The sequence below is a fragment of the Arachis hypogaea genome, chromosome 13 (assembly GCF_003086295.3).
Source record: "Arachis hypogaea cultivar Tifrunner chromosome 13, arahy.Tifrunner.gnm2.J5K5, whole genome shotgun sequence".
Taxonomy (NCBI): Eukaryota; Viridiplantae; Streptophyta; class Magnoliopsida; order Fabales; family Fabaceae; genus Arachis; species Arachis hypogaea.
This window is the reverse complement of record NC_092048.1, coordinates 28,131,091-28,203,179: the sequence shown is the minus strand read 5'-3', so window position 1 is coordinate 28,203,179 and position 72,089 is coordinate 28,131,091. Positions and strand designations below refer to the sequence as shown.

The window sequence follows — 72,089 nt, the reverse complement described above, 5'->3', positions numbered from 1 at the left end:
AGGAGTGTAGTAAGGAGGGGAACATGGAGTCTCAAATTGAAGAAGTGGAATTGAGGCTTGAGTCACAAGTAGAGGAAGGCAGAACTAGTGAACCGAAAGAGGTAAATGGAGAATTGTGGGAGTTTGGTCAAGAAGTGGATGGCATCATCAATGATTTTTTGTCCACCTTGGTCAACCCCCTCAATGATTTAGAAGATCCCTTTTCTCTTGATTTTGAGAAAGATATGGAAGATCTTGAAAAGGAGGGTGAGGAAGAGGTGATCACCCAAGAAGTGGAAGCTTCCACGCAAGGGCTTGATATGACAACTCCACCCCAAAGACAAATTGAGTGGGTTACAATATCCTCAATGAGCTTCATAGGCCCTGGTGCACGAAATTGTGATCATCAATGGCACCATCATCATGGTACGCACAATTGTAATCTCAACTCTTTATCACAACTCCGCACAACTAACCAGCAAGTGCACTGGGTCGTCTAAGTAATAAACCTTATGTGGGTAAGGGTCGATCCCATGGAGATTGTCGGCTTGAAGTAAGCTATGGTCACCTTGTAAATCTCAGTCAGACGGATTCAAATGGTTATGGAGAATTGATAATTAAAAGGTAAATAAAACATAAAATAAAGATAGAGATACTTATGTAATTCTTCAGTTGGAATTTCAGATAAGCGTATGAAGATGCTTTGTTCCTCCTGAACCTCTGCTTTCCTATTGCCTTCTTCCAATCATTCATACTCCCTTCCATGTGTAGAGACTTTTCTTGGAGTTAAACGCCAGCTTTTGTGCCAGTTTGGGCGTTTAACTCCAGCTTTTATGCCAGTTTTGGAGTTAAACGCCAGAATTCTTGAGCTGACTTGGAACGCCGGTTTGGGCCATAAAATCTCGAGAAAAGTATGAACTATTATATATTGCTGGAAAGCCCAGGATGTCTAATTTTCAACGCAATTGAGAGCGCACCAATTGGGCTTCTGTAGCTCCAGAAAATCCACTTTGAGTGCAGAAAGGTCAGAATCCAACATCATCTGCAATCCTTTTTCAGCCTCTGAATCAGATTTTTGCTCAGGTCCCTCAATTTCAGCCAGAAAATACCTGAAATCACAAAAAACACACAAACTCATAGTAAAGTCCAGAAAAGTGAATTTTATTTAAAAACTAATAAAAACATAATAAAAAATAACTAAAATATATTAAAAACATACTAAAAACAATGCCAAAAAGCGTATAAATTATCCGCTCATCACAACACCAAACTTAAATTGTTGCTTGTCCCCAAGCAACTGAAAATCAAATAGAATAAAAAAGAAGAGAATATACAATAAATTCCAAAAACATCTATGAAGATCAGTATTAATTAGATGAGCGGGGCTTTTAGCTTTTTGCTTCTGAACAGTTTTGGCATCTCACTTTCTTCCTTGAAGTTCAGAATGATTGGCATCTATAGGAACTCAGAATCCAGATAGTGTTATTGATTCTCCTAGTTAAGTATGTTGATTCTTGAACACAGCTACTTTATGAGTCTTGGCCGTGGCCTTAAGCACTTTGTTTTTCAGTATTACCACCGGATACATAAATGCCACAGACACATAATTGGGTGAACCTTTTCAGATTGTGACTCAGCTTTGCTAAAGTCCCCAATTAGAGGTGTCCAGGGTTCTTAAGCACACTCTTCTTTTTGCTTTGGACCTCGACTTTAACCACTCAGTCTCAAGTTTTCACTTGACACCTTCACGCCACAAGCACATGGTAAGGGACAGCTTGGTTTAGCCGCTTAGGCCAGGATTTTATTCCTGTGGGCCCTCCTATCCACTGATGCTCAAAGCCTTGGATCCTTTTTATCACCCTTGCCTTTTGGTTTAAAGGGGTATTGGCTTTTTCTGCTTGCTTTTCTTTTTTTTTTCTTTTCTCTTTTTTTTTTCTGCAAGCTTTTCACTGCTTTTTCTTGCTTCAAGAATCAATTTTATGATTTTTCAGATCATCAGATAACATTTCTCCTTTTCCCATCATTCTTTCAAGAGCCAACAATTTTAACATTCATAAACAATCTAATTCAAAAATATGCACTGTTCAAGCATTCATTCAGAAAAACAATAGTATTGCCACCACATCAAGATAATTAGACTGTTTTAAAATTTGAAATTCATGCACTTCTTTTTCTTTTTCAATTAAAAACATTTTTCATTTAAGAAAGGTGATGGATTCATTTTCATAGCTTTAAGGCATAGACACTTAGACACTAATGATCATGTAATAAAGACACAAACATAAATAACATAAGCATAAAATTTGAAAAACAGGAAAATAAAGAACAAGGAAATTAAAGAACGGGTCTACCTTAGTGATGGCGGCTTGTTCTTCCTCTTGAAGATCTTATGGAGTGCTTGAGCTCCTCAATATCTCTTCCTTGCCTTTGTTGTTCCTCTCTCATGGTTCTTTGGTCTTCTCTAATTTCATGGAGGAGGATGGAGTGCTCTTGGTGCTCCACCCTTAGTTGTCCCATGTTGGAACTTAATTCTCCTAGGGAGGTGTTGATTTGCTCCCAATAGTTTTGTGGAGGAAAATGCATCTCTTGAGGCATCTCAGGGATTTCATGATGAGGAGTTTCCTCATGCTCTTGGTGAGGTTCTCTCACTTGCTCCATCCTTTTCTTAGTGATGGGCTTGTCCTCATCAATGAGGATGTTGATGAGCGGATAATTTATACACTTTTTGGCATTGTTTTTAGTATGTTTTTAGTAGAATCTAGTTACTTTTAGGGATATTTTTATTAGTTTTTATGTTAAATTCACATTTCTGAACTTTACTATGAGTTTGTGTATTTTTCTGTGATTTCAGGTATTTTCTGGCTGAAATTGAGGGACTTGAGCAAAAATCAGAATCAGAGGTTGAAGAAGGACTGCTGATGCTGTTGGATTCTGACCTCCCTGCACTCAAAGTGGATTTTCTGGAGCTACAGAACTCAAAATGGCGCGCTTCCAATTTCGTTGAAAAGTAGACATCCAGGGCTTTCCAGCAATATATAATAGTCCATACTTTGGCCGAGTTTAGACGACGCAAATGGGCGTTGAACGCCAGTTCTATGCTGCAGTCTGGAGTTAAACGCCAGAAACACGTCACGAACCAGAGTTGAACGCCAAAAACATGTTACAACTTGGCGTTCAACTCCAGAAGAAGCCTCTGCACGTGTAAACTTCAAGCTCAGCCCAAGCACACACCAAGTGGATCCCGAAAGTGGATTTATGCATCAATTACTTACTTCTGTAAACCCTAGTAACTAGTTTAGCATAAATAGGACTTTTTACTATTGTATTTACATCTTTGATCAGTTTTATGCTATCTTAGACTTTCATGGGGGCTGGCCATTCGGCCATGCCTGGACCATTATCACTTATGTATTTTCAAACGGTAGAGTTTCTGCACTCCATAGATTAAGGTATGGAGCTCTGCTGTGCCTCATGAATTAATGCAAAGTACTACTGTTTTTCTATTCAATTCAACTTATTCCGCTTCTAAGATATTCATTCGCACTTCAACATGAATGTGATGAACGTGACAATCATCATCATTCCCTATGAACGCGTGCCTGACAACCACTTCCGTTCAACTTTAGATTGAATGAGTATCTCTTGGATCTCTTAATCAGAATCTTCGTGGTATAAGCTAGATTGATGGCGGCATTCATGAGAATCCAGAAAGTCTAAATCTTGTCTGTGGTATTCCGAGTAGAATTCAGGGATTAAATGACTGTGACGAACTTCAAACTCGCGAGTGCTGGGCGTAGTGACAGACGCAAAAGGATAGTAAATCCTATTCCAGTATGATCGAGAACCTCCAGATGATTAGCCATGCAGTGGCAGCACATCGGACCATTTTCACAGAGAGGATGGGATGTAGCCATTGACAACGGTGATGCCTCCAGATGATTAGCCATGCAGTGACAGCGCATCGAACCATTTTCACAGAGAGGATGAGATGTAGCCATTGACAACGGTGATGCCCTTACGTAAAGTTTGCCATGGAAAGGAGTAGGACTGATTGGATGAAGACAGCAGGAAAGCAGAAGTTCAGAAGAACGAAAGCATCTCTATACACTTATCTGAAATTCTCACCAATGAATTACATAAGTATTTCTATCTTTATTTTCATTTTATTTATTATTATTATTCGAAAACTCCATAACCATTTGATATCCACCTGACTGAGATTTACAAGGTGACCATAGCTTGCTTCATACCAACAATCTCCGTGGGATCGACCCTTACTCACGTAAGGTTTTATTACTTGGACAACCCAGTGCACTTGCTGGTTAGTTGTGCGAAGTTGTGAAGTTATGTTTGGACCATGGTATTGTGCACCATTTTTGGCGCCATTCCCAGGGAGAGAACGAGCAACAAATTTTACAACCTCAGAGTAACAATTTCGCATACCAAGTTTTTGGCGCCGTTGCCGGAGATTGTTCGAGTTTGGACAACTGACGGTTCATCCTGTTGCTCAGATTAGGTAATTTTCTTCTTATTTTGTTTTCAAAAAGTTTTCAAAAATCTTTCAAAAATTTTACCTTTATTTTCGAAAATTTTTTTTTATTATTTTTTATGTTCTTCAGAATTTTTAAGAATGAATTCTAGAGTTTCATGAAGCATGTTGAAGCCTGGCTGGCTGTAGAGCCATGTCTAAATTCTTTTGGATTGAGGCCTCCACATGTTAGGGAATTGCTTGTATTGCTGATGCTTGGCTGGCCATTGGCCATGTCTAGTGTCTTGGACCGAAGCTTTCACTGAAAGCTTCGCTGGCAAGTGAGCCATGTCTAATTCCTGGACCGGAGCTTTAGACTAACATTGAAGATTCCTAGAATTCATATTAAAAATTTTGAAATCCTTATTTTTTTCTTTTTCATATAATTTTCGAAAATTCCAAAAAAAAAATTAATAAAATCATAAAATCAAAAATATTTTGTGTTTCTTGTTTGAGTCTTGAGTCAGATTTTAAGTTTGGTGTCAATTGCATGTTCATCTTGCATTTTTCGAAAATTCATGCATTCATAGTGTTCTTCATGATCTTCAAGTTGTTCTTGGTAAATCTTCTTGTTTGATCTTGATGTTTTCTTGTTTTGTGCCTTTTCTTGTTTTTCATGTGCATTTTTGCATTCATAGTGTCTGAACATGAAAGATTTCTAAGTTTGGTGTCTTGCATGTTTTCTTTGCATATAAAAATTTTCAAAAATATGTTCTTGATGTTCATCATGATCTTCAAAGTGTTCTTGGTGTTCATCTTGACATTCATAGCATTCTTGCATGCATCACATGTTTTGATCTAAAATTTTCATGCATTGAGTCTTTTTCATGTTTTTCTCTCTCATCATTAAAAATTCAAAAATAAAAAAAATATCTTTCCTTTTTTCTCTCATAAATTTCAAAAATTTGGATTGACTTTTTCAAAAATTTTTAAAATTCAGTTGTTTCTTATGAGTAAAATCAAATTTTCAATTTAAAAATCTTATCTTTTCCATAATCTTTTTCAAAAATAAAATCTTTTTCATTTTTCTTATCTATTTTTGAAAATTTTAAAAATGTTTTTCAAAAATCTTTTTCTTAATTTTATTTCATAATTTTCGAAAATATCATCAACAATTAATGTTTTGATTCAAAAATTTCAAGTTGGTTACTTGCTTGTTAAGAAAGATTCAAACTTTAAGTTCTAGAATCATATCTTGTGATTACTTGTGAGTCAAGTCATTAATTGTGATTTTAAAAATCAAATCTTTTTCAAAACTAATTTCAATCATATCTTTTCAAAAATATCCTTTTATCTTATCTTTTTTTAAAATATCTTTTCTAACTTCTTATCTTCTTATCTTTTCAAAATTGAATTTCAAATCTTTTCTCAACTAACTATATTGATTTTTGTTTGTTTCTTATCTTTTTCAAAACCACCTAACTACTTTTCCCTCTCTAATTTTTGAAAATCCCTTCTCTCTTTTTCAAAAATTCTTTTTAATTAACTAATTGTTTCAATTTTTAATTTTAATTTGATTTCATTCCTAATTTTCGAAAATCACTAACCCCTTTTCAAAATTTTATTTTCGAAAATCCTCTTTTTCTCTCATCTCCTTCTATTTATTTATTCATCTACTAACACTTCATCTCACCCAAATTCGAACCCCCTCTTCCATCTGTGTTCGAATTTTCTCTTCTTCCCTTCTTTACATTACATTCTTCTTTCTTCTTCTACTAACAACAAGGGAACCTCTATACCTGGGTAAAAAGGATCCCTATTATTATTATTATTTTTCTGTTCCCTCTTTTTCATATGAGCAGGAGCAAGGACAAGAACATTCTTGTTGAAGCAGACCCTGAACCTGAAAGGACTCTGAAGAGAAAACTAAGAAAAGCTAAAATACAACAATCCAGAGATAACCTTACAGAAATTTTTGAACAGGAAGAGGAGATGGCAGCCAAAAATAATAATAATGCAAGGAGGATGCTTGGTGACTTTACTGCACCTAATTCCAATTTACATGGAAGAAGCATCTCCATCCCTACCATTGGAGCAAACAATTTTGAGCTTAAACCTCAATTAGTTTCTCTGATGCAACAAAACTGCAAGTTTCATGGACTTCCATCTGAAGATCCCTTTCAGTTCTTAACTGAATTCTTGCAGATCTGTGATACTGTTAAGACCAATGGAGTAGATCCTGAAGTCTACAGTCTCATGCTTTTCCTTTTTGCTGTAAGAGACAGAGCTAGAGTGTGGTTGGACTCTCAACCCAAAGATAGCCTGAACTCTTGGGATAAGCTGGTCACGGCTTTCTTAGCCAAGTTCTTTCCTCCTCAAAAGCTAGCAAGCTTAGAGTGGATGTTCAAACCTTCAGACAGAAAGAAGGTGAATCCCTCTATGAAGCTTGGGAGAGATACAAGCAACTGACCAAAAAGTGTCCTTCTGACATGCTTTCAGAATGGACCATCTTAGATATATTCTATGATGGTCTGTCTGAATTAGCTAAGATGTCATTGGATACTTCTGCAGGTGGATCCATTCACCTAAAGAAAATGCATGCAGAAGCTCAAGAAATCATTGACATGGTTGCTAACAACCAGTTCATGTACACTTCTGAGAGGAATCCTGTGAGTAATGGGACGCCTCAGAAGAAGGGAGTTCTTGAACTTGATACTCTGAATGCCATATTGGCTCAGAACAAAATATTAACTCAGCAAGTCAATATGATTTCTCAGAGTCTGAATGGAATGCAAGCTGCATCCAACAATACTCAAGAGGCATCTTCTGAAGAAGAAGCCTATGATCCTGAAAACCCTGCAATAGCAGAGGTAAATTACATGGGTGAACCCTATGGAAACACCTATAATCCCTCATGGAGAAATCACCTAAATCTCTCATGGAAGGATCAACAAAAGCCTCAACAAGGCTTTAATAATGGTGGAAGAAGCAGGTTTAGCAATAGCAAGCCTTTTCCATCATCCACTCAGCAACAGACAGAGAACTCTGAACAAAATACCTCTAATTTAGCAAACTTAGTCTCTGATCTATCTAAGGCCACTGTGAGTTTCATGAATGAAACAAGGTCCTCCATTAGAAATTTGGAAGCACAAGTGGGCTAGCTGAGTAAAAGGATCACTGAAATCCCTCCTAGTACTCTCCCAAGTAATACAGAAGAAAATCCAAAAGGAGAGTGCAAGGCCATTGATATAACCATCATGGCCGAATCCAAGGAAGAACGGGAGGACGTGAATCCCAAGGAGGAAGACCTCCTGGGACGTCCAATGATCAATAAGGAGTTTCCCTCTGAGGAATCAAAGGAATCTGAGACTCATCTAGAGATCATAAAGATTCCATTGAACCTCCTTATGCCATTCATGAGTTCTGATGAGTATTCCTCTTCTGAAGAGAATGAGGATGTCACTGAAGAACAAGTTGCCAAGTTCCTTGGTGCAATCATGAAGCTGAATGCCAATTTATTTGGTAATGAGACTTGGGGAGATGAACCTCCCCTGTTCACTAATGAACTAAATGCATTGGATCAACTGAGATTGCCTCAGAAGAAACAGGATCCTGGAAAGTTCCTAATACCTTGTACCATAGGCACCATGACCTTTGAGAAGGCTCTATGTGACCTGGGGTCAGGAATAAACCTCATGCCACTCTCTGTAATGGAGAAACTGGGAATCTTTGAGGTACAAGCTGCTAAAATCTCATTAGAGATGGCAGACAATTCCAGAAAACAGGCTTATGGACAAGTAGAGGACATATTAGTAAAGGTTGAAGGCCTTTACATCCCTGCTGATTTCATAATCCTAGATACTGGGAAGGATGAGGATGAATCCATCATCCTTGGAAGATCATTCCTAGCCACAGCAAGAGCTGTGATTGATGTTGACAGAGGTGAACTAGTCCTTCAATTGAATGAGGACTCCCTTGAGTTTAAAACTCAAGGACATCCTTCTGTAAACATGGAAAAGAGGCACAGTAAGCTTCTCTCAAATAGAGTCAACCAGAGCCCCCACAGTCAAACTCTAAGTTTGGTGTTGAACTCCCATATCCAAACTCTAAGTTTGGTGTTGGGAAGTCTCAACAATGCTCTGAACATCTGTGAGGCTCCATGAGAGCCCACTGTCAAGCTATTGACATTAAAGAAGCGCTTGTTGGGAGGCAACCCAATTTTTATTTATCTAATTTTAATTTATTTTTATTGTTATTTCATATTTTATTAGGTTTATGATCATATGGAGTCACAAAATAAATCAAAAAATTAAAAACAGAATAAAAAACAGCAGAAGAAAAATCACACCCTAAAGGAGGATCTTACTGGCGTTTAAACGCCAGTAAGGAGCATATGACTGGCATTCAACGCCAGAACAGAGCATGGATCTAGCGTTGAACGCCAGAAACAAGTAGCATCCTGGCGTTCAGACGCCAGAAATGCACACTGAGGAAGAGCTGGCGCTGAACGCCAGAAATATGCTGCATCTGGGCGCTGAACGCCCAGAACAAGCATCAATTCGGCGTTTAAATGCTAGAATTGCATGCAAAGGCATTTTACATGCCTGATTGGTGCAGGGATGCAAATCTTTGACACCTCAGGATCTGTGGACCCCACAGGATCAACTCAGCATCTGTGGACCCCACAGGATCCCCACCTACCACCACTCACTCTCTTTCCTCTTCTCAATGTTCATCCTCTCTTCCCAATAAACACTCTTTCCCAAAACTCTTCACCAATCACCTCAATCTCTCTTCCTTATCACCACTTCACCACTCACATCCACCCACTCTTCCCCATAAACCTACCTCATAAACTCCACCTACCTTCAAAATTCAAAATTAATTTCCCACCCAAACCCACCCTATATGGCCGAAACTAAACCCCCTCCCCTCCCTATATAAAGCCCTCCATTCTTCCTCATTTTCACACAACACAACCCTCTCTTCCCCTTCTTGGCCGAATACACCTCTCCCTCCTCTCCTCCATATTTTCTTCTTCTTCTTCATCTATTCTTTCTTCTCTTGCTCGAGGGCGAGCAATATTCTAAGTTTGGTGTGGTAAAAGCATAAGCTTTTTGTTTTTCCATTACCATTGATGGCACCCAAGACCGGAGAATCCTCTAGAAAAGGGAAAGGGAAGACAAAAGCTTCCACCTCCGAGTCATGGGAGATGGAAAGATTCATCTCCAAAGATCATCAAGACCACTTCTATGATGTTGTGGCCAAGAAGAAGGTGATCCCCGAGGTCCCTTTCAAGCTCAAGAGAAATGAGTATCCAGAGATCCGACATGAAATCCAAAGAAGAGGTTGGGAAGTTCTAACAAACCCCATCCAACAAGTCGGCATCCTAATGGTTCAAGAGTTCTATGCTAATGCATGGATCACTAGGAACCATGATCAAAGTAAGAACCCGAACCCAAAGAATTATCTTACCATGGTTCGGGGGAATTACTTAGATTTTAGTCCGGAAAATGTGAGGTTGGTGTTTAACTTGCCTATGATGCAAGGAGATGCACGCCCCTACACTAGAAGGGTCAACTTTGATCAAAGGTTAGACCAAATCCTCATGGACATATGTGTGGAAGGAGCTCAATGGAAGATTGACTCAAAAGGAAAACCTGTTCAACTTAGAAGACTGGACCTTAAGCCTGTGGCTAGAGGATGGTTGGAGTTCATCCAACGCTCAATCATTCCCACTAGTAACCGGTCTGAAGTTACCATAGACCGGGCCATCATGATCTACAGTATCATGATTGGAGAAGAAGTAGAAGTTCATGAAGTCATCTCCCTTGAACTCTACAAAATAGCCGAAAAGCCCTCTCCCTTGGCAAGGCTAGCTTTTCCTCATCTTATTTGCCATCTATGTTACTCAGCTGGAGCTTCCATAGAAGGAGACATTCCCATTGAGGAAGAAAAGCCCATCACTAAGAAAAGGATGGAGCAAACAAGAGAGCCCACTCATGGAGCTCACGAAATGCATGAGGAAGCTCACCATCAAGAAATCCCTGAGATACCTCAAGGGATGCACTTTCCTCCGCAGAATTTTTGGGAGCAAATCAACACCTCCCTAGGAGAATTAAGTTCCAACATGGGACAATTAAGGGTGGAACATCAAGAGCACTCCATCATCCTCCATGAAATTAGAGAAGATCAAAAAGCAATGAGGGAGGAGCAACAAAGACAAGGAAGAGACATAGAAGAGCTCAAGGATATCATTGGTTCCTCAAGAAGGAAACGCCACCATCACTAAGGTGGACTCATTCCTTGTTCTTAAATTTTCTGTTTTTCGTTTTCTTATGTTAAATGTTTATCTATGTTTGTGTCCTTATTACATGATCATTAGTGTCTAAGTGTCTATGCCTTAAAGTAGTGAATATGAATCCATCACCTCTCTTAAATGGAAAAATGTTTTTAAATCAAAAGAACAAGAAGTACATGAGTTTCAAATTTATCCTTGAACTTAGTTTAATTATATTGATGTGGTGACAATACTTTTTGTTTTCTGAATGAATGCTTGAACAGTGCATATGTCTTTTGAAGTTGTTGTTTATGAATGTTAAATATGTTGGCTCTTGAAAGAATGATGACAAGGAGACATGTTATTTGATAATCTGAAAAATCATAAAAATGATTCTTGAAGCAAGAAAAAGCAGCAAAGAACAAAGCTTGCAGAAAAAAAAAGAAAAAAAAATAGCGAAAAAAAGAAAGAAAAATAAAAGCAAGCAGAAAAAGCCAATAACCCTTAAAACCAAAAGGCAAGGGTAAAGAAAAAGGATCCCAAGGCTTTGAGCATCAGTGGATAGGAGGGCCTAAAGGAATAAAATCCTGGCCTAAGCGGCTAAACCAAGCTGTCCCTAACCGTGTGCTTGTGGCGTGAAGGTGTCAAGTGAAAACTTGAGACTGAGCGGTTAAAGTCAAGGTCCAAAGAAAAAACAGAGTGTGCTTAAGAACCCTGAACACCTCTAATTGGGGACTTTAGCAAAGCTGAGTCACAATCTGAAAAGGTTTACCCAATTATGTGTCTGTGGCATTTATGTATCCGGTGGTAATATTGGAAAACAAAGTGCTTAGGGCCACGGCCAAGACTCATAAAGTAGCTGTGTTCAAGAATCAACATACTGAACTAGGAGAATCAATAACACTATCTGAACCCTGAGTTCCTATAGATGCCAATCATTCTGAACTTCAATGGATAAAGTGAGATGCCAAAACTATTCAAGAGGCAAAAAGCTACAAGTCCCGCTCATCTGATTGGAGCTATGTTTCATTGATAGTTTGGAATTTATAGTATATTCTCTTCTTTTTATCCTATTTGATTTTCAGTTGCTTGGGGACAAGCAACAATTTAAGTTTGGTGTTGTGATGAGCGGATAATTTATACGCTTTTTGGCATTGTTTTTAGTATATTTTTAGTAGAATCTAGTTACTTTTAGGAATGTTTTTATTAGTTTTTATGTTAAATTCACATTTCTGGAGTTTACTATGAGTTTGTGTATTTTTCTGTGATTTCAGGTATTTTCTGGCTGAAATTGAGGGACTTGAGCAAAAATCAGAATCAGAGGTTGAAGAAGGACTGCTGATGCTGTTGGATTCTGACCTCCCTGCACTCAAAGTGGATTTTCTGGAGCTACAAAACTTAAAATGGCGCGCTTCCAATTGCGTTGGAAAGTAGACATCCAGGGATTTCCAGCAATATATAATAGTCCATACTTTGGCCAAGTTTAGACGACGCAAATGGGCGTTGAACGCCAGTTCTACGCTGCAGTCTGGAGTTAAACGCCAGAAACACGTCACGAACCAGAGTTGAACGCCAAAAACACGTTACAACTTGGCGTTCAACTCCAGAAGAAGCCTCTGCACGTGTAAACTTCAAGCTCAGCCCAGGCACACACCAAGTGGGCCCCGGAAGTGGATTTATGCATCAATTACTTACTTCTGTAAACCCTAGTAACTAGTTTAGTATAAATAGGACTTTTTACTATTGTATTTACATCTTTGATCAGTTTTATGCTATCTTAGACTTTCATGGGGGCTGGACATTCGGCCATGCCTAGACCATTATCACTTAAGTATTTTCAAACGGTAGAGTTTCTGCACTCCATAGATTAAGGTATGGAGCTCTGCTGTTCCTCATGAATTAATGCAAAGTACTACTGTTTTTCTATTCAATTCAACTTATTCCGCTTCTAAGATATTCATTCGCACTTCAACATAAATGTGATGAACGTGACAATCATCATCATTCCCTATGAACGCGTGCCTGACAACCACTTCCGTTCTACCTTAGATTAAATGAGTATCTCTTGGATCTCTTAATCAGAATCTTCGTGGTATAAGCTAGATTGATGGCGGCATTCATGAGAATCCAGAAAGTCTAAATCTTGTCTGTAGTATTCCGAGTAGGATTCAGGGATTGAATGACTATGACGAACTTCAAACTCGCGAGTGCTGGGCGTAGTGACAGACGCAAAAGGATAGTAAATCCTATTCCAGTATGATCGAGAACCTCCAGATGATTAGCCATGCAGTGACAGCACATCAGACCATTTTCACAGAGAGGATGGGATGTAGCCATTGACAACGGTGATGCCTCCAGATGATTAGCCATGCAGTGACAGCGCATCGGACCATTTTCACAGAGAGGATGAGATGTAGCCATTGACAACTGTGATGCCCTTACATAAAGTTTGCCATGGAAAGGAGTAGGACTGATTGGATGAAGACAGTAGGAAAGCAGAAGTTCAGAAGAACGAAAGCATCTCTATACACTTATCTGAAATTCTCACCAATGAATTACATAAGTATTTCTATCTTTATTTTCATTTTATTTATTATTATTATTCGAAAACTCCATAACCATTTGATATCCGCCTGACTGAGATTTACAAGGTGATCATAGCTTGCTTCATACCAACAATCTCCGTGGGATCGACCCTTACTCACGTAAGGTTTTATTACTTGGACGACCCAGTGCACTTGCTGGTTAGTTGTGCGAAGTTGTGAAGTTATGTTTGGACTATGGTATTGTGCACCATTTTTGGCGCCATTCCCAGGGAGAGAACGAGCAACAAATTTTACAACCTCAGAGTAACAATTTCGCATACCAGATGTCTTCTTCCATGTCAATTCCAGCTGAATTGCAGAGGTGACAAATGAGATGAGGGAAGGCTAACCTTGCCATAGTGGAGGACTTGTCCGCCACCTTGTAGAGTTCTTGGGATATAACCTCATGAACTTCTACTTCTTCTCTAATCATGATGCTATGAATCATGATAGCCCGGTCTATAGTAACTTCAGACCGGTTGCTAGTAGGAATGACTGAACGTTGGATGAAATCCAACCATCCCCTAGCCACGGGCTTGAGGTCATGCCTTCTTAGTTGAACCGGCTTTCCTCTTGAATCACTCTTCCTTTGAGCGCCCTCTTCACAGATGTCCATGAGGACTTGGTCCAACCTTTGATCAAAGTTGACCCTTCTAATGTATGGGTGTGCATCTCCTTGCATCATATGCAAATTGAATGCCAACCTTACATTTTCCGAACTAAAGTCTAAGTATTTCCCTCGGACCATTGTAAGCCAATTCTTAGGATCCGGGTTCACACTTTGATCATGGTTCTTGGTGATCCATGCATTGGCATAGAACTCTTGAACCATTAAGATTCCGACTTGTTGAATGGGGTTAGTGAGAACTTCCCAACCTCTTCTTCGGATCTCATGTCGGATCTCCGGATATTCGCCCTTTTTGAGCTTAAAAGGGACCTCGGGGATCACCTTCTTCTTGGCCACAACTTCATAGAAGTGGTCTTGATGCACCCTTGAGAGGAATCTCTCCATCTCCCATGACTCGGAGGGGGAAGCTTTTGCCTTCTCTTTCCTCTTTCTAGAGGTTTCTCCGTTCTTTGGTGCCATTAATGGTTATGAAAAAAAAAAGCTTTAGCTATTACCACACCAAACTTATAAGGTTGCTCGTCCTCGAGCAAAAGAAGAAAGAAGAGAGTAGAAGAAGAAGAAATAGAGGAGATGGAGGGGGCTTTGTTTCGGCCAAGGGGGAGAAGTGGTGTTTAGGTTGTGTGAAAATGAAGGAGTGAAGATGGGTTTATATAGGAGTGGGGGGTATGGTTCGGCCATTATGGGTGGGTTTGGGTGGGAAAGTGGTTTGAATTTGAATGGTGAGGTAGGTGGGGTTTTATTAAGGATGGATGTGAGTGGTGAAGAGAATGGTGGGATTTGATAGGTGAGGGGTTTTTGGGGAAGAGGTATTGAGGTGATTGGTGAATGGGTGAAGAAGAGAGAGAGAGGTGGGGTAGGTGGGGATCCTGTGGGGTCCACAGATCCTGAGGTGTCAAGGATTTCTCATCCCTGCACCATGTGGCGTGCAAAACTCCCCTTGCTGCCAATCCTGGCGTTAAACGCCAGGCTGCTGCCCATTTATGGCGTTTAACGCCAGCTTCTTGCCTATTCCTGGCGTTAAACGCCAGTCTGGTGCCCATTTCTGGCGTTTAAACGCCAGTAAGTTTCTCCTTCAGGGTGTTCTGTTTTTTATTCTTTTTTTCCTTCTGTTTTTGATTTTTTAATTGTTTTTTTTGTGACTTCATATGATCATCAACCTATAAAAAACATAAAATAACAAAAGAAAATAGAAATTTAATATAGATAAGTAAAAATTGGGTTGCCTCCCAACAAGCGCTTCTTTAATGTCAATAGCTTGACAATAGCTCTCATGGAGCTTTATAGATATTCAGAGCAATGTTGGAACCTCCCAACTCCAAACTTAGAGTTTGAATGTGGGGGTTCAACACTAAACTTAAAGTTTGGTTATGGCCTCCCAACACCAAACTTAGAGTTTGACTGTCGGGGCTCTGTTTGACTCTGTATTGAGAGAAGCTCTTCATGCTTCCTCTCCATGGTGACAGAGGGATATCTTTGAGCTTTAAACACAAGGGAGTCTTCATTCACTTGAATGATCAATTCTCCTCTGTCAACATCAATCACAGCTTTTGCTGTGGCTAGGAAGGGTCTGCCAAGGATGATGGATTCATCCATACACTTCCCAGTCTCTAGAATTATGAAATCAGCAGGGATGTAATGGTCTTCAACTTTTACCAAGACATCCTCTACAAGTCCATAAGCCTATTTCTTTGAATTGTCTGCCATCTCCAGTGAGATTCTTGCAGCTTGTACCTTAATGATCCCTAGCTTCTCTATTACAGAGAGAGGCATAAGGTTTATACTTGATCCCAGGTCATACAGAGCCTTCTCAAAGGTCATGGTGCCTACGGTACAAGGTATTGAGAACTTTCCAGGATCTTGTCTCTTCAGAGGTAATTTCTGCCTAGTCAAGTCATCCAGTTCTTTGATGAGCAATGGAGGTTCATCCTCCCAAGTCTCATTACCAAACAACCTGGCATTTAGCTTCATGATTACTCCAAGGTACTTAGCAACTTGCTCTTCAGTAACATCTTCATCCTCTTCAAAGGAAGAATACTCATCAGAGCCCATGAATGGCAAAAGTAAATTTAATGGAATCTCTATGGTCTCAGTCTGAGCCTCAGATTCCCATGGTTCCTCATTAGGAAACTCCTTGGAGGTTAGTGGACGTCCATTGAGGTCTTCCTCAGTGGAGATTACTGCCTCTTCTTCCTCTCCAGGTTCGGCCATGTGAGACGTGTTTATGGCCTTGCACTCTCTCTTTGGATTCTCTTCTGTATTACTTGGGAGAGTACTAGGAGGGAGTTCAGTAATTTTCTTACTCAGCTGACCCACTTGTGCCTCCAAATTTCTAATGGAGGACCTTGTTTCAATCATGAAACTTTGAGTGGTTTTGATTAGATCAGAGACAATGGTTGCTAAGTCAGAGTGGCTCTCCTTAGAATTCTCTGTCTGTTGCTGAGAAGATGATGGAAAAGGCTTGCTATTGCTAAACCTATTTCTTCCACCATTATTGTTGTTGAAACCTTGTTGAGGTCTCTGCTGATCCTTCCATGAGAGATTTGGATGATTTCTCCATGAAGGATTATAGGTGTTTCCATAGGGTTCTCCCATGTAATTCACCTCTTCCATTGCTGGGTTCTCAGGATCATAAGCTTCTTTTTCAGAGGAAGCTTCCTTAGTACTGTCTGTTGCTGCTTGCATTTCAGACAGATTCTGAGAAATCATATTGACTTGTTGGGTCAATATTTTATTCTGAGCCAATATGGCATTCAGAGTATCAATCTCAAGAGCTCCTTTCTTCTGAGCTATCCCATTATTCACAGGATTCCTTTCAGAAGTGTACATGAATTAGTTATTTGCAACCATTTCAATGAGTTCTTGAGCTTCTGCAGGCGTCTTCTTCAGATGAAGTGATCCTCCAGCAGAGCTATCCAATGATATCTTGGATAGTTCAGACAGACCATTATAGAAAATTTCTATGATGCTCCATTCAGAAAGCATGTCAGAGGGGCACCTTCTAATCAATTGCTTGTATCTTTCCCAAGCTTCATAGAGGGATTCACCTTTCTTCTGTCTGAAGGTTTGAACTTCCACTCTAAGCTTGCTCAATTTTTGAGGTGGAAAGAACTTTGCCAAGAAGGCATTGACTAGCTTTTCCCAAGAGTTCAGGCTTTCTTTAGGTTGTGAATCCAACCATGTCCTAGCTTTGTCTCTTATAGCAAAAGGAAAAAGCATAAATCTGTAGACTTCAGGGTCAACCCCATTGGTCTTGGCAGTGTCACAGATTTGCAAGAATTCAGCTAAGAACTGATGAGGATCTTCCAATGGAAGTCCATGAAACTTGTAATTCTGTTGCATTAGAGAAACTAATTGAGGCTTAAGCTCAAAGTTGTTTGCTCCAATGGCAGGGATTGAGATGCTTCTCCCATAGAAGTCGGGAGTAGGTGCAATAAAGTCACCAAGTACCTTCCTTGCATTGTTGGCATTGTTGTTTTCGACTGCCATGGTTTCTTCTTCCTTGAAAAGCTCTATTAGGCCCTCTAAAGAGAGATGTTCTTTAGCTTATCTTAGCTTTCTCTTCAAGGTCCTTTCAGGTTCAGGTTCAGGATCAGTTTGAACAAGTATGCCTTTATCTTTGTTCCTGCTCATATGAAAGAGAAGAGAACAAGAAAGTAAGGAATCCTCTATGTCACAGTATAGAGATTCTTTGAGGTGTCAGAGAAAAAGAAGAATAGAAGGAGGAGGTAGATAGAAGAGAATTCGAACATATAAAGAAGGAGAGAGTTCGAATTGCACCTTGAGGAAGGGTGTTAGTCCTTTAAATAGAAGGATGTGAGAAGAGGGGAAAGAATTTTCGAAAATTAAAGTAAAAGATTTTGAAATAATTAAAAAGAAATTTTGAAAATTTGATTGATGATTTTCGAAATTTAAAATTGGGAAAGAAATTAAGTGATTTTTGAAAAAGATTTTGAAATTAGAAATAAAAAAGATATGATTGAGAGTTAATTTTGAAAAAGATGTGATTGAGAAGATATGATTGAGAAGATATGATTGAAAATCAATTTAGAAAAATAAAGTTTTTAAAATTAAAGTTGATTACTTGACTAACAAGAAATTAAAAGATATGATTCTTAAAATTTAAAATTTGATCCTTTCTTAATAGGCAAGTAACAACTTGAAAATTTTGAAGTAAATCTTTAATTATAACATGGATTTTCGAAAATAAAAAAATAGAAAGAAATTGATTTTGAAGAGATATGATTGAAAAGATGTGATTTGAAAAAGATTTAATTTTGAAAAATTATGAAGATTTGAAAAAAATCTAAATTAAAAACAAAATCTTCCCTCTAGTGTCATCCTGGCGTTAAACGCCCAGAATGGCATCCATTCTGGCGTTTAACGCCCAAAACTCTACCTTTTTGGGCGTTAAACGCCCAGCCAGGTACCTTGGCTGGCGTTTAAACACCAGTTTTCCTTCTTCGCTGGGCGTTTTGAACGCCCAGCTTTTTCTGTTTGATTCCTCTGCTGAATGTTCTGAATCTTCAATTCTCTGTATTATTGACTTGAAAAGACACGATTTTGAAAATATTTTTGAATTTTTAATGATGAGAAACAATCAAAATACAACTAATCTTAGGAAACTCAAATCAAACAATGCATGCAGGACTAAAAATTGATACTAGACTCAAACAAGAAACATAAAATATTTTTGATTTTTATGGTTTTATAAATTTTTTTTTTGTGATTTTCGAAACTTATATGGAAAAAGAAAATAAAGAGAATCAAAACTTTTAATGAGAATTACAGGAATCATGCAATGTTAGTCTAAAGCTTCAATCTAAAAAGATTAGACATGTTTGGCCAAGCTTCAGCAGGACATTACATTCAGCAGCTAAATTGATGAGAATCAATCAGCTTTTGTGATGCTAAGAACATCACCTTGAAACTCTAGAATTCATTCTTAAAAATTCTGAAAAGTACCTAATCTAAGCAACAAGATGAACCATCAGTTGTCCAAACTCGAACAATCCTCGACAACGGCGCCAAAAACTTGGTGCACGAAATTGTGATCATCAATGGCGCCATCATCATGGTACGCACAATTGTAATCTCAACTCTTTATCACAACTCCGCACAACTAACCAGCAAGTGCACTGGGTCGTCCAAGTAATAAACCTTACGTGAGTAAGGGTCGATCCCACGGAGATTGTCGACTTGAAGCAAGCTATAGTCACCTTGTAAATCTCAGTCAGGCGGATTCAAATGGTTATGGAGAATTGATAATTAAAAGGTAAATAAAACATAAAATAAAGATAGAGATACTTATGTAATTCTTCGGTTGGAATTTCAGATAAGCGTATGAAGATGCTTTGTTCCTCCTGAACCTCTGCTTTTCTATTGCCTTCTTCCAATCATTCATACTCTCTTCCATGTGTAGAGAATTTTCTTGGAGTTAAACGCCAGCTTTTGTGCCAGTTTGGGCGTTTAACTCCAGCTTTTGTGCCAGTTTTGGAGTTAAACGCCAGAATTCTTGAGCTGACTTGGAATGCCAGTTTGGGCCATCAAATCTCGGGAAAAGTATGGACTATTATATATTGCTGGAAAGCCCAGGAAGTTTACTTTCCAACGCAATTGAGAGCGCGCCAATTGGGCTTTTATAGCTCCAGAAAATCCACTTTGAATGCAGGGAGGTCAGAATCCAACAGCATCTGCAGTCCTTTTTCAGCCTCTGAATCAGATTTTCGCTCAGGTCCTTCAATTTCAGCCAGAAAATACCTAAAATCACAGAAAAATACACAAACTCATAGTAAAGTCCAGAAAAGTGAATTTTATTTAAAAACTAATAAAAACATAATAAAAACTAACTAAAATATATTAAAAACATACTAAAAACAATGCCAAAAAGCGTATAAATTATCCGCTCATCTGGCCCGCATCAATTTGATCTCTTGAAAACAGATTATCAACTAAAGGTGCTTCTTGGAGTGTTACATGGTGAAAGATTGGGTGTTGGGTTCCAAGGAAATTCGAAGCATGAATGGTGCAAGGTCCAATTGGGAAGATCACAAGGTTCGATTGGGTACTTCAAAGGTGCTTGGAGAGGTTGTTCATCCAAGGGCACAAGTGAAAGTCAACAAGAGGATGATAGAGAAACCAAAGTGTGGGATCCAGACATACATCTTTACAACCAACAATTTTGGATCCCAATTGATTCTTCAGGTTGCTTGAGAGCTTGATGTACCTTGTGTGGGATCCCGGAGGATTTTTGAAGAGCAAGCATGGTTAGAAACTCAAGGATGGATGGAAGCACAAGCCGCCTTGATGTGAGCTCCAACCAAAAGTCCAACTTGAGGACTAAAAACCAAAGTGCTAGGTGGGAGACACCCCACCATGGTAACATCCTTCCAACCTTTCTTTCTTTTAGTCTTTGTTTATTGAATTTTGTCTCTTGGATTAGCATAATTTGATTGCATTCTAGGTTTAAGTTAGTTGCATTTTATGTTTGATCATGTGTTTTTGATGAATGATGTATTTTGGGCTTGAAAAACTTTGTTTGATATCATGGTTGGTGCCTTAGAGGCTTTAAAAATGTTGCAGAAATAGAGTTCTGTGCAGGCGCACAGCCTCGTGCGTATGCACACTTCCCCTGTTTTTCCCCACCTGTGCGGGCGCACAGAAGTGTGCGTACGCACACACATTGTAGAATGCTCTGTTCGCAGTGCTCGAACCCTCTATGCACGCGCACCCGCCAACATTTTCATTATGTGCGCGCGCACATTATCTGGTGCGTACGCACACATGGTCATTTTTCCCTGTTAAAAAAAAAAGAGTGTTCTGTGCGTGCGCACACACTTGTGCGCACGCACACATCTTGATACCCTCTTTGCCAGCAGTGCTCGCACGTCTTGTGCATAGGAACACGTGTGCGCACACACACATCTTGATACCCTCTCTGCCAGCAGTGCTCGCACGTCTTGTGCATAGGAACACCCCCAGATTTTGCTGGTGTGCGTACGCACACACCTTTGTGCGTACGCACGGGTCACGGTCTGGGCAATAATGATGAAGGGTGCCCTGTTGTGCCACTCCTCACCCCTTTTTCTTCTTTTCTTCTTTCTTCTTTTACCTCCCTAACCAACCTCACTCCATCCTTCTAGCGACCACCATGTTGTCGTCCGACCACCGCCGGAGCCACCACCACCACCGTCCCTCTCTCTTCTCTTTTCTTCTTCTTTCTTCTTCTCTCTTCTTTCTTTCTTCTTTTTCTTCTCTCTTTCTTCTCTTCTCCGGCGAAGCTCCGCCGCCGTGAGCTTCGCAGTGGCTAACACAAGTTCCACTGTTAGCTATCCATTTCTTCTCTTTTCTTCAACTTTTCAATTTTCTTGTTTTACTCTTCTTTGTCTTGTTTATTTACTTGCTTAATTTTTATCTTCTTTATTTAGTTTTGATAATCTAGCTTGAGTTTTGCTTCAACTGGTTGCTTGCTTGTTGCATTGCAAGTGTTCAATTTTTAAGTTATGGGTTGTTGATGTTTGAATTTTTGCTTGACTTTGATGTATTTGTGCACTGCACCCCATGTGTTTGACATAATGCCTAAATGAACTTTTTGTTTAATGCATATGTTGTCATGACCATGTGTATTGGACTATATCCTTGTTTGGCATTCTAATTAAGAATTGTGTACTTTTGAACGATGATAATGTTGTTTTGGATTGAAATTTCAATAATGTACTTGTTTAATGCTTTGAGTTGCTAGCACCAAATTGATATGAAAAGTGACATTTGACTTCATCTTTGGTGAAAATTTTAACAAGTACATATTGAATTTAGTGAATTGAATGGAATTGCTTGTTCATCATGGCTTTTAAGTCAATATAATCACATCACAATGTATTTTCTCCTTGTTAATGCTTTGCATTTGTTTGAGTTGACTTGACTTGATTCTTATCAAGACTTGTCACTTTTTGTAGCAAGCACCTTTCCATGTGATTATTGCCTTATTCTTAAGGATGAATAGGTAATTTCTCTTCATCATTGCATTGGTTATTGTTTGTTGTGCTATTTTATATCAATTTTGTACTTTTACTTGCACAACTTCAATATCCCATAATTCTTACATTCAATTCACTTTTGTTGTAGTTGCCTAAGTTTGCATGTGCTTAATTGATGCTCATTCATTGCTTGCATCTTAGGCCATTTAGTTGAGGAACTCATGCTTACTTTTTCATTGCGTGGATGTCGTTTTAACTGGCCGTTGTGTGTATTCTAACCGCGAGCATCATTAGAATACACACACGGCTCGAGTTTTATTATCATACCACACCACTATGCAACTTCCTCAATTAGATGCTTAATTTCTCTCTCCTTTACCTTTTTGTGCTACTTGAATATGAGTTCTAATTATACTTTATTCATTCTTTTCGAGGATGAGACATAAAGGCAAGAAGCCAGGAGAGGAGGAGGAAACCGAGGATGGAAATGCCAAGCATACATTGGACTTGGCAATTTTCACACAACCCAAGCCCCCGCATCCGCCAGCTAAAGGTGGAGCACTTCAGAGCCATTCTCCTCGGATTGTGTTTGTGCACGGAGGACCGTACAACGCTTAAGTGTGGGGGAGGATTCGCCATTTTGGGGTGTAAACTTTCTTTTCCGAACACTTTGCACTTTGTTTTTGTTTCCTTTTTTATTATGTTTCTTGTAGATATTTGGAGTGTTTTTTATTGTTGCATTGCACTTTCTTCTTGTATATATATATATACATCTTAGTTCATCCATAGTTATTGCATTTTGCATCTTTTCTTAGTATATATTTTATAGATAAAAGTTGTGATTGGATGATATGAATAGTATAGCACCTAGTTCAATTTTGTCCTAATTGTTCATGTTATTTTTTTTGCTTATTGAAAATTAGGGGAAGAACTAGGAAATTTTGGGAACTAGAAAATTTTGAAAAAAATTTGGATCCGTCACAACATACATACATATATGAAATAATTTTGGTGAAAAACAACAAGAATTTTCCAAGAATTTTGTTTTAGGGCGTTCTATTGAATTGATTGATAAAATTGTTTTCAAGCTTGCTTGAATGAAATTTTATGGAACATAGAAGAGTAAAGAACAAATGCCTTGTGAGTTTTTGAGCTTTAATGAGTGGTTACACATTTTTAACCACTAATTTTGTTCATTGAGTGTTATATCTCTTCTATGATTGTAATCTCGGTTTTGCTTGATTCTTTATTTCCAATGATTAATATTTTGAATTGCATTTAGCATGATTGAGGCCATCTTTGATAAAGGCTTACTTCACCCATATGGCCTACCCTTTGCAACTACCATTGTTAACCCCTTTGAGCCTTATTGACCCTATTGTTTGTAATATCACCACATTACAACCTTAAGTGAAAAACCATGAATTTACCTTGGAATTGTATCCTTGATTAGCTTAGGTTGAGGAGTATGTATCATTCAAGTGTGGAGAAATTTTGGGAAATATTGGTAGTAAATGAAATTGTGCATTTTTGGGTATTTCATTGAAAATTTTGGAAAAGGGGAACATTCATGTATGAACTACTAAAACCATATGCATTTTACTTTCAAAAAAAAAAACATCATCATGAAAAAGGGGATGAAAGTTACCCCTAAGTGAAGGAAAATGAATAAAAAATGCATATGTGATGTGGATGATAAAGCATACATGAATGTTGTGAAAAAGAAATTATGGAAGGTTAGGATTGCATTTTTTTTTATTTGGTTGATATAGGTTGAGTTGGATACTTAAACTAATCAAGGATTCAATCAATTTAGTCCACTTAGCCATATCTATCCCACCTTAACCCTAACCCAGTACAACCCTATTAAGCCCTCATGATAATTGCATTCATGCATCAATTACTTGTCGATTGTTAGATGAAAAGAAATTCCTAGAAAGCATGATTAGAGAAGACTTGAGTGAATTGACCCTAGACACCGAGTGATTAGAGTGTATACACACCTAGTGAGGGTTCAATTACTTAATTCTATGTTTCCATATCTCTTATTATGAATTCTTGTAAGTTGCTTCATTTTGATGAATTGAATCAATTCTTTAGATTTTTGGATGCATTGGATTACTTCCCTGCTTAGCCCTACTTGTCTATACTTGCTTGGGAATTTGATTGTTTGTTTTCACCAATTTCATATAGATACTATAGATAGATATATGGGTACGTATGGATAGTATACATACTTGCATGCATATAGGTAGTTGCATTTAATAAGTTGATTACCCCTCTTGATTGTTTTCCTTGTTGGTTTAGCATGAGAACATGCTATCGTTTAAGTGTAGGGGAATTGATGAGTCCATATTTGATGATATATTTTGACTCAATTTGGATGGATTCTAGCACATGAACTCACACTTAAGCACCAAAATAGCATACTTTTGTGTTTTGTCCCCAATTTGATCCTAAATGTGAAAACATACAATTTTGTGCTTGAAATGGGAAATTTAATTCTACTTTTATTCCATTTGATGCCATGACATGTACGTTGAGTGATTTCAGGCCTTGGAGGCAAGAATGGGTAGCCAAAAGTGGAAGAAAGCATGTACAAAAGAGAAAACATGAAGAAAACAAGGAAAAGCACGCACAGCGAAGTGTGTGTGCGCACAAGTAAGCGTGCATGCGCAAAAGAAAGAATTTTCATGTGTGCGTGCGCACAAGCACATATGCGTACGCACAGGTCAATATTCAGCCAAGTGTGCGGACGCACACATCTGTGCGTCCGCACAGGTCCCTGCACGTGATTTCATTAATGAAGCACATGTTTCTCGAATTCTAAGGCCTCTTGGGCCATTTTGGAAGGCTTGGATGCTGATTTTGGATGCTATATGAAGGGGAATGCAACACATATGAAGGCATTAGGTTGTAGTTTTAGTTTTGATTAGGTAGAAAGCATAATTAGGAGTAGGAGTAGGAGTAGAGTAGAGAGCTCTCCTAGGGTTTATCAATTTCCATTGTAGCATTTTATAGCAAGCTTTGATCTTTGATTTTGCTTCCTTAATTGTAAGTACTTTCAATTTCCCCTTTAATTACATTGTCTTTATTTTCATTCTCTTTGGTTCAAGTTACTTTGTTCATATTTGTAATTTTGTGTTTCTTGAAGTTTTGATCAATGAATTTTATGTTTCATGCTTCCTTTATGTTTGATTGTTTGTTTATGCTTGGTTTTGTTGATAGTTGGTTATAGTTTTCTATTTTACTTTACAATTTTCCATGTTTACTTTTATGCACACAAGGTGTTTGTGAAAATGCCAATCTTAAGTTTTGAGTAGATTTTCCCACCTTGACTTGGGATTTGAGTTCCTACTAGAGTCATAATGTCCGACATTTAGTGATAATTCTTAGAGAGTTAGTTGACTCTTGTTTCCATTAAAGCTAGCCTTTTATCGACTAGTTTGGTAAGTTAGCTAGGATTTATGGATTAAGGTCAATTATGCTTGCTTGACTTACTCCTCGATGTTAGGGGTTGACTAGGCGGGATTGACTCATCATAATTACCATAGTTGTGGTTATGGTAATGATAGGATTCTTAGACTCTCATTCCCAAGTAAAGGCTTTCGTCGCATTTTTAGCATTTTCACTAGTTTTGATCTCATCTTCTCTTTACTTGCATTAATTACAATTTTGCTCATTCTTTAGTTCTTTGATTTCTTAGTTCTTTTAATCTTTCGTTCTTTGATTTGGAAACCACCCTTTTGCCTCTACAACCGAAAGAGCAACACTTCCAATTGCATCGTAGGGAGAACGACCCGAGGTTGAAAGACTCTCGGTTCATTTGTTTTGAATTGAATTTAACATTTGATTAATGTTCAATTGTTGGGTTTGGAATATACTTGCAACGTCAATCCTATTTTTAGTGTGAAAATTCAAACCTATTTTTAGTGTGAATAACCTCAGGAACTCATGCTTAAATTTTGATTGTGTGGATGCCATTTTAACTGGCCGTTGTGTGTATTCTAACCGCGTGCACACTTGGAATACACACATGGCTTATCTCTCAATCATACCACACTACTATGTAAAATTTTTCAATTAAATGCTTATTTACTCTCTCCTTTACCTTTTCGTGCTACTTGCCATATGATTCCTAATTATACTTTATTCATTCTTTTTGAGGATGAGACATAAAGGCAAGGAGTCGGGAGAGGATAAGGACACTGAGGATGGAGATACCGAGCATGTAACACCCTAACTACCAAAGCTCACACTTCCGGCTGCGCGACTCTGATAGTTCGGGCATTACGACGACTTTTATATTATTTAATACTAAAATATGAGCCTGTTTAAAACTTTAAACCGCAATACCGCTCCCAAAAATGCTTTCATCCGATAACATACATCCATAGATACCATACAACTTACAAAAAACTCATAAAGGATACATCCATATATATATATATATATATATATATATATATATATATATATATTATATCATATTACAAGCATTAACCAATACAATTCCTATCCCTCTTACAGAATATATCAAGATAAAGGCGAGGGTACAATAAATAATAACTAAGGCAATACAAAGCATCTCAACAACAATACAAATAAACTCTTCGTGACTTCTGCGCCCATATCCTGAAAGGGGAAAAATGTAGGGGGGGTGAGAACATCATCCTCGAAAGGGTTCTCAGTAGAGGGTTTTTGGGAATTACTGTAATAGGATACGTGAAGATAAACCGTACCAGTGATTAATAACCGTCTTATGCCTCTTTTCAAAAACAACGGTTTACAATAAAAGTAAAGTCGGAAATCTTTTCTAAAAGAGGAACCGTTCAATTCTCAAAAACTCAAAAGCCTTTCAAAAAGGTTTAACCATGCTGAACCAAATAGCCTTTCACACTTTTTCGAACCAGAAACACAAAACCAAAACCAACCATCGATTCATCTCATTCCAACCACGGCCCTAGGCCCAAACAAATCCAACCAACAACCAATCACCACAGTCCAACAGAGTCCCAGTAGCAAACACAAATAGGAAGATGCAAGCACAAACAAACAGTTATTGCAAGTAGAACAATTAGCAATTAATCACATAGGCAAACCAAGTATAATATGCACACCCAAGCAATGTCACATAGATGCATATGATGCATGTCTGTCCCTAGTGGCTGATGATATCATCTGTCGGTTATAGAGCCAACCCGACAAGTCCTGGTAGCTAACCATTGGACTGTCCCTCTGTCGCGCATCCCCAACTCGAGTTATACTCAATATAAACTTGATCATAATCATGATCCATATCCAACACCCTCACTAGTGTATATTCACGGGGGCGAGCTCATCCGGGCTTTCACAGTGCCCGGCCACACTTACGACATAGGGTCAAAAGAGCTTCGAGTCTCAACCTGGAGCACGTGGTGGCTAGCCACTGCTTCCTCCCAGGGAAACTCTCATCTCCGATAGTGGAAGTGCAACATTCACATTTATCAATGATTCAGCATAAACATGCATTCAATCTCATCCATGGATCAACATCCATCTCAGCCATCCGACTCACGGTTCATTCCAGAACCAGCCAATATCCATATCATACACAGCTATTCCGGCTCACGGTTCAATCCAGAACCAATCAATATGTATAATCATACACAGCCATTCCGGCTCTCAACAAAACAGCACTTCCACATTCAAAATCATCAAATTCATGAAATCGGCATTTAAGCCATAAATCATTTTCTTAATTCATTTCACTTTGAAATCAAGTTTCAACTCTTTTCAGCCTTGACTTTAAAGATCTCATTTCTTAAATTATCTCAGGCTCATAAGCCACTTTTACTCAAGGAAAATTCCCTTTTTAAAATAAGCCACTCTCGGCTTCCTCTTTCCAAAACTTCCAAAACCATGGAAAGTTAAAGATTCCTTTTGAAACATTCAAAATCACCCATCCAACAATGGGATTTTTGTAACAAAAGTTTCTCGGCAAAGTCCCAAGTCCTTAGGGGAGAATAGCATAACTCATTTTGCCAAATTCATTTAAAATCATTAAAACCTTGGCTTTCCGATTTGAGTAATAAAATAAGATCTAAGCCAAACCGAGTCACGTAATCATTTATTTCCTTCAAAGCCGTTTCCTTTACTTAGGCAAAACCAGCTTCAACCCCCATGACAAATTCTAAAGCGTTTCAACTTGTTCAAAATTGTTTGTCTTGCAAAAGTTCAGGATTCAAAAAGTACTTAAAACCTTTCTCAAAACATTTCAAAATGAAACTTGTCAATAGACATTTAGGTTCTTTCAAAGTCATTGAAACTCCTCTAATTGAAACCCTCGAGTCAAATTCAAAGGCATTACCCTTGTCACATTTAAAACATCTTTAAAACATAAGTTTCACCTAATTAACTTTCTCCTGAAAGAGATACAATGCCTTTCTTACGAAGCAAGACTAAATCACAATTTCCTCTTTAATAATTCATTTCAAAAGCATGGATCATCCTTTTCTTGATAATTCAATTAAAATAGTAGAAGTCTTTAACTCATCATTTTTTTCCAAACAACATTTTAATAAAGACTCAGATTTTATAGAAATTCCGGCAGCATCTCCCCTAAAACTTGGACTTTGCCACCCGGTTCGGGTCCCAACAAAACCATCCCACAACCCTTTTCCAACAGCCCGAATTCCAAAATCAGTTCAAGGCAAGCCAAATCCAACAGTCATCTCAATTCCGTATTTCAAGGAAACCGTTTCAAAAATCAAATCATTATCAGCCGAATAAACTCATTTCCAAAGCTTTAAAGAAACGGTTCAGTAACAATCATTTATCAAAAACCAGATCATTTAAAGCAAGCCATGCTGAATTCAAGAGTATATTCTATTTTTCACATCATCAAAATAATTGACTCAATCCAAACCAATTCTCAACGGATTAAAATCAGATTTCAAATCTTTTAAAGAATCAACTTCAAAACATTACATTTCACAAAGCCGCACAACAATTCAACCAAACCAACATCCATAATCACTCGAGTCAATCAAATGACACATAAGGCAGACACAATCACCAAATACACAATATCTCATAACAGTATCCATATGTAATAATTCCAATATATAAGAATATAGTTTTTGGAAAGCGCCCCTACCTCAAAACGCAATTCCATAACCCAAACGCCTCACAGAGTCCTTTCCGCCTCAACCCGAACTAACGGCAACCAAAACCTCAGCTCCCAGCCACTTTTGCAATAACCATAGCAACTCTAGTCGCAACATATAATAATCAGGACTCGACCCCACGTTACCAAAACTCATATTCATTAACCAACACAACCGAAAACTAACGCGAGACTTTTCGAAACATAATTTCTTACCGGAATAACAACACGAAGCAGCTGCGATTTCGAACCGGCGGCAGCAACAACTCCGGCGGCGGCCAGAAACTCCGGTGGATCAACTAGAAAAACCGCACAGCATCAAAACCATCTCGAAAACCAAAAAGGCAGAAACCTCAAATGAAACCCTTACCGGCAACTTTTCCGGCGACAGCAGAAGTAGCCAGAACCTCTGGCAGTGGTTCAGGTGGCCTCAGAACTCCGGCAGCGGCGCTGTCAGACTCCGATGGTGTTTCAGGGCAGCTCCGGTGGCAAAAAGGTTTTCCGGCGACCATACACAGCAGACCCCCAACCACAGCAGCAACTAGGAGACCGGCGGCCATGGCGGCAGACTCTGACGGCACGGCAGCAAGGACGGTGGAACCACCCACGGCGACGGGGATACCCTCAACCACAACCGTGGCAGCAGCGGCGATGGAAGGGCAGCGTTGCTTCCTCACGACTCATCCCTTTCCCTCTTCTCTGTTCGCAGCTTCAACGGCGGCGGCAAGGGACGGGTTCGACGGCGGCGACGAGACAGGCTGGTCGGCGATAAGGAGGACGGCGGTCCCACGCTCGGCGATGGTGGCAGGCGGCGATGGCTTCCCCGCAGTGGCTCCCTTTCACGCATCTCCTCTCTTCCTGTGCGCGAGTTCAGCGGCGGCGAGACAGAGAGGCGCGACTCCCTTCCCCTTCCTCGGTCAGACGACGGCGGCAGTGAGACCAGCACGCCGGCGCAGGTCTTCCTCTCCTCTTCCCTTCTTCCGCGACTCAGTCTCTATTTCTCTCTGATTTTTGGCTTCTGTTCCTTTCCTTTCATGGAGAAAGAGGAAAGGAAACCGTGTGCTGCTGTTTGTGTTACTGAAGGGGGTTGGGGTGGTGGCTGCTGGGTTACAAGGATTAGGGTTTCATTTTCGAAACTTAGGGTTAGGGGCAATATAGTAATTTCACATAAAAATAGGGATAATATGGTAATTAAAACCCAAATTAAATCCAACAGTAATCATATATAGGAAAATACTATTTGCTCCTCAACTTTACAAATTATTTTCAATAAAATGCCCAAATCTAAAAATTAGAAATAATATAATTAATTACTCTATTTTCCAAAATAACAACATTAATATTTAAAATATTACTTATCTAATCCAAATCATGTAAAATCTCTATTATTTCATAACTATCAACTTTATAATTTAAATATAGAAAATAATCCAATAATTGTAAAATTGGATAATAATTATAATTCATCTCAAATTCAATAAATCAAAACTTGCCTTAATTATCTTTAATAAAATAATTTCTGAAATTAAGGCTGTAAATAACTATATGATTTGAGACTTGATCATAATAGGACTTTTCAGAGGTTCTGGGTCTTACAGAGCATGCATTGGACTTGGCAATTCTACACAACCCAAGCCCCCGCATCCGCCAACCGAAGGTGGAGCTCTTGAGAGACATTCTCCCCGGATCGTGTTCGTGCACGGAGGACCGTGCAATGCTTAAGTGTGAGGGAGGATTCGTCATTTTGGGGTGTAAACTTTATTTTCTGAACACTTTGCACTTTATTTTGTTTTCTTATATTATGTTTCTTGTAGATATTTGGAGTGTTTTTGACCATTGCATTGCATTTTCTTTTGGTATATATATCATAGCTTATATATAGTTATTGCATTATGCATTTTTGCATGGTATATAGTTTATAGCTAGAAGTTGTGATTGGATGATGTGAATAGTATAGCACCTAGTTTAATTTCGTCTTAATTGTTCATGTTAGTTTTTGCATTGTTAAAAATTAGGAAGAGAACTAGGAAAATTTAGAAAAATTGCATCCATCACAACATCATACATACATATAGAAAATAACTTTTGGTGAAAAACAACAAGGATTTTCAAAGAATTTTATTTCAAGGGCTTCTATTGAATTGATTTGAAAAATTATTTTTACACTTGCTTGAATGAATTTTTGTGGAACATAGAAGAAAGTAAAGAACAAATACCTTGTGAGTTTTTGAGCTATATTGAGTGGTTACACCTTTTAACCACTAATATTGTTCATTGTGTGATATATCTCTTCTATGATTGTAATCTTGGTTTTGTTTGATTCTTTATTTCCAATGATTGATGTTTTGAATTACATTGAGCATGATTGAGGCCATCTTTGATAAAAGCTTACTTTACCCATATAGCCTACCCTTTGCATTTACCATTGTTAAACCCCTATGCTTTAATTATCCCATTGTTCTTGATATTAGCACATCACAAACTTAGGCGGAAAACTATGAATAACCTTGAATTGCATCTTTGATTATCTTAGGTTGAGGTGTGTGTGTTATTTAAGTGTGGGAGAATCTTTGGGAAGCATTGGTAGAGACAAATTTTGTTTTGGATATTCATTAAAAATGTGGGAAAAATGGGTGCACATTCATGTGTCAATTTGCTTTAACCATATGCATTTGTCATAGAAAAAGAAAAAAAGAAATAGAAAAAAATGAAATAAAAAAAATATAATAATAAGAGGGGACAAAAGTTATCCCAAAGAAAAAGAAAAAAAATGATGAAAAAATGAATAAGAAATGCATATGTGTTTTGAATAGAAACTAAGGCATGAATGTGTGTGAAAAGAAGTAGTGGGTGGTTAGAATGCATTTTTGTGATTTGGTTGATATAGGTTGAGTGAGATACTTGAGCTAATCAAAGATCTAATTCTTTAGTCCACTTAGCCATATCTATCCCACCTTAACCCTAACCCCATTACAACCCTAATAAGTCCTCATGATAATTGCATTCATGCATCAATTACTTGTTGATTGTTAGATGAAAAGCAAAATCTTAAAAGCATGATTAGGAGGAGACTTGAGTGATCAAATCCTTAGACACCGAGTGCTTAGAGTGTATACACATCTAGTGAGGGTTCAATTACTCAACTCTATGTTTCCATGCCTCTTATCATGTATTCTTGCAAGTTGCTTCATTTTGATGAGTTAAATCAATTCTCTAAATTTTTGATTGCATTGAATTATTTCCTTGCTTAGCCCTATTTGTCTATACTTGCTTGGAAATTTGATTGTTTGCTTTCACCAATTTCATATAGATACTATAGATAGATATATAGGTATGGATAGTATATACATACTTGCATGCATATAGGTAGTTGCATTTAATAAGTTGATTACCCCTTTTTGATCATTCTCCTTGTTGGTTTAGCATGAGGACATGTTATCGTTTAAGTGTGGGGAAATTGATGAGTCCTTATTTGATGATATATTTTGACTCAATTTGGATGGATTCTAGCACACGAACTCACACTTAAGCACCAAAATAGCATACTTTTGTGTTTTGTCCTCAATTTGATCCTAAATGTGAAAACATGCATTTTTGTGCTTGAAATGAGCAATTTAATTCCACTTTTATTCCATTTGATGTCATGACATGTTCATTGAGTAATTTTAGGCTTTGGAGGCAAGAATAGAAAGCCAAAAGTGGAAGAAAGCATGTACAAGGGAGAAAACATGAAGAAAACAAGGAAAAGCACACACAGCGAAGTGTGCGTGCGCACAAGTAAGCGTGCGTGCGCACAAGCACATGTGCGTACGCATAGGTTAAATTTCAGCCAAGTGTGCGTACGCACACATCTGTGCGTACGCATTGGAACCTGCACATGATTTCATTAATGAAACATGTGCTGCGCGAATTTTGGAGGCTTTTGGCCTATTTTGGAAGGCTTGAAGGCTGAATTTGGATGCTATATGAAAGGGAATTCAATACATATCAAGGGAGCTCACTTAGATAGTTTAATTTCATAGTATTAAGAGTAGGAGTAGTGTAGATAGTAGAATGCTCTCCTAGGGTTTCATTTCCATTTCTATTGTAGCATTTTATAGCAAGCTTTGATTTTGGATTTTGCTTCTTTAATTGTAAGTACTCTTTAATTCCTCTTTAATTACATTGTCTTTATCTTCAATTTCCTTTGGTTCAAGTTACTTTGTTCATATTTGAAATTTTGAGTTTCTTGAAATTTTGATTGATGAATTTAATGTTTCATGTTTTTTTTATGTTTGTTGGATTGTCTCTTGATGATATTGTTGATAGTTGGTTATAGTTTTCTATTTTTCCTTGCAATTTCCCATGTTTTATTTTGATGCACACAAGGTGTTTGTGAAAATTCCAACTTTAGAATTTGAGAGGATTTTCACACCTTGTCTTGGGATTTGAGTTCCTAGGATACTAGAGTCATAATGTCCGACATTTAGTGATAATTCTTGAGTAGTTAGTTGACTCTTGTTTCTATTGACGCTAGCCTTTTATCAACTAGTTTGGTAAGTTAATAGGACTTATAGATTAAGGTCAATTATGCTTGCTTGGCTTACTCCTCGATGTTAGGGGTTAACTAGGCGAGATTGATTCATCATAATTATCATAGTTGTGGTTATGGTGATGATAGGATTCCTTGGATCCTCATTCTCAAGTCAAGGCTCTTTTCATGCACTTATAGCATTTTCACTAGTTTTGATCCTATTTACCTTTGCTTTCATTAATTCCCAATTTTGATCATTGCTTAGTTCTTTTATTTCTTAGTTCATTTAATCTTTAGTTCTTTGATTCAAAATCCCTTTTTGCCTCTACAACCGAAAGAGCAACACTTCCAATTGCATCCTAGGGAGAACGACCTGAGGTTTAATTACTCTCGGCTTATTTGTTTTGAATTCAATTTAACATTTGATTGATGTTCAATTGTTGAGTTTGGACTATACTTGCAACGGACAAATTCTATTTTTAGTGTGAAAATCCAAACCTATGCTTTTGGGTGTTGTCAATAGCCTTTTGTATTAAATCCCTGAAACAAATACAATTGTTAGTCGAATGACTAGTTGCTTGATGAAACTTACAATAAGGTTTCCCTTTTTAAATCTTTTACCGAAAGCAAAGTTCTACCTTCAGGTAAAATTAACTGTTTATCTTTATGCAACACATCGAAATCTGATTAGATTTTGAAATATCAAAACTATATCTCTTTCCACTTTTCAGTTTTGAATCATTCGACTTCTCATTGATAGGGATTTTCTTTAGTAAAGAACAAACATAAGGTAGGCATTTCCTATAAGAGACTTCTCATTCGAGCTCCTCATCGGAGGACTCAATTGCCACATAAGAGACTTTCTCTTTTCAAGAAAAAGGTTTACTCTTCAACCTCCTTTCATCATTCTTATATTTTTCTTTTTCTTTCCTTAGAATTTCAACCTGACGAACTCTCTCAGCCAAATGAGCCAAGTTAGGTATATGAACATTAAGCAACTTTCGTCGTATATAAAACCCTAATCCCATAACTGCTATTTTTACCACTTCACTTTCAGGGAGAGACACATAGCACCTGCTCCTAGCGTTTTTGAAACGAAACATATAATCATCAATGGTTTCACCATCTTCACATTTCAAAGCCACTAGATCAGTAATTGCTACATTCATTTCACCCCGATAGAATTGGGCATGAAAAGCAGTTTCTAACTGAGCCCATGTTGTTATCGAATTCAGTCTAAGATTCGAAAACCAAGTAAATGCATTCTTCGTTAACAAAGACGAAAAAAACTTCATTTTCAAATTTTTATCATTGGCTAAATTTCTGATGAGCGGATAATTTATACCCTTTTTGGCATTGTTTTTGCATAGTTTTTAGTATGTTTTAGTTACTTTTTATTATATTTTTATTAGTTTTTATTCAAAAATCACATTTCTAGACTTTACTATGAGTTTGTGTATTTTTCTGTGATTTCAGGTATTTTCTGGCTGAAATTGAGGGACCTGAGCAAAAATCTGATTCAGAGGCTGAAAAAGGACTGCAGATGCTGTTGGATTCTGACCTCCCTGCACTCGAAGTGGATTTTCTGGAGCTACAGAAGTCCAATTAGCGCGCTCTCAATTGCGTTGAAAAGTATACATCCTGGGCTTTCCAGCATTATATAATAGTCCATACTTTGCCTGAGATTTAATGGCCCAAATTGGCGTTCAAAGTCAGCTTAAAACATCTTAGCATAAAACGCCCAAACTGGCACTAGAATTGGAGTTAAAACTGGCAGCAAAGCTGGCATTTAACTCCAGAAATAGCCTATGCACGTGTAAAGCTCAATGCTCAGCCCAAGCACACACCAAGTGGGCCCCGGAAGTAGATTTCTGCACTATCTGCACTTAGTTACTCATTTTCTGTAAACCCTAGTTACTAGTTTAGTATAAAAACTATTTTTAGAGATTTATTTTATATCTTTGGATCATTTTTAGGTCTTTTGACCATCTATAGACTATTGTACACGTTTGAGAGGCTGGCCTCACGGCCATGCCTAGACCTGTCACTTATGTATTTTCTACGGTGGAGTTTCTACACCCCAGAGATTAAGGTGTGGAGCTCTGCTGTTCTTCATGAATTAATGTAATTACTACTGTTTTCTATTCAATTCACGCCTACTTCTTCTCCAAGATATGCTCTCGTTCTTAATTTAGTTAAGTCAGAATGAAGGGGTGATCCGTGACAATCACCCAATCTTCGTTACTCGCTTAGCCAAGGTCGCGTGCCTGACAACCACAAAGCGATCTACATGATGTTCAACGTAGTCAGTGGACGACAGCTGGAGTATATTCTCTTGGGTTTCTAATCTAAGATTAGAACCTTCGTGGTATAGGCTAGAATTATTGGCAGCCATTCCTGGGATCTGGAAAGTCTAAACCTTATCTGTGGTATTCCGAGTAGGATCTGGGAAGGGATGACTGTGACGAGCTTCAAACCTGCAAATGTGGGGCACAAGTGACAGTGTGCAAAAGGACAATGGTCTTATTCTTACGCTAGCAGGAACCGACAGATGATTAGTCGTGTGGTGACAGTGCATATGGATTTGTTTTCATCTGAGAGGATCTTACTGCTTGCCATGGAAGGAGGTAACGCATGGTTGGAAGAAGGCAATAGGAAAGCAGAGGTTCAGAAGCAACAAAGTATCTCTATATGCTTATATCAAATTCCCACCAATGAATTACATAAGTATTTCTATCTTATTTTATATTTTATTTATATTTTAATTATCAAAACCTTATAACCATTTGAATCCGCCTGACTGAGATTTACAATGATGACCATAGCTTGCTTCAAGCCGACAATCTCCGTGGGATCGACCCTTACTCACGTAAGGTTTATTACTTGGACGACCCAGTGCACTTGCTGGTTAGTTGTGCGGAGTTGTGAAAAAGAGTTGAGATTACGATCGTGCGTACCAAGTTGTTGGCGCCGTTGAGATCACAATTTCGTGCACCAAGTTTTTGGCGCCGTTGCCGGGGATTGTTCGAGTTTGGACAACTGACGGTTCATCTTGTTGCTCAGATTAGGTACTTTTATTTTATGTTTAAGATTTTTAATTTTTATTTATTTTCGAAAATTTTCAAAAAAAAATAATAAATAAAATAAATAAATTATTCTATGTTCTTCAGAATTTTTAAGAATGAATTCTAGAGTTTTAGATGATATGTGAAGCCTGGCTAGCTGCTAAGCCATGTCTAATCTTTTGGACTGAGGTTTCCACTTATCTCTAGAAGAGCTTCTTTGGATTTCTCATCAATTTAGCTGTTGTATGTAATGCTCTACTGAAGCTTGGCTGGCCATCTGGCCATGTCTAATCTTTTGGACCGAAGCTTTCACATAAAGCTTGGCTGGCTATTAAGTCATGTCTAAAATTTTGGACCGAAGCTTTAGACTAACATTACATAATTCCTAGAATTCTTATTAAAAATTTTGGATTCCTTTATTTTCTTTTTCAAAAATAATTTTCGAAAAATCCAAAAAAAAGTTACAAAACCATAAAAACCAAAAATTTTATATTTCTTAAAATTTTCAAAAAATACATGCATTGAGTTCTTCATAATCTTCAAGTTATTCTTGCATATTTCCTTGTTTGATCTTTGCATTTTCTTGTTTGGTGTCTTTTCTTGTTTTTCATATGCATTCTTGAATTATTAGTGTCTAAAGTTTAAAAAAAATTAAGTTTGGTGTCTTGCATGTTTTTCTTGTCTTAAAAATTTTTCAAAATTATGTTCTTGATGTTCATCATGATCTTCAAAGTGTTCTTGCATGCATTATTAGTTTTGATCTTAATTTCTTGTGCTTTGCATCATTTTTATGTTTTTCTCTCTCCTTATTAAAAATTAAAAAAAAAAAACCTTTTGCTTATTTGCTCATAAATTTCGAAAATTTGAATTGATTTAGTCATAAAGTTTTAAAATTTAGTTGTTTCTTGTTAGTAAAGTCAAAATTTCAATTAAAAAATTCTATCTTTTTCAAATCTTTTTCAAATCTTTTTCAAAAATCAAATCTTTTTCATTTTTGTATATATTTTCGAAAACTTTAAAACTTTGATTTTAAAAATCTTCTTCCTATTTTTATTTCATAATTAAAGCTAACAATTAATATTTAGATTCAAAAAAAAATTCAAGTTGTTACTTGCCTATTAAGAAGGGATCAATATTTAAATTCTAAAATCATATCTTTTAGTTTCTTGTTAGTCAAGTAATCAACTTCAATTTCAAAAATCAAATCTTTTTAATTTCTAATTCAAATCTTTTTCAAAATAAATTTCAATCATGTCTTTTTTAAAATTTAATTTCAAAATCTTTTTCTAACTTCTCATCTTTTTAAAATTGATTTTCAAATCTTTTTCAATTAACTACTTGACTTTTTGTTTGATTTTAAAAGTTTTCTATTTCAATCATATCTTTTTCAAAACCACCTAACTACTTTTCTCTCTCCAATTTTCGAAAATCACTAACCACTTTTTCAAAAATCTTTTAAATTAATTAATTTATTTAGTTTTCAAATTTTATTTTATTTCTTCTTTTTAATTTTCGAATACTAACCAATAATTAAAATAAAAACAAAAATATTTTCCTTTTATTTTAATTTAAAATTCAAATTCTTCTTCCTCTCATCTCTTTCTATTTATTTATTTATTTACTAACACTTCTCTTCTTCTTAAAAATTTGAACCCTCTCCCTCTCTCTGTGTTCGAATTCTTCATCTTCTCTCTTCTTCATTCTACTCTTCTATTCTTCTAGTCACATAAAGGAATCTCTATACTATGACATAGAGGATTCCTCTTCTTCTCTGTTATCTTGTTTTTCATATGAGGAGAAACAAGGATAAAGACATTCTTATTGAAGCTGATCCTGAACCCAAAAGGACTCTAAAGAGGAAGCTAAGAGAAGCTAAAGCACAACACTTTGGAGAGGACCTTACTGAAATTTTCGAAAAAGAAGTAGATATGGCCAAAAATAACAACAATGGTGGAGATACAAGGAAGATGCTTGGTAACTTTATTGCACCCTCTTCTGACTTCTGTGGAAGGAGCATCTCAATTCCTGCAATTGGAGCAAACAACTTTGAGCTTAAGCCTCAATTACTTTCTCTAATGCAGTAGAATTGCAAGTTTCATGGACTTCCACTAGAAGATCCTCATCAGTTCTTAGCTGAATTCTTGTAAATCTGTGACACTGTTAAGACTAATGGGGTTAATCCCGAGGTCTACAGACTTATGCTTTTTCCCTTTGCTGTAAGAGACAGAGCTAGGACATGGTTGGACTCACAACCTAAAGATAGCCTGAACTCTTGGGAGAAGTTGGTCAATGCTTTCTTGGCCAAATTCTTTCCACCTCAAAAGTTGAGCAAGCTTAGAGTGGAAGTCCAAACCTTTAGACAGAAGGAAGGTGAATCCCTCTATGAAGCTTGGGAAAGATACAAGCAATTGATCAGACGGTGTCCTTCTGACATGTTTTCAGAATGGAGCATCATATGTATATTCTATGATGGTCTGTCTGAATTGTCCAAGATGTCATTGGATCACTCTGCTGAAGGATCTCTTCATCTAAAGAAGACGACTGCAAGAAGCCCAGGAACTCATTGAAATGGTTGCAAATAACCAGTTCATGTACACTTCTGAAAGGAATCCTGTAAATAATGGGACAACTCAGAAGAAAGGAGTTCTTGAGATTGATACTCTGAATGCCATATTGGCTCAGAACAAAATATTGACTCAGCAGGTCAATATAATTTCTCAGAGACTGTTTGGAATGCAAGCTGCATTAGGCAATACTAAGGAAGCTTCCTCTGAAGAAGAAGCCTATGACCCTGAGAATCCTGCAATGAAAGAGGTGAATTACATGGGAGAATCCTATGGAAACACTTATAATCCTTCATGGAGGAATCATCCTAATCTCTCATGGAAGGATCAATAGAAGCCTAATCAAGGCTTCAATAATAATAATGGTGGGAGAGCACGGTTTGGCAATAACAAACCTTTTCCATCATCTTCTCAGCAACAGACAGAGAATTCTAAGCAGAGCCACTCTGACTTAGCAACTGTAGTCTCTGATCTATCTAAGACCACTCTCAGCTTCATGACTGAAGCAAGGTCCTCCATTAGAAATTTAGAGGCACAAGTGGGTCAGCTGAGTAAAAAAGTTACTGAACTCCCTCCTAGTACTCTCCCAAGTAATACAGAAGAGAATCCAAAAAGAGAGTGCAAGGCCATAAATATAACCAACATGGCCGAATGCATGGAGGAGGAAAAGGCAGTGATTTCCAGTGAGGAAGACCTCAATGGACATCCACTGGCCTCCAAGGAGTTCCCTAATGAAGAACCAAAGGAATCTGAGGCTCATATACAGACCATAGAGATTCCACTAAACTTACTGTTGCCATTCATGAGCTCTGATGAGTATTCTTCCTCTGAAGAGGATGAAGATATTATTGAAGAGTAAGTTGCTCAGTATCTAGGAGCAATCATGAAGCTGAATGCCAAGCTATTTGGTAATGAGACTTGGGAGGATGAACCTCTATTGCTCATCAATGAACTAAATGATCTGGTTCAACTGAAATTACCTCAGAAGAAACAGGATCCTGGAAAGTTCTTAATACCTTGTACCATAGGCACCATGACCTTTGAGAAGACTCTGTGTGACCTGGGATCAAGTATAAACCTCATGACCCTCTCTGTAATGGAGAAACTAGGGATCTTTGAGGTGCAAGCTGCAAGAATCTCACTAGAGATGGCAGACAATTCAAGGAAACAGGCTTATGGACTTGTAGAGGATCTCTTAGTGAAGGTTGAAGGCCTATACATCCCTGCTGATTTTATAATCCTAGATACTGGGAATGAAGAGGATGAATCCATCATCCTTGGAAGACTCTTCCTAGCCACAGCAAGAGCTGTGATTGATGTGGACAGAGGACAGCTAGTCCTTCAATTGAATGAGGACTACCTTGTGTTTAAGGCTCAAGGATCTTCTTCTGTAACCATGGAGAGGAAGCATGAAAAGCTTCTCTCAATACAGAGTCAAACGGAGCCCCCACACTCAACTTCTAAGTTTGGTGTTGGGAGGCCACCATTAAGCTCTGAGTCTCTGTGAAGCTCTCTAAGAGCTCACTGTCAAGCTATTGACATTAAAGAAGCGCTTGTTGGGAGGCAACCCAATGTTATTTGATTATATTTATTTATTTTCCATAGTTATTTTATGTTTTCTTTAGGTTGATGATCATGTGAAGTCACAAAAACAACTGAAAAATCAAAAACAGAATAAAAATAGCATTAAAAATAGCACACCATAGAGGACAGGCTTACTGGCGTTTAACGCCCAGCCTGGCAGTATTCTGAGCGTTAAACGCCAGAATGGGCAGCACTCTGGGCGTTTAACGCCAGAAAGGGCTGTCTGGCGTCTGGCTGGCGTTTAACGCCAGAAAAGGGTAGCAGAGTAGCAGGACTGGCGTTTAACGCCAAGAAAGGTAACAGGACTGGCGTTTAACGCTAGGAAAGGTAGCAGAGCTGGCGTTAAATGCTAAAATTGGCACAGAATGGGCGTTTAAACGCCAGAATGGTGCAGGGACTCAAATTCCTTGATACCTCAAGATCTGTGGACCCACAGAATCCCCACCTACCCCACCTCTTCTTCTCTCCTCTTCACACCTTTCCATAACACTCTTCCCCAAACACCATTGACCAATCCCATCAAAACCTCTTCCCCAAATACCCTTCACCTATCAAATTTTACCCTTTTCCCCATATTCTCTTCACCACTCACATCCATCCATCATTAAACCCCACCTACCTCACCATTCAAATTCAAACCATTTTCCTCCTAAACCCACCCACACATGGCCGAATACCCTTTCTCCTTTACCCTATAAATACCCCTCCGTACCACCTTCATCTTCACACAACATACACACTACTACCCCCTTGGCCGAACCACTCACCTCCCTCTATTTCCTCCATTTCTTCTTCTTCTACTCCTTAAGTTTGGTGTGGGAAAAGCTAAAGCTTTTTGTTTTTCCATAACCATTAATGGCACCTAAGGCCGGAGAAACCTCTAGAAAGAGGAAAGAGAAGGCAATTGCTTCCACCTCTGAGTCATGGGAGATGGAGAGATTCATCTCAAAGGTCCACCAAGACCACTTCTATAAAGTTGTGGCCAAGAAAAAGGTGATCCCCGAGGTCCCCTTTAAGCTAAAAAAGAGTGAATATCCGGAGATCCGACATGAGATTCGAAGAAGAGGTTGGGAAATTCTCACCAACCCCATTCAACAAGTCGGGATCTTAATGGTTCAAGAGTTCTATGCCAATGCATGGATTACTAAGAACCATGACCAAAGTGTGAACCCGAACCCAAAGAATTGGCTCACAATGGTTCGGGGGAAATACTTGGATTTTAGTCTGGAAAATGTGAGGTTGGCATTTAACTTGCCAATGATACAAGGAGATCCTCACCCTTTCACTAGAAGGGTCAACTTTGATCAAAGGTTGGACCAAGTCCTTAGGGACATTTGTATGGAAGGCGCCCAATGGAAGAGAGATTCAAGAGGCAAGCCGGCTCAACTAAGAAGGCTTGACCTCAAACCCGTGGCTAGGGGATGGTTGGAGTTTATCCAATGCTCTATAATTCCTACTAACAATTGGTCTGAAGTTACTGTAGACCGGAGTATCATGATCCATAGTATCATGAATGGAGAGGAAGTAGAAGTTCATGAGATCATTTCCCTAGAACTCTACAAGGTGGCGGATAAGCCCTCCACTTTGGCAAGGTTAGCCTTCTCTCATCTCATTTGTCACCTTTGCAATTCAGCTGGAATTGTCATAGAGGGAGACACCCTCATTGAAGAGGACAAGCCCATCACTAAGAAAAGGATGGAGAAAACAAGAGAGCCCACTCATGGACCTCAACAAGAGTATGAGGAAGTTCCTCATCATGAAATCCCTGAGATGCCTCAAGGGATGTACTTTCCTCCACAAAACTAAGGGTGGAGCACCAAGAGCATTCCATCCTCTTCCATGAAATTAGAGAAGACCAAAGAGCCATGAGGGAGGAGCAACAAAGGCAAGGAAGAGACATAGAGGAGCTAAAGCACTCCATAAGATCTTCAAGAGGAAGAACTAGCCGTCATCACTAAGGTGGACCCGTTCTTTAATTTCCTTGTTCTTTATTTTTTGTTTTTCGTTTACTATGCTTTATGTTTGTCTATGTTTGTGTCTTTATTACATGATCATTAGTGTCTAGTATCTATGCCTTAAAGCTATGAATGTCCTATAAATCCATCACCTTTCTTAAATGAAAAATGTTTTTAATTGCAAAAGAACAAGAAGTGCATGATTTCAAATTCTATCTTGAAATTAGTTTAATTATTTTGATGTGGTGGCAATACCTCTTGTTTTCTGAATGAATGCTTGAACAGTGCATATTTTTGAATTTGTTGTTTATGAATGTTAAAATTGTTGGATCTTGAAAGAATGATGAAAAAGGAGAAATGTTATTGATAATCTAAAAAATCATAAAATTGATTCTTGAAGTAAGAAAAAGCAGTGAACACAAAGCTTGCAGAAAAAAATGGCGAAAAAAAAGAAAGAAAAAGAAAAAAGAAAAAACAAGCAGAAAAAGCCAATAGCCCTTTAAACCAAAGGGTAAGGGTAATAAAAAGGATCCAAGGCTTTGAGCATTAATGGATAGGAGGGCCCAAAGGAATAAAATCCTGGTCTAAGCAGCTAAACCAAGCTGTCCCTAACCATGTGCTTGTGGCGTGAAGGTGTCAAGTGAAAAGCTTGAGACTGAGTGGTTAAAGTCGTGGTCCAAAGCAAAAAGAGTGTGCTTAAGAGCTCTGGACACCTCTAACTGGGGACTTTAGCAAAGCTTAGTCACAATCTAAAAAGGTTCACCCAGTTATGTGTCTGTGGCATTTATGTATCCGGTGGTAATACTGGAAAACAAAATGCTTGGAGTCACGGCCAAGACTCATAAAGTAGCTGTATTCAAGAATCAACATACTGAAATAGGAGAATCAATAACACTATCTGAATTCTAAGTTCCTGTAGATGCCAATCATTCTGAACTTCAAAGGATAAAGTGAGATGCCAAAACTGTTCAGAAGCAAAAAGGCTACAAGTCCCGCTCATCTAATTAAAACTAATCTTCATTGATAAGTTTAGAATTCATTGTATGTTCTCTTCTTTTTATCTTATTTTGTTTTTAGTTGCTTGGGGACAAGCAACAATTTAAGTTTGGTATTGTGATGAGTGGATAATTTATACCCTTTTTGGCATTGTTTTTACATAGTTTTTAGTATGTTTTAGTTACTTTTTATTATATTTTTATTAGTTTTTATTCAAAAATTACATTTCTGGACTTTACTATAAGTTTGTGTGTATTTCTGTGATTTCAGGTATTTTCTGGCTGAAATTGAGGGACCTGAGCAAAAATCTGATTCAGAGGCTGAAAAAGGACTGCAGATGCTGTTGGATTCTGACCTCCCTGCACTCGAAGTGGATTTTCTTGAGCTACAGAAGTCCAATTGGTGTGCTCTCAATTGCGTTAAAAAGTATACATCCTGGGCTTTCCAGCAATATATAATAGTCCATACTTTTCCCGAGATTTAATGGCCCAAACTGGCGTTCAAAATCAGCCTAAAACATCTTGGCGTAAAACGCCCAAACTGGCACCAGAATTGGAGTTAAAACTGGCACCAAAGCTGGCGTTTAACTCCAGGAACAGCCTATGCACGTGTAAAACTCAATGCTCAGCCCAAGCACACACCAAGTGGGCTCCGGAAGTAGATTTCTGCACTATCTGCACTTAGTTACTCATTTTCTGTAAATCCTAGTTACTAGTTTAGTATAAAAACTAATTTTAGAGATTTATTTTATATCTTTGGATCATTTTTAGCTCTTTTGACTATCTATAGACTATTGTACACGTTTGAGAGGCTGGCCTCACGGCCATGCCTAGACCTTTCACTTATGTATTTTCTACGGTGGAGTTTCTACACCCCAGAGATTAAGGTGTGGAGCTCTGCTGTTCTTCATGAATTAATGCAATTACTACTATTTTCTATTCAATTCACGCCTACTTCTTCTCCAAGATATGCTCTCGTTTTTAATTCAGTTAAGTCAGAATGAAGGGGTGACCCGTGAAAATCACCCAATCTTCGTTACTCGCTTAGCCAAGGTCGCGTGCCTGACAACCACAAAGCGATCTACATGATGTTCAACGTAGTCAGTGGACGACAGCTGGAGTATATTCTCTTGGGTTTCTAATCTAAGATTAGAACCTTCGTGGTATAGGCTAGAATTATTGGCAGCCATTCCTGGGATCCGAAAAGTCTAAACCTTGTCTGTGGTATTCCAAGTAGGATCTGGGAATGGATGACTGTGACGAGCTTCAAACCTACGAATGTGGGGCACAAGTGACAGTGTGCAAAAGGACAATGGTCTTATTCCGACGCTAGCGGGAACCAACAGATGATTAGCCGTGCGGTGACAGCGCATATGGATTTGTTTTCATCCGAGAGGATCTTACAGCTTGCCATGGAAGGAGGTAACGCATGGTTGGAAGAAGGCAATAGGAAAGCAGAGGTTCAGAAGCATCAAAGTATCTCTATACGCTTATATGAAATTCCCACCAATGAATTACATAAGTATTTCTATCTTATTTTATATTTTATTTATATTTTAATTATCAAAAACCTTATAACCATTTGAATCCACCTGACTGAGATTTACAAGGATGACCATAGCTTGCTTCAAGCCGACAATCTCCATGAGATCGACCCTTACTCACGTAAGGTTTATTACTTGGACGACCCAGTGCACTTGCTGGTTAGTTGTGCAGAGTTGTGAAAAAGAGTTGAGATTACGATCGTACATACCAAGTTGTTGGCACCGTTGAGATCACAATTTCGTGCACCAATTTCCAATCTTAACCAAATATCGGACAACATGTTCGGTAGTTGATTCCCCAACTTCTCCTGCAAACTTTGTAATTATCTTAGGATTTTTCATTCCTCTTAGCACTTCAGCCATTTGAACATTATGAGGAAAAGTTGACACAAATTGGGGACGATTTATGAATCTTATATTGAATCCAATCCTATTTAGAACATCTTGTACAATTCTCGTAACCTTGTAACATTCACCGACTTGATTAGCACGTAATCGAGCCAGAACATCATCTGCATTTTGACCACGAGGAATTAATTGAGGATTTTCTCTGTTTCTAAAAATATTATTTTCATTTTGAAATAAATTTTCAAAACCCTCATTATTCCCTTTGGCATTCTGCCTTTCTCCTTCATCATAATCAACGATTCGATCAATTTTCTCGATCTACCTTTCAAGACGATCAAATTTCAATTCGTGATTAGCCATCATAGGATTCAAAATTGTGGTCATTTGCTGGGTCAATAAATAGACCAGATCATGATAACTTTCCTCTACACGTTGTCGAAATACTGTTATTGAATTGGAAGCATTCGATGTAGAACTCACAAATGTGAAGCACCGTCCGAAGGTTGTACAACTACTGGTGTGCTATCATTTATGGACGAACCACCATTCATATTCGAAACTTCATCAGCCATGCAAATTATTCTTCCACTTTTTAATTGCATACACTAAGCAACACCAAAATCATTTGATAAACTTAAATTTAAAACTGTCCCACTGGGCGTGCCAATTTGTTTTCTCGATTTTTAGCAAATCGATGGTGGTTCGATATCTAATGATTTAGGAGCAAAACCTACTCCTCATTTGCGAGTACCAGTTTTCTAAAAGTACATCAAAGACCCTCAAATTAGGCGAGATTTAAGGAAAAGACCAAAAACATAAAAAATTTGAAAATAAACTTGACTGAATTTGAAATGGTTTGCATTGAATTTAAATAAAGCAATAAAATGCCTTCGATTAGATCAAATGACTTTGAATTCGAAAATAACAATGCGAGAATATAAATTTGAACAAGGAAATTAAATGTTGCTTGAAAGATAAATTTGCAAGGAAAGTAAAGTTTGCAGAAAATGTAAATGAAAAGTAAAAATAAGTGGAAGGAACCCTACAGAAAATTAACTCGAAACAGACTCAGTAAGTCACTGGGATGTGAGTGTGCGTGAGTAATTTATGAAACGAAGTTCTAACTCCTATGTCCTCGAGCCTTCTCCTACTTATAGCCATCTTCAACCAATTAGATCAAAGTGTAACTCCCGCATTTATTGAAAACGTGCGTAACTGTTTCCGCTTCTTCTACTTTATAATGTAATGTCTTAAAAAGCAACCTTTGAAACTTGAAGTCCTCGATTTACCTCTTCGACAAACTATAATAGTCAAGCTTCATGTTAATATCAAAATGTCTTCCTCGATACAAGCTTCCTTTCGAGAGCACATGTCCGCTGACTTCCCAATAACTTCCTTTTTCAAAATTAATTATTTTTAACTAATAAACATACACACGCACGCGCGCGTACACATATATGTATTTATTTAATATTTATAAAATGCTATAAAAACACTGTGGACTTATAAACTTCAATTATATTTGTAATATTATAATAAATTACAAATAATAATAATAATAATAATAATAATAATAATTAGAAACCATATATTTCGAAACACATATTGTCATGAAAAACATGGCTAATAAAATTAGTTCTAATTTTATATAATAGTTTCGGTTTCTTTATTTTTCGGTGGATTATTTACATTGTTGACAAAAAATTATATCTATAAAATTAAGATTTGAAAATTTGCAAGTTTTTTTTCTTTTATATACATAATTATATTTAAAACTAATTCTCTAACATATATACGAAAGTAATTTTGACACCGGGATGTTGCTTGGGTCACCAATCTTGGTGAGGTTAACAACCCCACTATGATGAAAATAGTCAAGAATTTATTTTGGTTAGCTAAGCCAAGGATGCACCTCTTACTATCAAAGAGCCTAGAGAAAAATAAGCACAAAGGTTATTTAATATATAAGTCAATCAACTCAACCTCATAAGTAAAAGGGGTACATATGCATATTTATACTAGTAGGGGAGGGGGAACCTTCATGACTCGGACGATTTGGGAGAAACTCATAACACAATATAATAATATATGCTAAACTAGACTACTTTAATTAACGACACAAATGTAAATATATGTGCTCCTGCATCATTCTCCTTGGGTTGGAAAGAGCTCTTGCATTATCCTCCCTGGGTTGAAAAAGGCTCATCTTGTATTGGAGAAAGATTCCATTGGTGAGTGCGTCTGGTCTTGAACGATGTGAAAAGGCATAGCTCAGCTTGATTCTTTTGACCATCTACATGTTGTAACGGAGTTAATACGATTTTCTTGCCATCTTTGATAAAGAAGTATGTATTTTTGAAATCATCATGAATAGTTCGATGATCATATTGCCAAGGACGTCCTAATAATAAGTGACACGCGTCCATCAGGATGACGTCACACCATACTTTATCTTTGTATTTACTTCCCAAATGAAATTGGCCTAAACATCGCTTTGTGACTTTAACTTCATGTTCCTTTTTTAACCAATTCAACTTGTAAGGATGAGGATGTAACTCGGTTGGAAGCTTCAGTTTGTCTACCATATAATTTGAGACAACATTTTCACAACTTCCGTTGTCTATGATAACCTTGCAAACCTTCTCTTCAATAGTGCATCTTGTGTGAAAGATGTTGTGCCGTCGCCAACTCTCGTCTTCTATTACCCTTGCAGTATTTGAGTTTCGATAAACTACTAAAGCTTCTCCACAATCGGCTAGAACTTCTTCAATAGCATAGTCAACCTCACATTCCTCCTCTTGCTTCTGGATTGGTTCTTCGTTAACCTTTTCTTCAACAAGAGTGATAACTCTTCTGTTTGGACAATCAGCAGCAATATGCCCAAAACCTTGACATTTGAAGCATTTCTTACCTAATGATCCACGTTTCTTGTTGCTTTTAAAAGATCATGTCTTCATTTCTTGTTAAACATCAATGATGACTTCTCTTTCCTTTGGCGATTGAGTGTTATTCCTTTGTGTTCTTTGCTTTTCAATCTTTAATGACAGCTTTATGACATCATCCAAGCTCCAATATGGTTGCAGCTGAACAACATCAGAAATTTCTGTGTTTAGTCCTCCAAGATAACAATCAATTGTTTGTTCTTCAGGCTCTTGAATGTCACACTTCATAAGCAACTTTTCGAAGTCCATTGTATATTCTTCTGCAGATAATGACTTTTGCCTCAAATTATGAAATTTGATGAAGGTATCTTGTCTATAATGTTCAGGCTTGCGCTTGAGCTCATGACACATTTTATCCCATGTCTTGATCTTTCTTCTTCCTTCTCTTTTTCGCAGACGCTTGAGATTCTCCCACCATACTGATACGTGCTTCTTCAACTTGATTGCTACAAGCTTCACGCGCTTGTCATCTGGAATGTCTTTTAACTTGAACAATCTTTCCATTGTGCAAAGGCAATCGATGAAATCATCTGGTTAGAGTCTCCCTTCAAACTTAGGAATATCAATTTTGATTCCTAAGTCTTTAGCTTTGTGAGTCGTGTTGTGTCGTGCTCTTCGTGTTGACAAATCTTCAGACGAAGAAGAATAATGAAATGGATTGGCATTATCTTCTTCACTAGAAGGACTGTCATCACTCTGCTTGCCATGATTATTTTGAGCAGCTTCATATTTTACAAGTTGCTCTTGTAACTCCTTAACTTGATGGCGTAACTCCTCCATTTCAATCTCTTGAGTAGTTCTACGCTTTGGAGCCATGTTTTACTACTATACAATGAGACTGATGCTTGGGTGTCGATGTTGTGATGATGATGATGATGATACACAATGATGATAGGAATGCACCAATGATGGTAGAAATGCACCAATGATGATAATGATGGGAATGAACTAAGGTAATCACCAGCAGAAATGGCACCAAAAGAAGAGCAAAGACAATATTACCCGAAACTTTGCAACAAATAATCTGTACTGACGATGACTCATACCAACAGTGAGAGATCCGCACTGAAGACCGTACCCAGGAATGAAATAAAATTTTACTGGAGTAAGTCGAGGTCCAACCTTGCTCTGATACCAAACTAACACTGGAACGTCGCTTGGTTCACCAATCTTAGCGAGGTTAACAACCCCACTATGGTGAAAATAGCCAAGAACCCACCTTGGTTGGCTAATAAGCTAAGGATGCACCTCTTACTCTCAAAGAGCCTAGAGAAAAATAAGTACACAGGTTATTTAATATATAAGTCAATCAACTCAACCTCATAAGTAAAAGGGGTACATATGCATATTTATACTAGTAGGAGAGGGGGAACCTTCATGACTCGGATGATTTGGGGCTAACTCATAACACAATATAATAATATATGCTAAACTATACTACTTTATTTAACGATACAAATATAAAGATATATGCTCCTACATCAAATTTACTTAGAAAAATCACATGGAATTAAAAATTACTAACTTGTCCTAATTTTAAAAGGACAATGTTTTTCTCGTTTATTTTTTTATATAAATCACACGGGATTGGACTGGTGTAATCTATCTATTGTTTATTTAGTGTTTTTTTATGTTAATATCTCAAGTTTAATAAATATGATGTAAAGAAAATATGTTATAGTAAAGAGAAATGGTATAAACTATTTGAGTAGTTAATCAGTTTTTTTTTAAACTCTTGTGAGAACTTGCGGCAATTCAAAACCATCGCATTTTAAAAAAAAAAAAACCTAAATAAGTCTGTGGTTTAAAATCCACTTACCGAAATAGCAGTGGTTCTGCAACTGCCGCAAATTAATTATCTGATTTGCGACAGTTGTGCCAGCTATTTGTAAAAATTTTCGCAAAATCAAATTTTCACTTTTAACTCCCGACGTTTTTGAAACCGTCAGTATATTATTTTGTGACGGTTTAAAATCACCACAAATCTATTAAAAAATTGTCACAAATTACCGATTCTCTTGTAGTGAAAGAAACAACTATTTATGTGTGTCAATAAAAAACTATGGTCAAATGACACTATATCCGGAGAATGTATGTGTATGCATATAACTAAAATAGAATAAATATGGGTATTCTCACTATGCTGTAATTATTGATTAAATTGTTTGTGTAATTATTTTGTGAAAATGTTAATATTGGATCACTCCATAAAATATGATGAGTCAATACGATGTATAAAAAATATATTTATATACATTTAATGCTGGTCAATTCTTATATTGAGCATGAGGTAGTTATAATATAATGTATGCGCATGCGTGGTTAGACTGAACAGTTTTTTTTATTTAAATTATTTAAATATTTTTTTTACTAAAATGTGTAATAATGTATACATAAAATATTTATATTTTTATATTGTCATTTCACATTTTGTGTACACAGAATAAAAAGTAAATAAACATAGAAATTATGAATGGTGCACCCGAAATATGTACGTTAGTACGTAACATTTTAAAAAAATATCCTAGGTGCAAATATGTTACATCTGTGTAAATATATATATCTAGAGTGCTGTACACTTGGCATAAAGCCGAAAAAAAAATTAATCCAGTGTATTTAAGATAGGGGTGTGCAAGTCCGGTCCGATCTGAAGATTCGGTTCGATCTCAAATATTTTAGAGATTATTTTGGTGTGATTTCACCGGATCTAGGGTCGAGTAAAGATCTCAAAAATAAACTTGGTCATTATTTCGGGTCGAGTCCGGGTCATGGCTCGGGTTACTCGAAGTCGATCCGGTGGCCCGGTCATCATACACAATTAATATTTTGTGTTATTAGTGATGGATGATGGCTATTCTTATGTGAAATTTAAGTATTGTAAACCTTAATATTTTGTGCTATTAGTTATTATAAGACTATAAGTTAATGTTTTATGTTTAAAATGCATAAGATTTTAGACTAATGTATAATATTGTGTTATTTATACTGATTTAAATATTTGGTGTTATTAGATAATATTAGTATTGATTATGGTTATGCTTTAATTTTAGAGAAGAGTTGGTTCTTGTTATATTTTTCTAAGTAAATTTTACCATATTAAATAATGGTTAGAGTCTTCGAAATTTGGATATTTTCACATGCTAGCTTATAAGAAGGTATCAAGGTAATGTAGTGTTAACGGCCCAGTTTTTACCCGGTATAATCGTGGCCCGAAAGTGTATAGGTTTCATCGGGTCTAGGGTCAGGTTCGGGTCTAATAAATAGATTCGGTATATATTTCGGACCGAATTTAGGTCACATCAAATCCAATTTCACCCGACCCATGCACACCCCTAATTTAAGATATACAATGATTTGATTTTTTATTTTATCTAATATTATTTAAATAATTTAAAATTTTAAAAACATATTCATCTAAATTTTAAATTAAAAATTTTGTAATTTTAAAATTTTAAATTATTTGAATAAAATTAAATAAAATAAAAAAATAAAAATCAAACTAACACAACACAATCCAAATTAAAACCTATCGATATATTAAGTCTAGAGTTGGTTTTTGTATATATCTTAAATATATTTAAAATTTTAAATTATTAAATTTTTAATTTAAAAATTTTAAATTATTAAATTTTTTTTCAAAATCAAATATATAAACATAATTAACTATATAAGCATAATAATAAGAGTGTATTTATTTATATTCGATTGAATTAAATCGTTAATTTAAATTATATACATCTAAGTTTTAAATTAATAAATTTAAAAAAGTCAAACCAATACAATACAATTTAGAATATTATATCGATGATTTAACTTCTGAGTTAGTTTTGTACATATATTGAATACTTTAAAAAATTTTAAATTTTTAATTTAAAATTTTAATATTTTTCACAAAATAATTATACAAACAATTTAATTATAATTACAGAATATCCATATTTACTCTATTATAGTTATATGTATACACACATGAATCGTTGGATATACATGGGTTTTGGCCTAGAACAACGTAAATCAGGACTTATGTTTTACTCTTTTTTGCTTAAAACCGACTTTTGGCCCACAATATCCTGTGCACACACTGTCACTTAACCATGGTTTTTGATTAAGACATTAATTGTTGTTTCTTTGCCGGTTTTATATATTTTTTTATTAAAACTAGGATTAAGGCAATGATTTATATTAAAAAGTAAAGGATAAAAATGTTGTTCATTTAGAATTAGGACAATCTAATAGTTTTCATCTCCATTTAATTTCTTTAAGTAAATTACTCTATCTATATGATAAATTGAAGTCAATATAAAAAACATATATTTTAAATAAATAGGGTTTTAATGTCAATTTTTATTTTTAAAAAAAATGTAAGTTGCAAAAGCTTGATATAATAATGAGGATTAAGCTTCACTAAAATGAAAAAATTAATAAAGGGAAGAAGTGAGAATTAAATAATATCTTAATTTTTGTAGATAATTTGAAAAAGATTTAACTACAATTAACTATAGTTAATGTACCTTGAATACATCTTTTCAAGACTATTTTTAACAGTTGATATTATATTTAAATTTAAAAAATTTGACTACAATAAATTTAAAAAACTATGTATTGGTTGCTTTCTCTAGAAGCTTGGATTCCTTGTAGTTTGATATTTTTATTTTTTATTGTTTTGCATTGCACTAACTTTTAAACTGTTATTTTTGTTTTTGAAAAAAATTTATATACACAAAGTACTCTGAATATTTATATGATGGCAAATATATGGTTATTTTTAATGAATTGTAAATATATAGTATGATTTTTTAATAATGTTAATTTTTTTGTGTCTTCTAATAATTTTACTAATATAACAAGAAAAAAAAAGATTCTAATTGATTTTTCTTATAAAATTTGAACTCATTTGAAAATAATATTAGTCAGTTAAAATGAAAACATTATTTACTTTTTTTAAATAAAATTTTTTTATTACTTGAATAATAAAATAGTTGGTTTATAATAACAAAGAAAAAAAAAGAAATTCTTCAAATAAAAAATACATAATCAACTAAAACAAAATAGATAAAAAAAAGTTAAAAAAAAAACGGAAAAGAGAAGAAGCTATTATCATAGAGCAACTCCACAAAATTCATTCTTTGCATTGGTTGCAGCTAAGACAACCTTTGAGCTTGAGATATCTTTATTTTTGAAGACTTTGAGATTCATACTTCTCCATATTTTCTAGAAAATCATCACTACTACACATCTCCTTCGTGAGCCACTGTTATCAGAGAGTCTGATACAAGAATTAGAGATCATCCTTTTCAGAGCTCGTCGAAGACATCGGGTGAGTTAGTGATTCCAGATTCAAACTATATTCGAGTTGAATGAGGTCATTTTAGTAAACAATTCAAGATTTTTTCCTCCTTCATATTGCATTTAGGGCAAATTGATGACATTGTTTGGATTATGATTTGGAAATTCTCTCTCGCAAGGATACCATTATGCACTACCTTTCGAAGGAATAACTAAATTTCAGCTACTAGATTAAGCACCCTAGTTTTTTATTGTGGAATTTTTTGGAAGGTACTCCTAAGGTGGGTGGAAGAACTAAAAGCTGATTTGCTATCCAGAATTGACATTATAAGCACATCTTTTCTCCTTACCCTAAATAAGTTTATCATGTCCTTGAATTCTGGGAGTATGTAAAATTATGAGTTGAGCCACCATAGCTGAGGTGTTATGAATTAGACATTCATTTCAATTACTATCAAGTAGCATTAATTAATTGATCCAAATAAAACTCTAGTTTGAGCTGTTAAATGAATCTCTCTGAATCTTCACCTTGTTGTTATTCCAAACATTTTTGTAGATACAAACCTGAGAATCACTATTAATTTTTCATTTAACACCTTTCTTAATCATATTTCTGCCTTCAAGCATGCTTCTCCAAGACCAAGAAGGATTATAGCCAGTTTGACCATTCATAAAGGAAAAAAAGAGAAAGTACTTATATTTGAAGACTTTGTAATCAATGAATCAGTCATGTCCCACTTTATTCGCTGAAGCTTCCTTTCGTTATCTCGTTGATCCTGGCAAAAACACATTTTTTCTTTGAATATTGTTAATAAATAACTTTATTAATAAATGTGACTTTTTTTTACTTATTCACAATCACAAGAAGGGCTTAGTATTTGTCTTGGAAATCAACATGTGAAACTTGCAATACCCTCACAAGCTTGTTGTTCATATCAATCAAAGTGTTACGACTAAAAAAGATTGAAGACTTGTTTAGGCTAGTAATCTGACACTAAAATATCTTGTCTTTATTCTCCTATGTAGAATAATGGGATAAATCTTCTACACAAATTAGAAAAAGATAGGAGAAATGGGATCACCTTAGAGAAGACTCCTAGTAGGCTTAAAAAACCTGTGAAAGAAACTATCCACAAGAACAGAGTGGCATATCGTAGACATACACTTCTACATCCAACCAATCTATTTATGATAGAAACCCAACCTTTTGAGCATCTCCCATACAACATTCCATCTAACTCAGTTATAAGCTTTACTCAAATCCAACTTTAGGGCATTTTGTCTCTTGTTCTTCCAAAAGTGTATAAACTTGTGAGTCATAAGAACGTTATCACTTATCAGCCTGTCCTTAATGAAATCACTCTGATTCATACTTAAAACCTTAATCATACAAAACTGTATACGATGAACTAAAATTTTAGATATAACCTTACAGAAAACTTTGCTCAGACTAATAGGACGAATCTTAGTTATTGAGTCACCACTTGTAACCTTAGGAATCAAGAAAATTTGGGTATGATTAGGGAATGAAGTATTTTACCTTTAAAGATTAAACTTATAGCAGCTTGAATGACATCTTGCTTGATAATCTTTCAATAAAAGTAGAAAAACTTTGCTATGAAGCCATCCTCACCTAGGGTTGACAAGGAGTAAACAGAGAAAACAACTCTCTTAACTTCTTCTTCAGTGATTGTTCTTGTGAAGATTCTATTCATTTGATCATCAACTTTGAACTTCAAACCTTCTAAAGGAATATATCCCCAAAGTAGTTCCTAGATTGGTTCCCTGCACCATTTTGACCCCTGAGGTTCAAATTACACTATTTTAAATCCCCTCTAGATTGAGCTCTGGACATGCAGTCTTTGAGCCCCTTTCCAACAACGAGTCAATAATGGGACTATTAATATGGCATAACCACTGCCACGTTGGATCAAAGGAACGACATCGTTTTGGTGTTTGGCACCCAGTAAAACAAAAAAGTCATCGTTTCATGTGCAACAGGTAATGAAAATATTGAGATTATGTGTTATTTGATCAATGACACTTCTTGTTCTTCTTTTCTCTAAAACTCAACACTTCGTCTCCTTCTTCTTGTGTGTGTTTAGTAGGCAATTATTGTAGTTTCTTAGCACGAGTAGTTACAATGCTAAGTGTAGTACTTTGTTATAACAAACCCTTCTGCTAATCTTACTTCAACATGCCCCCTCCGATTGTTCCAACTCCAGGACTCAAGCCATCAAGAAAGAAGTGTTTTTGTTGCTTAGTATCAATAGGTTTAGGTGGTTATTTGTCAAAATAGAGTTGTTTTCATTTTGGGAAACAATTACGACTATAATCATAGACAATTTAGAATTTAATGTCCACTTTTTTTCACACCTTTGGTTTTGTATTTGTTGAATTGGAAACAATTATGACTCTGTTATTTGCGTAACCTTGGTTGAAAGTATTGGCTCTGTTAAATAAAAATCATATTTCTAGACTTTACTATGAGTTTGTGTGTTTTTCTGTGATTTCAGGTATTTTCTGGCTGAAATTGAGGGACCTGAGCAAAAATCTGATTCAGAGGCTGAAAAAGGACTGCAGATGCTGTTGGATTCTGACCTCCCTGCACTCGAAGTGGATTTTCTGGAGCTACAGAATCCCAATTTGTACGCTCTTAATTGCGTTTGAAAGTAGACATCCTGGGCTTTCCAGCAATATATAATAGTCTATACTTTGCTCAAGATTTGATGGCCCAAATTAGCATTCCAAGTCAGCTTAAGAATTCTGGCGTCAAAATGCCAGAACTGGCACAAAAGCTGGAGTTAAATGCCCAAACTGGCACAAAAGCTGGTGTTTAACTCCAAAAAAAGTCTCTACACATGAAAGCCTCAATGCTCAGCCCAAGCACACACCAAGTGGGCCCGGAAAAAGATTTCTGCATTAATTACCTATTTCTGTAACCCTAGGCTACTAGTTTTCTATAAATAGGACCTTTTGCTATTGTATTTTCATACTTTTACAAAGATATTTTTACAAAAAAGACTTTGATAGACCTTTTCACGTTTGGGGGCTGGCCTCACGGCCATGCCTAGACCCTTTTGTTCTTATTTATTTTCAACGGTGGAGTTTCTACACACCATAGATTAAGGTGTGGAGCTCTGCTGTTCTTCATGAATTAATGCAAAGTACTATTGTTTTTCTATTCAAATCAAGTCTATTTCTTCTCCAAGATATTCATTCGCACCCAAGAACATGATGAATGTGATGATTATGTGACACTCATCACCATTCTCACCTATGAACGCGTGCCTGACAACCACTTCTGTTCTACATGCAAACAAGCTTGAATCTATATCTCTTGGGTTTCTAATCTAAGATTAGAACCTTCGTGGTATAGGCTAGAATTATTGGCGGTCATTCCTGAGATCCGGAATGTCTAAACCTTGTCTGTGTTATTCTGAGTAGGATCTGGGAAGGGATGACTGTGACGAGCTTCAAACTCGCGAGTGTTGGGCGTGTGACAGATGCAAAAGGATCAATGGATCCTATTCCAACATGATCGAGAACCGACAGATGATTAGCCGTGTGGTGACAGCGTGCGTAGAACATTTTCACTGAGAGGACGGGAAGTAGCCATTGATAACGGTGATGCCCAACATAAAGCTTGCCATGGAAAGGAGTATGAATGATTGGAAGAAGGCAATAGGAAAGCAGAGGTTCAGGAAGAACAAAGCATCTTCATACGCTTATCTGAATTCCTACCAATGAATTACATAAGTATCTCTATCTCTATCTTTATTTTATGTTTTATTTATCTTTAATTATCAATCCTTCATAACCATTTGAATCTGCCTGACTGAGATTTACAAGATGACCATAGCTTGCTTCAAGCCGACAGTCTCCGTGGGATCGACCCTTACTCACGTAAGGTATTACTTGGACGACCCAGTGCACTTGCTGGTTAGTTGTGCGGAATTGTGACAAAGTGTGATTCACGTTTGAGAGCTCCAAGTCTTTGGCGCCATTGTTGATGATCACAATTTCGTGCACCAAGTTTTTGGCGCCGTTGCCGGGGATTGTTCGAGTTTGGACAACTGACGGTTCATCTTGTTGCTTAGATTAAGTACTTTTCTTTTTATTTTTCAGAATTTTTAAGAATGAATTTTAGAGTTTCAAGGCGATGTTCTTATCATCTCAAAAGCTGATTGATTCTCATCAATTTAGTTGCTGAATGTAATGTCCTGCTGAAGCTTGGCTAGCCATGTCTAATCTTTTTAAACTGAAGCTTTAGACTAATATTGCATGATTCCTGGAATTCTTATTAAAAGTTTTGAATCTCTTTATTCTCTTTTCCATATAATTTTCGAAAAATAAAAAAAAATTAAAATCATAAAATCAAAAATATTTTTATGTCTCTTGTTTGAGTCTAGTGTCTAATTTTTAAGTTTGGTGTCAATTGCATGTCTTTCTTCTTCTTGCATTTTTCGAATATATGTAATATGTTCTTCATTGATCTTCAAGTTGTTCTTGATGATTTCCTAGTTCTGATCTTTAAATTCTCTTGTTTTGTGTGTTTTGTTATTTCTTACAGCATTTTCAAATTGTTATAGTCCTTAGTATACAAACTTCTAAGTTTGGTGTCTTGCATGCATTGTTTATTTGATCTTAGTTGCATTTTTTATTGATTCTCATCATTAAAAATCCAAAAATATTTTCAAAATTGTGTCTTTTCAAGTCAATAATACAGAGAATTGAAGATTCAGAACCTTCAGCAGAGGAATTAAACAGAAAAAGCTGGGCGTCCAAAACGCCCAGTGAAGAAGGAAAACTGGCGTTTAAACGCCAGCCAAGGAACCTGGCTGGGCGTTTAACGCCCAAAAAGGTAGCATTTTGGGCGTTAAACGCCCAGAATGGCATCCATTCTGGGCGTTTAACGCCAGGATGACATTAGAGGGAAGATTTTGTTTTTAATCCAAATTTTTTTCAAATCTTCATAATTCTTCAAAATCAAATCTTTTTCAAATCATATCTTTTCAATCATGTCTCTTCAAAATCAATTTCTTTCCATTTTTTTTATTTTTTTACTATTTTTGAAAATCCTTGCTACAATTAGTAATTTAATTCAAAATTTTCAAGTTGTTACTTGCCTATTAAGAAAGGATCAAATTTTAAATTCTAGAATCATATCTTCTAATTTCTTGTTAGTCAAGTAATCAACTTTAATTTTAAAACCTTCTTTTTAAAAATTGATCTTCAATCATATCTTCTCAATCATATCTTTTCAATCACATCTTTTTCAAAAATTAATTTTCAATCATATCTTTTTTATTTCTAATTTCAAAATCTTTTTCAAAAATCACTTAATTTCTTTCCCAATTTTAATTTTCGAAAATCATCAATCAAATTTTCAAAATTTCTTTTAATTATTTCAAAATCTTTTACTTTAATTTCAAAAATTCTTCCCCTCTTCTCACCTCCTTCTATTTAAGGACTAACACTCCTCCACTATCAACAATTCGAACTCTATCCCTCTTGATAAGTTCGAATTCTTCTCTTTCTACCTTCTCCTTCTATTCTTCTTTTCCTCTGACACTTCAAGAAATCTCTATACTGTAACATAGAGGATTCCATACTTTCTTGTTCTCTTCTCTTTCATATGAGCAGGAGCAAAGACAAAGGCATCCTTGTTAAAGCTGATCCTGAACCTGAAAGGACCTTGAAGAGAAAGCTAAGAGAAGCTAAAGCACAACTCTCTCTAGAGGGCCTAACAGAGCTCTTCAAGGAGGAAGAAGCCATGGCAACCGAAAACAACAATGCCAACAATGCAAGGAAGGTGCTTGGTGACTTTACTGCACCTACTCCCGACTTCTATGGGAGAAACATCTCAATCCCTGCCATTGGAGCAAACAACTTTGAGCTTAAGCCTCAATTAGTTTCTCTAATGCAACAGAATTGCAAGTTTCATGGACTTCTATTGGAAGATCCTCATCAGTTCTTAGCTGAATTCTTCCAAATCTGTGACACTGTCAAGACCAATGGGGTTGACCCTGAGGTCTACAGACTTATGCTCTTCCCTTTTGCTGTAAGAGACAGAGCTAGGACATGGTTGGATTCACAACACAAAGAAAGCCTGAACTCTTGGAAAAAGCTAGTCAATGCCTTCTTGGCAAAGTTCTTTCCACCTCAAAAATTGAGCAAGCTTAGAGTAGAAGTCCAAACCTTCAGACAGAAGGAAGGAGAATCCCTCTATGAAGCTTGGGAAAGATACAAGCAATTGATCAGAAGGTGTCCTTCTGACATACTTTCAGAATGGAGCATCATAGGTATCTTCTATGATGGTCTGTCTGAACTGTCCAAGATGTCATTGGACAGCTTTGCTGGAGGATCTCTTCATCTGAAGAAGATGCCTACAGAAGCTCAGGAACTCATTGAGATGGTTGCAAATAACCAATTCATGTACACTTCTGAAAGAAACCCTGTGAATAATGGGACAAATAAGAAGAAAGGAGTTCTTGAGATTGATACTCTGAATGCCATATTGGCTCAGAATAAAATATTGACTCAGCAAGTCAATATGATTTCTCAAAGTCTGTCTGGAATGCAAGCTGCACCGGGCAGTACTAAGGAAGCTTCCCCTGAAGAAGAAGCTTATGATCATGAGAACCCAGCAATGGAAGAGGTGAATTACATGGGAGATTCCTATAGAAACACCTATAATCCTTCATGGAGAAATCATCCAAATCTCTCATGGAAGGACCAACAGAGGCCTCAACAAGGCTTCAATAACAATAATGGTGGAAGAAACAGGTTTAGCAATAGCAAGCCTTTTCCATCATCTTCTCAGCAACAGACAGAGGATTCTAAGTAGAGCCACTCTGACTTATCAACCATAGTCTCTAATCTAATTAAAACCACTCAAAGTTTCATGACTGAAACAAGGTCCTCCATTAGAAATTTGGAGGCACAAGTGGGTCAGCTGAGTAAGAAAGTTACTGAACTCCCTCCTAGTACTGTCCCAAGCAATACAGAGGAGAATCCAAAGAGAGAGTGCAAGGCCATAAACACGTCTCACATGGCCGAACCTAGAGAGGAGGAAGAGGCAGTGATCTCCACTGAGGAAGATCTCAATGGACGTCCACTGGCCTCCATGGAATTCCCTGATGAGAAACCATGGGAATCTGAGGCTCACACAGAGACCATAGAGATTCCATTGAATTTACTCCTGCCATTCATGAGCTCTGATGAGTATTCTTCCTCTGAAGAGGATGAAGATGTTACTGAAGAGCAAGTTGTTAAGTACCTTGGAGCAATCATGAAGCTAAACGCCAAGTTATTTGGTAATGAGACTTGGGAGAGTGAACCTCCATTGCTCACTAAAGAACTGGATGACTTGACTAGGCAGAAATTACCTCTGAAGAGACAAGATCCTGGGAAGTTCTCAATACCTTGTACCATAGGCACCATGACCTTTGAGAAGGCTCTGTGTGACCTAGGATCAAGTATAAACATCATGCCTCCCTCTGTAATGGAGAAGTTAGGGATCATTGAGGTACAAGCTGCAAGAATCTCACTAGAGATGGCAGACAATTCAAAGAAATAGGCTTATGGACTTGTAGAGGATGTCTTGGTAAAGGTTGAAGACCACTACATCCCTGCTGATTTCATAATCCTAGAGACTGGGATATGTGTAGATGAATCCATCATCCTTGGCAGACCCTTCCTAGCCACAGCAAAAGCTGTAATTGATGTTGACAGAGGAGAATTGATCATTCAAGTGAATGAAGACTCACTTGTGTTTAAAGCTCAAGGATATCCCTCTGTAACCATGGAGAGGAAGCATGAAGAGATTCTCTCAATACAGAGTCAGACAGAGCCCCTACAGTCAAACTCTAAGTTTGGTGTTGGGAGGCCACAACCAAACTTTAAGTTTGGTGTTGAACCCCCACATTCAAACTCTAAGTTTGGTGTTGGGAGGTTCCAACATTGCTCTGAACATCTGTGAGGCTCCATGAGAGCCCACTGTCAAGCTATAGACATTAAAGAAGCGCTTGTTGGGAGGCAACCCAATCTTTAATTATCTATGTTAAATTTCTATTTTCTTTTGTTATTTTATGTTTTCTGTAGGTTGATGATCATGTGAAGTCACAAAAATAATTGAAAAAGCAAAAACAGACTGAAAAACAGAATAAAAAAATAAAACACCCTGGAGGAGAAACTTACTGGCGTTTAAATGCCAGTAAGGGTAGCAGAATGGGCGCTAAACGCCCAGTCTGGCACCATTCTGGGCGTTTAACGCCAGAAATGGGTACCAGACTGGTGTTTAACACCAGGAATGGGCAAGAAGCTGGCGTTAAATGCCAGAAATGGGCAGCAGCCTGGCGTTTAACGCCAGGATTGGCAAAAAGGGGCATTTTTGCATGCGACTTGGTGCAGGGATGAGATATCCTTGACACCTCAGGATCTGTGGACCCCACAGGATCCCCACCTACCCCACATCTCTCTCTCTTCTTCACCCATTCACCAATCACCTCAATACCTTTTTCCCAAAACCCCTCACCTATCAAATCCCACCATTCTCTTCACCACTCACATCCATCCTTCATAAAACCCCACCTACCTCACCATTCAAATTTAAACCACTTTAACACCCAAACTCACCCATAATAGCCGAACCATACCCCCATCTCCACTCATATATAAACCCATCTTCACTCCTTCATTTTCACACAACATACACACTACTTCTCCCCCTTGGCCGAAATACTAAGCCCCATCTATCTCCTCTATTTCTTCTTCTTCTACTCTCTTCTTTCTTATTTTGCTCGAGGATGAGCAAACCTTCTAAGTTTGGTGTGGTAAAAACGTTGCTTTTTGTTTTTCCATAACCATTTATGGCACCTAAGGCCGGAGAAACCTCTAGAAAGAGGAAAGGGAAGGCAAAAGCTTCCACCTCCGAGTCATGGGAGATGGAGAGATTCATCTCAAGGGTGCACCAAGACCACTTCTACAAAGTTGTAGCCCAGAAGAAGGTGATCCCCGAGGTTCCTTTCAAACTCAAAAAGGGTGAATATCCGAAGATCCGACATGAGATTTGAAGAAGAGGTTGGGAAGTTCTCACCAACCCCATTCAACAAGTCAGAATTTTAAGGGTTCAAGAGTTCTATGCCAATGCATGGATCACCAAGAACCATGATCAAAGTGTGAACCCGGACCCAAAGAATTGGCTTACAATGGTTCGGGGAAAATGCTTAGATTTTAGTCCAGAGAATGTAAGGTTGGCATTCAACTTGCCCATGATGCAAGGAGATGCACACCCCTACACTAGAAGGGTCAACTTTGATCAAAGATTGGACCAAGTCCTCATAGACATCTGTGAAGAGGGCGCTCAATGGAAAAGAGATTCAAGAGGGAAGCCAGTTCAACTAAGAAGGCATGACCTCAAGCCCGTAGCTAGGGGATGGTTGGAGTTCATCCAACGCTCAATCATTCCCACTAGCAACCGGTCTGAAGTTACTATAGACCGGGCTATCATGATCCATAGCATCATGATTAGGGAGGAAGTAGAAGTTCATGAAGTTATATCCCAAGAACTCTACAAGGTGGCAGATAAGTCCTATACTTTGGCAAGGTTAGCCTTCCCTCATCTCATTTGTCACCTCTGCAATTCAGCTGGAATTGACATAGAGGAAGACATCCTCATTGATGAGGATAAGCCCATCACTAAAAAAAGGATGGAGCAAACAAGAGATCCCACTCATGGACATGAGGAAATTCCTCACCATGAAATCCCTGAGATGCCTCAAGGGTTGCATTTTCCTCCACAAAACTATTGGGAGCAAATCAACACCCCCTAGGAGAATTAAGTTCCAACATGGGACAACTAAGGGTGGAGCACCAAGAGCATTCCATCCTCCTCCATGAAATTAGAGAAGACCAAAGAGTCATGAGAGAGGAGCAACAAAGGCAAGGAAGAGACATTGAGGAGCTCAAGCACTCCATAAGATCTTCAAGAGGAAGAACTAGCCGTCATCACTAAGGTAGACCCGTTCTTTAATTTCCTTGTTCTTTATTTCTCTGTTTTTCAAAAATTATGCTTTATGTTTATCTATGTTTGTGTCTTTATTACATGATCATTAGTGTCTTAGTGTCTATGCCTTGAAGCTATGAAAATAAATCCATCACCTTTCTTAAATAAAAAATGTTTTTAATTAAAAAGAAAAAGAAGTGCATGAATTTCAAATTTTAAAACAGTTTAGTTATTTTGATGTGGTGACAATACTATTGTTTTTCTGAATGAATGCTTGAACAGTGCATATTTTTTGAATTTTTTGATTCATGAATGTTAAAATTGTTGGCTCTTGAAAGAATGATGGAAAAGGAGAAATGTTATTTGATAATCTGAAAAATCATAAAATTGATTCTTGAAGCAAGAAAAAGCAGTGAAAAGCTTGCAGAAAAAATATATATATGCGAAAAAAATGCAAAAAAAAAAGAAAAAAAAAAGAGAAAGAAAGAAAAAAAGAAAAAGCAAGCAGAAAAAGCCAATAGCCCTTTAAACCAAAAGGCAAGGGTAAAATAAAAAGGATCCAAGGCTTTGAGCATCAATGGATAGGAGGGCCCACAGGAATAAATTCCTGGCCTAAGCGGCTAAACCAAGTTGTCCCTAACCATGTGCTTGTGGCGTAAAGGTGTCAAGTGAAAACTTGAGACTGAGCGGTTAAAGTCGTGGTCCAAAAGCAAAAGGAGTGTGCTTAAGAGCTCTGGACACCTCTAATTGGGGACTCTAGCAAAGCTGAGTCACAATCTGAAAAGGTTCACCCAGTTATGTGTCTGTGGCATTTATGTATCTGGTGGTAATACTGGAAAACAAAATGCTTTGAGTCACGGCTAAGACTCATAAAGTAGCTGTGTTCAAGAATCAACATACTTAACTAGGAGAATCAATAACACTATCTGGATTCTGAGTTCCTATAGAAGCCAATCATTCTGAACTTCAAAGGATAAAGTAAGATGCCAAAACTATTCAGAAGCAAATAGCTAAAAGCCCCGCTCGTCTAATTAATACTGATCTTCATAGATGTTTTTGGAATTCATTGTATATTCTCTTCTTTTTATCCTATTTTATTTTCAGTTGCTTGGGGACAAGCAACAATTTAAGTTTGGTGTTGTGATGAGCGGATAATTTATACACTTTTTGGCATTATTTTTAGTATGTTTTTAGTATATTTTAGTTAGTTTTTATTATGTTTTTATTAGTTTTTAAATAAAAATAATATTTCTTGACTTTACTATGAGTTTGTATGTTTTTCTGTGATTTCAGGTATTTTCTGGCTGAAATTGAGGGACCTGAGCAAAAATCTGATTCAGATGCTGAAAAAGGACTGCAGATGCTGTTGGATTCTGATCTCCCTGCACTCGAAGTGGATTTTCTGGAGCTACAGAAGCCCAATTGGTGTGCTCTCAATTGCGTTGAAAAGTAGACATCCTGGGATTTCTAGCAATATATAATAGTTCATACTTTGCCCAAGATTTGATGGCCCAAACCGGTGTTCCAAGTCAGCTTAAGAATTCTGGCGTCAAAACGCTAGAACTGGCACAAAAGCTGGAGTTAAATGCCCAAAATGGCACAAAAGCTGGCATTTAACTCCAAGAAAAGTCTCTACACATGAAAGCCTCAATTCTCAACCCAAGCACACACCAAGTGGGCGCGGAAAAAGATTTCTGCATTAATTACCTATTTCTGTAACCCTAGGCTACTAGTTTTCTATAAATAGGACCTTTTGCTATTGTATTTTCATACTTTTACAAAGATACTTTTACAAAAAAGACTTTGATAGACCTTTTCACGTTTGGGGGCTGGCCTCACGGCCATGCCTAGACCCTTTTGTTCTTATGTATTTTCAACGGTGGAGTTTCTACACACCATAGATTAAGGTGTGGAGCTCTGCTGTTCTTCATGAATTAATGCAAAGTACTATTGTTTTTCTATTCAAATCAAGTCTATTTCTTCTCCAAGATATTCATTCGCACCCAAGAACATGATGAATGTGATGATTATGTGACACTCATCACCATTCTCACCTATAAACGCGTGCCTGGCAACCACTTCCGTTCTACATGCAAACAAGCTTGAATGTGTATCTCGTGGGTTTCTAATCTAAGATTAGAACCTTTGTGGTATAGGCTAGAATTATTGGCGGCCATTCCTGAGATCCGGAACGTCAAAACCTTGTATGTGGTATTCTGAGTAGGATCTGGGAAGGGATGACTGTGACGAGCTTCAAACTCGCGAGTGTTGGGCGTGTGACAGACGCAAAAGGATCAATGGATCCTATTCCAACATGATCGAGAACCGAAAGATGATTAGCCGTGCGGTGACAGTGTGCGTAGAACATTTTCACTGAGAGGACGGGAAGTAGCCATAGACAACGGTGATGCCCAACATAAAGCTTGCCATGGAAAGGAGTATGAATGATTGGAAGAAGGCAATAGGAAAGCAGAGGTTCAAGAGGAACAAAGCATCTTCATACGCTTATTTGAAATTCCTACCAATGAATTACATAAGTATCTCTATCTCTATCTTTATTTTATGTTTTATTTATTTTTAATTATCAATCCTCCATAACCATTTGAATCTGCCTGACTGAGATTTACAAGATGACCATAGCTTGCTTCAAGCCAACAGTCTCCGTGGGATCGACCCTTACTCACGTAAGGTATTACTTGGACGACCCAGTGCACTTGCTGGTTAGTTGTGCGGAATTGTGACAAAATGTGATTCACGTTTGAGAGCTCTAAGTATTTGGCGCCATTGTTGATGATCACAATTTCGTGCACCAAGGAGCTCTGCTGTGTCTCGATGAATTAATGCAATTATTTCTGTTTTCTATTCAAACACGCTTGTTTCTATCTAAGATGTTCATTCGCACTTCAATATGATGGATGTGATGATCCGTGACACTCATCACCATTCTCAACCTATGAACGCGTGGCTGACAACCACTTCCATTCTACCTTCGATTGAATGAGTATCTCTTGGATTCCTTAATCAGAATCTTCGTGGTATAAGCTAGAATTCATTGGCAGCATTCTTGAGAATCTGGAAAGTTTAAACTTTGTCTGTGGTATTCCGAGTAGGATTCAGGGATTGAATGACTGTGACGAGCTTCAAACTCACAAGGGTTGGGCGTGTGACAGACGCAAAAGGATCAATGGATCCTATTCCAGCATGAGTGAGAACCGACAGATGATTAGCTGTGCGGTGACAGCGCACCTGGACCATTTTCACTGAGAGGACAGATGGTAGCCATTGACAACGGTGATCCACCAACACACAGCTTGCCATAGGAGGAACCTTGCGTGCGTGAAGAAGAAGACAAGGGGGAAAGCAGAGATTCAGAAGATAAAGCATCTCCAAAACTCCGACATATTCTCCATTACTGCATAATAAGTATTATTTAATCCATGCTCTCTTGTTCATTTGCAAGTCAACTGATAATTACAATTGATATCCTGACTAAGAGTTACAAAATAACCATAGCTTGCTTCAAGCCAACAATCTCCGTGGGATCGACCCTTACTCACGTAAGGTATTACTTGGACGACCCAGTGCACTTGCTGGTTAGTGGTACGAGTTATGAAAAGTGTGATTTACAATTCGTGCACCATGTTTTTGGCGCCGTTGCCGGGGATTGTTCGAGTTTGGACAACTGACGGTTTATTTTGTTTCTTAGATTAGGAAAATTTTTCTTTTTGGTTTATAGTCTTCTATTATTGTTTTTTGTTGAAATTTCTTTTTTTTTAATACTTATTTTTTCTTTTTAAATTAGATGAAAATTTTATAAACTAATAATTGAGTTTTTCTGTTTGAGTTTAGTTTCATATTTTAAGTTTGGTGTCAATTACATTTTTTTATTTTCTTTTAAATTTTCGAATTTGTGTTCATTGTTCTTTCTTAATCTTCAAGTTGTTCTTGTTTATTTTCCTTGTTTGATCTTTGGTTTGTCTTGTTTTGTGTTTTTTCTTGTTTTTCTTGTGCTTTTTCAAATTTTTAGTTTCAAAAAAATTTCTTATTTATTAAATACCTTGTTAAAACACGTTAAATTTATAGCTCAATTGGCTAGAGTGTTGTGCTTATGTTCTTGGTAATTGGCTATCTTCTTTTTAAAACTTTTTCAAAAATAATTTTTCTTTGAATAAATTTTTTGCCAAACTTTAAGTTTGATGTTCTCCTGTTAACTTTTCTTTAGTTTTCAAAAATTTTATTTTGATTTTCTAAAAATTTCAAGTTTGGTGTCCTTTCTTCATGTTCTTGTTGTTCTTGTGAGTCTTCAGAGTGTTCTTGAGTCTTCCTTGTGTTTTGATCTTAAAATTTTTAAGTTTGGTGTTCATTGGTGTTTTTCCTCCAAAATTTTCGAAAATAAGGAGCATTAGATCTAAAAACTTTAAATCCTGTGTCATTTTATTATTTTTCTCTTTCCTCATTAAATTCAAAAATATCTTTTCTCTTTATTTTAAATTTAATTTTCAAAAATTACTTTTAAAAATTCATATTTTTATTTTAGAATCAAATCCTTTCAAAATTTAAAATCTTTTTCAAAAATCATATACAGAGTTTTTCAAATCTTCTCAATTAAGCAGTTAGTCTCATTTTCAAATTTATTTTTCCTTTGGTTTTCGAAATTTACATTTTAAATTTCTAATTATTTTATTTTATTTTATCGTATTATTTTTATTTATCTTAATAATTTGGTTTGTCTTACTTCAATAAAATAAAAACAAAAATATATCTTCTTTATAATTCATATCAATTCCATTTTATCCATCATGGATCTAAGTGGAAATGAACAGTCCAGAAAGACTCTGGGATCATATGCTAATCCCACTACTGCTGCATATGGGAGTAATATCTGTATACCCTCCATCAAAGCAGGCAGTTTTGAGCTAAATCCTTAGCTCATTGTCATGGTGCAGCAAAACTGCCAGTATTCCAGTCTTCCACAGGAAGAACCTACTAAGTTTCTGGCACAATTCTTGCAAATTGCTGACACAGTATGTGACAAGGAGGTAGATCAGGATGTATACAGGCTGTTACTGTTTTCGTTTGCTGTAAAAGATCAAGCCAAAAGGTGGTTAAATAACCAACCCACAGCAAGCATAAGGACATGGAAACAGTTATCAGACAAATTCCTGAATCAATATTTCCCTCCAAAAAGGATGACACAGCTAAGGCTGGACATCCAAGGCTTTAAACAAGAGGATGATGAATCCCTTTATAATGCCTAGGAGAGGTATAGAGGGATGCTAAGGAAATGCCCCTCAGAAATATTTTCGGAGTGGGTGCAATTAGACATCTTCTACTATTGGCTTGCAGAAGGAGCTCAGATGTCCCTAGACCACTCAGCTGGTAGATCTATACACATGAGAAAAACTATTGAAGAGGCTCAAGAGCTTATTGATATAGTTGCTAGAAACCAGCATCTGTACATAAGTAATGGGTCCTCCACAAAAGAAGAAGCCAAAGCAGTGTCTACTGAACTTGGTCCTCCAAAACAAGTTGCTGAACTCAATCAACAATTGTGCTTTCTAACAAAACAGCTAGCAGAATTCAAGGAGATGCTACAAGACACTAAAAATACTAATAAAAATATGGAGGCACAATTGAATCAGACAAAACAGTAGTTATCAAAGCAGATAACAGAAGAGTGTCAGGCAGTTCAATTAAGAAGTGGGAAAACATTAAATACCTCACTTCAGAGCAGTAGAAAGCCAAGAAAAGAACAACTGACAGAGGATGAGCAAAATATTATCCAAGATCTCTCTGAGGACAGTAAGGGCCCAGAGAGGAACAACTCTGGCGTTCAAACGCCAGAAAAGGATGTAAGGTTGGCGTTAAACACCCAACCCACGCGTAGTTCTGGCGTTCAAACGCCAGGAACAGGCAAGGAGCTGGCGTCAAATGCCCAATGAAAGCTTAGTTCTGGCGTTCAAACGCCAGAAACAGGTAGGAAGTTGGCGTCCAACGCCAATCAAGCTTCCAACCCTGGCATTCAAATGCCAGTGAGGGATCAGACACACACAAGTGCTGATAACAACCCCTCTAAAAAGGCTTCTCCAACCACTTCTATAGGAAATAAACCTGCATCAACCAAGGTTGAGGAATACAAAGCCAAGATACCTTATCCTCAAAAATTCCGCCAGGAGGAGCAGGATAAGCAATTTGCTCGCTTTGCAGACTATCTCAAGACTCTTGAAATAAAGATTCCGTTTGCAGAGGCACTTGAGCAAATACCTTCTTATGCCAAGTTCATGAAAGAGATCTTGAGTCATAAGAAGGATTGGAGAGACACTGAAAGAGTTTTCCTCACTGAAGAATGCAGTACAGTCATTCTGAAAAGCTTCCCAGAAAAGCTTAAGGATCCCGGGAGCTTTATGATACCATGTATATTAGAGGGTGATTGCACCAAGACAGCTTTATGTGATCTTGGGGCAAGAATCAACCTAATACCTGCATCCACTATCAGAAAGCTTGGTTTAACTGAAGAAGTCAAACCAACTCGGATATGTCTCCAACTTGCTGATGGATCCATTAAATACCCATCAGGCGTGATTGAAGACATGATTGTCAGGGTTGGGCCATTCGCCTTTCCCACTGACTTTGTAGTGCTACTCTCATTCTAGGAAGACCTTTCCTAGCAACTGGACGAACTCTCATTGATGTCCAAAAGGGGGAAGTAACCCTGAGAGTCAATGAGGATGAGTTTAAGTTGAATGCTGTCAAAGCCATGCAGCATCCAGACACACCAAAAGACTGCATGAAAGTTGATCTTATTGACTCCTTGGTAGAGGAGATCAGCATGGCTGAGAGTCTCGAATTAGAGCTGGAAGACATCTTTAAAGATGTTCAACCTGATATAGAGGATTCAGAGGAATTGAAAGAGCCTCTGAAACTTCCTCAGGAAGAGAAAAAACCTCCTAAACCCGAGCTCAAACCATTACCACCATCCCTAAAATATGCATTTCTAGGAGAAGGTGACACTTTTCCAGTGATCATAAGCTCTGCTTTAAATCCACAGGAAGAGGAATCACTACTTCAAGTGCTAAGGATATACAAGACAGCTCTTGGGTGGTCCATAAGTGACCTTAAGGGCATAAGTCCAGCTAGATGCATGCACAAGATCCTATTGGAGGATGATGCTAAGCCAGTGGTTCAACCACAGAGGCGGTTAAATCCAGCCATGAAGAAAGTGGTGCAGAAAGAGGTCACCAAGTTACTGGAGGCTGGGATTATTTATCCTATTTTTGATAGCCCCTGGGTGAGCCATGTCCAAGTTGTCCCCAAAAAGAGAGGCATGACAGTGGTTCATAATGAAAAAAATGAACTGGTTCCTACAAGAACAGTTACAGGGTGGCTCATGTGTATTGACTATAGAAGGCTCAATACAGCCACCAGAAAGGATCATTTTCCTTTACCATTCATAGATCAGATGCTAGAAAGACTAGCAGGTCATGATTATTACTGCTTTTTGGATGGTTATTCAGGTTACAACCAAATTGCAGTAGATCCCCAGGATCAAGAGAAAACAGCATTCACATGTCCATCTGGAGTATTTGCCTACAGAAGGATGCCATTTGGGCTGTGTAATGCACCTGCAACCTTTCAGAGATGCATGCTCTCTATTTTCTATGATATGGTGGAAAATTTTCTGGAAGTCTTCATGGATGAATTCTCAGTATATGGAGACTCATTTAGCTCCTGTCTTGATCACCTGACACTAGTTCTGAAAAGATGCCAAGAGACTAACCTGGTTTTGAACTGGGAAAAATGTCACTTTATGGTGACTGAAAGGATTGTCCTTGGGCATAAAATTTCAAACAAGGGGATAGAGGTGGATCAAGCTAAAGTGGAAGTAATTGAAAAATTACCACCACCTGTCAATGTTAAGGCAATCAAAAACTTTAAAGGGCATGCAGGATTCTATAGGAGGTTTATAAAGGATTTTTCAAAAATCGCAAAACCTCTGAGCAATCTGCTAGCTGCTGACACGCCATTTGTGTTTGACACAGAGTGTATGCAGGCATTTAAAACTCTAAAAGCTAAGCTGGTCACAGCACCAATTATTTCTGCACCATACTGGACATTACCATTTGAACTAATGTGTGATGCTAGTGACCATGCCATTGGTGCAGTACTGGGGCAGAGGCATGACAAGCTTCTGCATGTCATTTATTATGCCAGCCGTATTTTGAAT

General features: G+C 37.2%; 1 protein-coding gene, 2 long non-coding RNA genes and 2 other non-coding genes across 5 annotated transcripts; 1 reads left to right on the top strand and 4 right to left on the bottom strand.

Annotated features, from left to right (window-relative positions):
• Positions 1-6,834: 6,834 nt before the first annotated feature.
• LOC112738747 (small nucleolar RNA R71) lies at positions 6,835-6,942 on the bottom strand. Its single transcript, XR_003169690.1, has one exon. It is a non-coding gene; the product is annotated as a small nucleolar RNA R71 (small nucleolar RNA).
• A 19,456-nt stretch (positions 6,943-26,398) lies between these two features.
• On the bottom strand, positions 26,399-30,140 carry LOC140178125 (uncharacterized). Its single transcript, XM_072213378.1, has 4 exons — positions 29,431-30,140; positions 29,277-29,359; positions 29,052-29,165; positions 26,399-26,548 (listed from the first exon to the last, which is right to left on the bottom strand). Exons 1-3 carry the CDS (start codon positions 29,618-29,620, stop codon positions 29,082-29,084), a joined length of 357 nt encoding a protein of 118 aa, XP_072069479.1. The 5' UTR covers positions 29,621-30,140; the 3' UTR covers positions 26,399-26,548; positions 29,052-29,081.
• An 8,828-nt stretch (positions 30,141-38,968) lies between these two features.
• On the bottom strand, positions 38,969-39,072 carry LOC112738661 (small nucleolar RNA R71). The gene has a single exon (XR_003169607.1). It is a non-coding gene; the product is annotated as a small nucleolar RNA R71 (small nucleolar RNA).
• A 14,574-nt stretch (positions 39,073-53,646) lies between these two features.
• LOC140177901 (uncharacterized) lies at positions 53,647-57,046 on the top strand. The gene is made up of 2 exons (XR_011869515.1): positions 53,647-53,887; positions 56,373-57,046. It is a non-coding gene; the product is annotated as an uncharacterized lncRNA (long non-coding RNA).
• Positions 54,359-55,532, bottom strand: LOC140177902 (uncharacterized). Its single transcript, XR_011869516.1, has 2 exons — positions 55,397-55,532; positions 54,359-54,632 (listed from the first exon to the last, which is right to left on the bottom strand). It is a non-coding gene; the product is annotated as an uncharacterized lncRNA (long non-coding RNA).
• Positions 57,047-72,089: the final 15,043 nt, after the last annotated feature.

What these genes read in the sequence shown, in the direction of transcription:
- LOC140178125 (XM_072213378.1), bottom strand. Translation starts at nt 29,620, where the DNA reads ATGGCCGCCGGTCTCCTAGTTGCTGCTGTGGTTGGGGGTCTGCTGTGT. An exon ending in TGTCGCCGGAAAAGTTGCCG is followed by an intron (nt 29,360 to 29,430) that starts GTAAGGGTTTCA and finishes CGGTTTTTCTAG; the next exon opens with TTGATCCACCGGAGTTTCTG. An exon ending in TGCTTCGTGTTGTTATTCCG is followed by an intron (nt 29,166 to 29,276) that starts GTAAGAAATTAT and finishes TGTTGCGACTAG; the next exon opens with AGTTGCTATGGTTATTGCAA.